Below are 70,069 nucleotides of genomic sequence, written 5' to 3' on the forward strand. Positions count from 1 at the left end.
CCACCCCCCCCCCCCCCCACCCCCCCCCCCCCCCACCCCCCCCCCCCCCCACCCCCCCCCCCCCCCACCCCCCCCCCCCCCCACCCCCCCCCCCCCCCACCCCCCCCCCCCCCCACCCCCCCCCCCCCCCACCCCCCCCCCCCCCCACCCCCCCCCCCCCCCACCCCCCCCCCCCCCCACCCCCCCCCCCCCCCACCCCCCCCCCCCCCCACCCCCCCCCCCCCCCACCCCCCCCCCCCCCCACCCCCCCCCCCCCCCACCCCCCCCCCCCCCCACCCCCCCCCCCCCCCACCCCCCCCCCCCCCCACCCCCCCCCCCCCCCACCCCCCCCCCCCCCCACCCCCCCCCCCCCCCACCCCCCCCCCCCCCCACCCCCCCCCCCCCCCACCCCCCCCCCCCCCCACCCCCCCCCCCCCCCACCCCCCCCCCCCCCCACCCCCCCCCCCCCCCACCCCCCCCCCCCCCCACCCCCCCCCCCCCCCACCCCCCCCCCCCCCCACCCCCCCCCCCCCCCACCCCCCCCCCCCCCCACCCCCCCCCCCCCCCACCCCCCCCCCCCCCCACCCCCCCCCCCCCCCACCCCCCCCCCCCCCCACCCCCCCCCCCCCCCACCCCCCCCCCCCCCCACCCCCCCCCCCCCCCACCCCCCCCCCCCCCCACCCCCCCCCCCCCCCACCCCCCCCCCCCCCCACCCCCCCCCCCCCCCACCCCCCCCCCCCCCCACCCCCCCCCCCCCCCACCCCCCCCCCCCCCCACCCCCCCCCCCCCCCACCCCCCCCCCCCCCCACCCCCCCCCCCCCCCACCCCCCCCCCCCCCCACCCCCCCCCCCCCCCACCCCCCCCCCCCCCCACCCCCCCCCCCCCCCACCCCCCCCCCCCCCCACCCCCCCCCCCCCCCACCCCCCCCCCCCCCCACCCCCCCCCCCCCCCACCCCCCCCCCCCCCCACCCCCCCCCCCCCCCACCCCCCCCCCCCCCCACCCCCCCCCCCCCCCACCCCCCCCCCCCCCCACCCCCCCCCCCCCCCACCCCCCCCCCCCCCCACCCCCCCCCCCCCCCACCCCCCCCCCCCCCCACCCCCCCCCCCCCCCACCCCCCCCCCCCCCCACCCCCCCCCCCCCCCACCCCCCCCCCCCCCCACCCCCCCCCCCCCCCACCCCCCCCCCCCCCCACCCCCCCCCCCCCCCACCCCCCCCCCCCCCCACCCCCCCCCCCCCCCACCCCCCCCCCCCCCCACCCCCCCCCCCCCCCACCCCCCCCCCCCCCCACCCCCCCCCCCCCCCACCCCCCCCCCCCCCCACCCCCCCCCCCCCCCACCCCCCCCCCCCCCCACCCCCCCCCCCCCCCACCCCCCCCCCCCCCCACCCCCCCCCCCCCCCACCCCCCCCCCCCCCCACCCCCCCCCCCCCCCACCCCCCCCCCCCCCCACCCCCCCCCCCCCCCACCCCCCCCCCCCCCCACCCCCCCCCCCCCCCACCCCCCCCCCCCCCCACCCCCCCCCCCCCCCACCCCCCCCCCCCCCCACCCCCCCCCCCCCCCACCCCCCCCCCCCCCCACCCCCCCCCCCCCCCACCCCCCCCCCCCCCCACCCCCCCCCCCCCCCACCCCCCCCCCCCCCCACCCCCCCCCCCCCCCACCCCCCCCCCCCCCCACCCCCCCCCCCCCCCACCCCCCCCCCCCCCCACCCCCCCCCCCCCCCACCCCCCCCCCCCCCCACCCCCCCCCCCCCCCACCCCCCCCCCCCCCCACCCCCCCCCCCCCCCACCCCCCCCCCCCCCCACCCCCCCCCCCCCCCACCCCCCCCCCCCCCCACCCCCCCCCCCCCCCACCCCCCCCCCCCCCCACCCCCCCCCCCCCCCACCCCCCCCCCCCCCCACCCCCCCCCCCCCCCACCCCCCCCCCCCCCCACCCCCCCCCCCCCCCACCCCCCCCCCCCCCCACCCCCCCCCCCCCCCACCCCCCCCCCCCCCCACCCCCCCCCCCCCCCACCCCCCCCCCCCCCCACCCCCCCCCCCCCCCACCCCCCCCCCCCCCCACCCCCCCCCCCCCCCACCCCCCCCCCCCCCCACCCCCCCCCCCCCCCACCCCCCCCCCCCCCCACCCCCCCCCCCCCCCACCCCCCCCCCCCCCCACCCCCCCCCCCCCCCACCCCCCCCCCCCCCCACCCCCCCCCCCCCCCACCCCCCCCCCCCCCCACCCCCCCCCCCCCCCACCCCCCCCCCCCCCCACCCCCCCCCCCCCCCACCCCCCCCCCCCCCCACCCCCCCCCCCCCCCACCCCCCCCCCCCCCCACCCCCCCCCCCCCCCACCCCCCCCCCCCCCCACCCCCCCCCCCCCCCACCCCCCCCCCCCCCCACCCCCCCCCCCCCCCACCCCCCCCCCCCCCCACCCCCCCCCCCCCCCACCCCCCCCCCCCCCCACCCCCCCCCCCCCCCACCCCCCCCCCCCCCCACCCCCCCCCCCCCCCACCCCCCCCCCCCCCCACCCCCCCCCCCCCCCACCCCCCCCCCCCCCCACCCCCCCCCCCCCCCACCCCCCCCCCCCCCCACCCCCCCCCCCCCCCACCCCCCCCCCCCCCCACCCCCCCCCCCCCCCACCCCCCCCCCCCCCCACCCCCCCCCCCCCCCACCCCCCCCCCCCCCCACCCCCCCCCCCCCCCACCCCCCCCCCCCCCCACCCCCCCCCCCCCCCACCCCCCCCCCCCCCCACCCCCCCCCCCCCCCACCCCCCCCCCCCCCCACCCCCCCCCCCCCCCACCCCCCCCCCCCCCCACCCCCCCCCCCCCCCACCCCCCCCCCCCCCCACCCCCCCCCCCCCCCACCCCCCCCCCCCCCCACCCCCCCCCCCCCCCACCCCCCCCCCCCCCCACCCCCCCCCCCCCCCACCCCCCCCCCCCCCCACCCCCCCCCCCCCCCACCCCCCCCCCGCCCCAACCCTTCCCCCTCTCACCCCCCCCCCCCCCAAGCCCCCCCCCTTCCCCCCCCCACCCCCCCCCCTGCACCCCCCCCCCCCCCTCCCCCCCCCCCCCCCAGCTCCCCCCCACCCCCCCCCCCCCCCCCCCACACCCCACACCCCCCCCCCACCCCCCCCCCCCCCCCCCCCCCCCCCCCCCCCCCCCCACCCCCCCCACCACCCCCCCCCCCCACCCCCCAGGCCATCACCACCTCCTGTGGCAGCATATTCCAAACACCAATCACACGTTGTGTGAAGAAGTGTTTCCTTTTATTAATCCTAACTCTTCCCCCCAGCATTTTCAATGGATGCCCCCTGGTTCTAGTATTGTGAGAAAGAGAGAAAAATTTCTCTCTGTCAACATTTTCTACCCCATGCATAATTTTATAGACTTCAATCATATCCCCCCTCAGACGTCTCCTCTCTAAAGAGTCCCAAACGCTGCAGCCTCTCCTCATAAGAAATAAATCCTTGCTGGCTCATTTCTTTTGCCTCTTTCATGTTAATGCTCATTTCTTTTGCCTGTTTACCATCTCTATTCACAGACTTTGTAGGCCTTGGTATCGGGGCAAAGTGGAGAGCAAGGCGACTGCAAAGCTGCGGCTCACAGACGGCCCTCGTCTTGGCTGCCGGCCGAGCAAAATTGCTCTGGGTGGCTCGGGCCGGAGGGCAGATCAGAGCCACGTGTCACAAAAGCGCAAACCACAAAGGGGGTCGCGGGCTGCACGTCCGACAAATGCCTTTTCCACCAACTCACAGCGACCTGGGTGCCTTGCCAACAGTGCCTCCTTCGCGGGGGCACCGGCTCGTTTCTCCTCAGGCCAACGTGGCCACTCACCAACGGCTCCATGTCCGGCACACCCTCATGCAGACGCACAGCTCCCGATAGCTGAGGTATTGGAAGACGGCCAACCAAACGTCCCTCTGCATGATGTGGTCAGAGCCGCTGTCCAGGGGCAATGAGTCGGGTTCGGGGCTGTCGGGGGGAGGTCGGACCACGTGCCTCTCCAGCTGCAGCAGAGGTTTGGGAGGGGAGGGCACCAGGGGCCAGTTGAGGAATTGAGTCCGGTGAGCCACCACATCGCGGAGTCCCTGTCTGCCCGTTCAAGCGGAGCCGCTCCGACTTGCAGCCCACCCGCCTGCCTGCCTTGCCTCGCTTTCAGCTCCCCCACCTGCACTGGAGCCGGGCCCGGTGATTGTTCTCTTTCTCCTGAGAGTTCCCTCGAGCTTTCGGCTGCTTGCCATTGCGCGCCGTCTCCGAGCCGCCATTGCGCCTCCCGCCCTCCTCCTCCTCCTCCTCTTCCTCCTCCTCCTCCTCCTCTTCTTCCTCGCTGGCGCTGAAGCCCAAGGCGGCCAGGCGCTGGGAGCGGGTGGCCGGGGAGGCGGCGCGGCTCGAGACCCCTCCGCTGGAGCCGTCGGAGCCCCGAGAGTCCGTGTCGGAGTCAGAGTCCGAACTGGAGCTCGAGCTGCTGCTGTTCTTGACCCGCTCCAACATCTGGCACATCTGCTTGAAACGCTCCAGCTTCTCGCGCTGATGCGACTTGTCCGACTGAGCTGAGGGCTCCAAGGGGCCCGAAGGAACCTTCGGCTTCTGGTGGGGAAAGGACGGAAGCAGAGTTAAGACACGTCCATATCGCTGACCCTAAGTTGGGGCATGCAAAGTTCTACAAGAAAGAGTTCCTAACCCTCAGCAGGCGATTACCGTTTGCCTCAAAACTGACTGAAGTCGGGGTCTTTTGAGGAGATAGAAATATTGAGGAGATAGAAAAAGTGCAGAGAAGGGCAACAAGGATGATTGAGGGACTGGAGCACCTTCCCTGTGAGGAGAGGCTTCAGCGTTTGGGACTCTTTAGTTTGGAGAGGAGGCGGCTGAGGGGGGATATGATTGAAGTCTACAAAATTATGCATGGGGTAGAAAATGTTGACAGAGAGAAATTTTTCTCTCTTTCTCACAATACTAGAATCAGGGGGCATCCATTGAGAAAATACTGCCGGGAAGAATTAGGACTAATAAAAGGAAACACTTCTTCACACAACGGGTGATTGGTGTTTGGAATATGCTGCCACAGGAGGTGGTGATGGCCACTCACCTGGATAGCTTTAAAAGGGGCTTGGGCAGATTTATGGAGGAGAAGTCGATTTATGGCTACCAATCTTGATCCTCTTTGATCTGAGATTGCAAAGGCCTTAATAGTCCAGGTGCTCGGGAGCAACAGCCGCAGAAGGCCATTGCTTTCACCTCCTGCCTGTGAGCTCCCAAAGGCACCTGGTGGGCCACTGCGAGTAGCAGAGAGCTGGACTAGATGGACTCTGGTCTGATCCAGCAGGCTAGTTCTTATGTTCTTATGTCTGTTTCCCAGAAGCGACATGAGGCTTTGTAAAGATGGGTGGCCCGGGATAGAGTGAGGCCAAGAAGTGAAATAGGCAAGAGTTCCACAGGCTTAGATCTGACAGCGTGGTCTTTGAAATACCACTTGCATCACTGTATATGGGGAGGAATATTTTGCCGATTGCTCCTCCTCATGCAAACACCCACCTTTTTTCCTCCTGCAGTGACCATGAGGGTGCCCTGACCCCGGAAACAGAGTTTCAGCCATTCATTCCCGTGGGGGGGCAATGAAGCCCTGCTCCGTAAGCTCTCTGCAGGTACCCTATAGGACCGTGGTGGCGAACCTTTGGCACTCCAGATGTTATGGCCAATAGGCCATGCTGGCAGGGGCTGATGGGAATTGAAGTCCATAACATCTGGAGTGCCAAAGGTTCGCCACCACTTCTATAGGATCTAAGCCAGGGGTCTTCAAACTATGGCCCTCCAGATGTTCATAGACTACAATTCCCATGAGCCCTACCACTTGGCCATGCTGGCAGGGGCTGATGGGAATTGTAGTCCATGAACATCTGGAGGGCCATAGTTTGAAGACCCCTGATCTAAGCCAGCTTGTCCAGTGGGAGATGCTGAAACTTAAAAGTATCCCACAGCCACAGGATTTCTTGCAGTGAAACTTAAGCTTCCTCCGTGCTTGCCCCTATAGCACACCTTTGCATGCATACGTATAAAAATCATCCAAAAGGGTACCAAGGAACGGAGGAACGCGGGAGCCCTCACCGTGCCTTTCCTTGAAAAGTAGCCATTCCCGAAATATTCTTCATTTGACGTGGCTAGCCCCACCTGGTGGCTAAAGAGAGCCACGACAGACATGCATGAATCGCTTTGAAAGGCACTCCCACACAAGCAGAAACCAGCTGGAAACAGGTTTCCAGCAGCTTCTCACTGAGAATTTCAGGGAGGGCAGTTTTGTGACACGGCTGAGAAATTTTCAGGCAGGGACCCCCCCGTCCATCTTTTCAGAAAACGAGCGCCCATCTTCTGTTCCTCACTGGCTCAGATGCTGACCCCTCCCACTTCCCCACCAAGGGATGTCCTGATTGCTGACCCCTCTTTCGGCTGCCCGGAAAGGTGATGGAGCAAATGCCTGATTTGTCCCAAAGGCTTCCAACGGCTGACCTCTACCCCAAGAAGAGCCCTGCTGGATCAGACCGGGGGTCCATCCAGGCCAGGATCCTGTCTGAGACAGTGGCCAACAGTTGGCGTGACAAGAGGTGACATGATAGCCCTGTTTAGATATTTGAAAGGGTGTCATGTTGGTGAGGGAGCAAGCCTGTTTTCTGTGGCTCCAGAGACTAGGACCGTGGTGGCGAACCTTTGGCGCTCCAGATGTTATGGACTACAATTCCCATCAGCCCCTGCCAGCATGGCCAATTGGCAGGGGCTGATGGGAATTGTAGCCCATAACATTTGGAGTGCCAACGGTTTGCCACCACTGGACTAGAACCTGGAGTAACGGGTTCAAGGGGAAGGAAAAGAGAATCCACCTCAACATTAGGAAAAAATTCCTGTCCATAAGGGCTGTCCGACAGTGGAATGCACTACCTCGGAGTGTGGTGGAGTATCCTTCTTTGGAGGTTATTAAAGAGAGGCTGGATGGTTATCTGTCAGGAGTGCTTTGATTGTGTGTTCCTGCATGGCAGGGGGTCAGACTTGATGGCCCTTGGGGTCTCTTCCAACTCTATGATTCTATGATCTTTGGATGGGAGACTTCCAAGGAAGACCGAGCAGAGGAAGGCAATGGCAAATCACCTCTGCTTCTTGCCTTCGCTGGTCCTGAAGGACCACCAAACGTCCCTTATGAACCCATTCGACCACTGTGGGCAAGTATGGAGGCTGGATGGCCATTTGTCAGGCGTGCTTTGTGTGTTCCTGCATGGCAGGAGGATTGGACTTGATGGCCCTTGAGGTCTCTTCCAACTTTATGATTCTATGATGGCCAACAAGACATAGAAACTGAAGCCTTCCCTGAATACGGCCTCCTGGCACTGTCTGAAAGTGGAGATTCCCTTTAGTTGCCATTGCTGATAGCCCTTGATAGTCTTATCCTCCACGAATCTGCTTTAAATCATTTTAAAAACTGTCTGTGCCTGTGGCTATCACTATATCCTCTGGCACTATATCGTCCAATGTTTTAATCACTCATTGCATAAAGAAGTGTTTCATTTTGTCCAGTTTGAGTTTACTGACCATTAGCTTTATTGGATGCCCTTGAGCTCTACTATTTGGAGACAGGGATAAAAGTTCTCTGTCCGCTCTCTCTTTAATTGTTTTAATTGTTCATTGAATTGAATTTTTATATGCCACCTATTGTTGTCAGCTGCTCTGAGGCCTTGTGGAGGGGGTGGCGTGTAAATTGAATAAAAGAAATAAACAAACCCCAACCACGGCCTTTCCCCCTGACTCGTCCCATTTCTGAACTGAAAAGGCCTTCTCTTCCTCGCCCCTCACCTCCAAGTCGCTGGCCGTGATCTGGTTCAGGTGGATGGATGGGTGGGAGATGGTGCCCTTCACCTCGAAGTCCCCGCTGCCCGTGCGGCTCCAGGTCTGCATCGATTGCAACTTGTTCCCATCAGGGGGCTGATCGCTGGCCTGGAAGGAGAAACAAAACCTGATTGAGGCAACGGTGGAGAAATACAAGCCCATTTCCGATAGAAAAGGAGCTTAAAGAAAGAAAAGAAACATCCAGAGAGAAGCGTTTTATACCTGCAGGGTCCATCAAGGAACTGTATTAGTAAAGCAAATCCCAGAGATCAGTGGCATATCAGGGGGGCACAGAGGGGGTCGATGGCCCAGGCGCCACTTGCGAGTGTCATATGGGGGGGTGCATTTGGCTGCCCCTCCTCCCCATGAGAGCTGCTTTGCACTGGCTGCCGCCACCACCGCCTCCTTCTGCACTCCTGCCTACTAGCCACTTGCTCGCCCACCAGGTTGAAGACAACCTTTCCCTTCGCCCCTCCCCAGGTGGGTGGTGAGTGGCAGGTGAATGAGTGGCAGGTGAGGAAATAAGCGGCAGGCAGGCAAGTTGAGGGCACCATTTTATTCCATTTGTCCCCAGGGTGCAATTTGGGGGGGGGGGGGGGCAATTTCAGTGTTTGCCCTGGCTGCCAATTTTGGGCTCAGAGTGTGGTGGAGTCTCCTTCTTTGGAGGTTTTGAAAGAGAGGCTGGATGGCCATCTGTCAGGAGCGCTTTGATTGTGTGTTCCTCCATGGCAGGTGGATTGGACTTGATTGCCCTTGATGGGTCTCTTCCAACTCTGTGATTCTATGAGCCCTGTGTGTAGATCTGGACTCAAGAATCCAGGCTGCTTCGAAAGGTGGCAAATCTTGAGCAGAAAAGCCCCAGATTGTCTGCCACCTTCCTGCTTCTGTTTTCTATTTAAGGTTTTTAACAGGTTTTTAACAGTTTTAACAGTTTTAACAGTTATACTTCAGGTCCAGACATGTGCTGCCCTCTGGAGGAAAACAAATATATTAACTGAATTTGACAGTGGAATTCACTGCCTCGGAGAGTGGTGGAGTCTACTTCTTTGGAGGTTTTTCAACAGAGGTTGGATGAACATCTGTCAGGAGTGCTCTGATTGTGTGTTCCTGCATGGCAGGGGATTGGACTTGATGGCCCTGGTGGTCTCTTCCAACTCTATGATTCTATGAACATAGACAAGCAAGGGAAAGGCCGCTGCTCAAGCCCAAGGCTTCTGTGCCCAAGGGTCAATCCCTGGCAATGCTAGGGTGTTGGGAGATCAATTTCTTTGCCTGAGATCAAAGCAAGGCACTGCCTTTCTGAGCAGACTGCCATAGAGAGGGTGGACCAAAAGCCCCTTCATGAAACAGAGCATTGTGGCACAATAAAGCAACTTCGGCTGATCGCTCGACCTAATTTCTTCTACCTTGGAGGCCCCCTCTCCTCCAGTGGCCCCCCAAGACTGATCTTCCCAACTGCGGGTCACCCTCTTCCCACCACCACAAAAAAAACCCAGGCGGAAACAGCTAATGGGCTCACCTTTTTCAAATGCTTTTCCCGTGTGCCTTTTAACTGAAAGAGAGAAAACAAAAACACACACACACAAAAGTGGTGGAACCATTGAGCCAAAGCGTCTAAACAGAAGGATCCCAGGAGCTAAGGAGCACTAGATCTTTTCTCTAACCCAGTGTTTCCCAACCTTTCCGAGGTCAGGGTACCCTTGACCTCACTCTTCATATCTCACGGTACCCCTGTCGCCACCCTCCACCTTTCCCTCCCATTGCCCCTGCTTGCCACACCACCCACTTTCCCCTCCCAGGGTGAAGAGAAGCACTGGGGGTGGTAGTGGCTGCTGACCTTGTGGCAGGCCCTGCCCCATGGGCCAGCTCCATGTCCTTGCTGGGGCCGGTGGGAGACACCACAAAAATGAGGGGGGAGGGGCGGTAGTGTTGCCACGGTACCCCTGGGACATGCTCACGGCACCCCAGGGTACCATGGTACCCTGGTTGAGAATGGCTGCTCTAACCTGTCTGGGAGGGGCTCAGGGGCCCCCTCCTGAATGCTAGAAAGGAAGGAGGCAAGGAGAGCTACAAGTGGGAAATGCGGAAAGGACTTCTCCTTCGCAGGAGAGGCGGCAAGCAGTGGGCAAGCCATCAGCCTCTTCCGAATGACAATGAATGCAAAGAGAAGAAGAAGAGTTTGGATTTATACCCCCCCTTTCTCTCCTGCAGGAGACTCAAAGGGGCTGACAATCTCCTTGCCCTTCCCCCCTCACAACAAACACCCTGTGAGGTGGGTGGGGCTGAGAGAGCTCCAGGAAGCTGTGACTAGCCCAAGGTCACCCAGCTGGCATGTGTGGGAGTGTACAGGCTCATCTGAATTCCCCAGATAAGCCTCCACAGCTCAGGCGGCAGAGCGGGGAATCAAACCCGGTTCCTCCAGATTAGATACACGAGCTCTTAACCTCCTGCGCCACTGCTGCTCCTACACCACAATCTTGTGGCGGAGAGTGGACGTGGAATGAATTTAAATAAAAATGCACAGCGCTTTGAACATTCTGCACAGCCGACCGACTCTCCAATGGCCAGTTGGGAGTCTTGCCGGGCAAAAACGCCATTTGGCACCGCCTGCTTCCTACAAACTCTTGGAGGGCACTAGGAAAGGTGCCTGTGGGCCCCATGGCCTTATGTTGGAGACCCATGGCGTGTGAGTCAAGGGGCCAGGATTCCCGAGTCCCACTCTCAGTGACAAGTCGAGAAGGTAGAAGAACTAGGGACGGGTAGTCCGAGGTCCAACCAGGGTAAAAACTGGAAGGAAGTGAAAGTGGAATCTGGGACACCTGGGCTCCCTAGGGAAAAGGAGTGACACAAAGTAGACAGAAAGAAGAAGAGGAGTTTGGATTTATATCCCCCCCCCCCCTTTCTCTCCTGTAAGGAGACTCGAAGGGGCTCACAACCTCCTTTCCCTTCCTCCCTCACAACGAACACCCTGTGAGGCTGAGAGAGCTCCAAAGAACTGTGACCAACTCAAGGTCACCCAGCTGGCATGTGCTGGAGTGCACAAGCCAGTCTGGTTCACCAGATAGGCCTCCGCAGCTCAAGCGGCAGAGCGGGGAAATCAAACCCGGTTCTCCAGATTAGAGCGCACCTGCTCTTAACCACGACCCCATGCTGAAAGGAGGGATTTCTCCCCAGCTCAGTGAATGGCACGAAGCCCTTTCCCCGGCGAGCCGCCCACCTTTTTCTTGGGTCCCGTGTCCAGGGGCGGCAGCTCCTTCTCCTTCTTGCGCTTGTGGATTCCGGCTTGGACTTGGCTCTCCTCGGCGGACAGCTGGGGCAGGGGGGTGGGCGGGGCCAACTTCTTCTTGTTCTGAGCGGGCTCGTCCGTCAGCTTCCACCGGACCCCCTCCTCGCCGTTGTCCGACCGCCGCTTCCCCGTGCCATCGCCCGAGTCCTGAGAGCACAAGATGGCAGGCGGGGACCGGCGAGGTTTATTGATTTATTTATTACATTTTTAAACCCCCCTCCCCCGGAGGCTCAGGGCGGTATACAACATTTTCATATCAATCATGCAATAAAAACAATAAAAACAATGGATTAAAGTTCCCAGCTCAACAATTGTACACAAGTATGGCGACTTCATTCTCCCAACCCCACCCACGGGAGGCCTAGATCTGTGGTGGCGAACCTTTGGCACTCCAGATGTTACGGACTACAATTCCCATCAGCCCCTGCCAATTGGCCGTGTTCACCACCACTGGCCTAGATGACAAAGGCTCACCACCACTGGCCTAGATGATATGGGGGTCTGATGGTTATCCCGGCTGGCCAAAAGCCTGGCGGAACAGGTCCGTTTTGAAGGCCCGGCGGAAACTCTGTAGGTCCCACGGGGCCCTGGTCTCCTTAGGGAGCCTGTTTCACCAGGTAGGGGCCAGGGCTGTAAAGGCCCTGGCCCTTGTAGAGGCCAGCCGGATCTTTTTAGGGCCAGGTTGCTACATGCCCACCATCGCGGAGTTTGCAGGTGGGCTGAGCAGGCATGGTAGCCCTCGTCTAACCACATCCCCTACGGCTTCTTGAACGTGGAGTCCCATGACAGCAGAGGGGCCAAGCAGAGGAACTTAATAGGCAGGGTTTTTTTTGGGGGGGGGGGGGAACAGACATGAAACAAAGATGGTAACCCGAACAGAGCAAGAAGGAAGGCTGCCCTGGGCACGAGCCAACGCGATACCTGAATGACCACTCGAGATTGTGTAATACGTTCATTAAAATAATGTTTTCCTCTGAGTATGGAATAATTAAGCCGGGTTTGCAAGATGGTAGATGGCAAGCCAGATAACTGTAGCTTTTAGGGTGGAGCAACATGTTATAACAAACCTTCGGTTCTGCATAATGCTCCTGCGGGGACGGGTAACGCAACCCTTTCCCCGTCCGCCGGTTTGCCCCTGCAAATGCACTCCTCCCCAAAATTGCTTCCCTTTTGTTTTTCAACTGCACGAGGAAAGGGGCAGCTGTGGGAGGAGTTAGGCACCCCTCCCCATATTTGAGGAAACGTGCTTGCCAAGATAGCTTGTTACGCCACCATGACGACAGCTGTTCGAGCACGCAGCCGGCCGTTCGATTGCACGGTGCCTCGAGGCAGAAGCTGTCTACCTGGGAATTCGGGGCGTCAAAGACCCAAAGGGGTCTTTGGAAATCACACGCGCACTTTGGTGTGCTTGTGCTCACAGAAGAAGAGTAGTTTGGATTTATACCCCACCTTTCTCTTCTGAAAAGAGACTCAAAGTGGCTGACGAGCTCCTTTCCCTCCCTCCCCCCACAACAGACATCTTGTGAGGTAGGTGGGGCTGAGAGAGTCCTGAGAGAACTGTGACTGGCCCAAGGTTACCCAGCAGGGAGGACTGTGGAAACCCATCTGGTTCACCAGATAAGCCTCCGCCACTCAGGTGGAGGAGTGGGGAATCAAACCCGGTTCTCCTGGTCAGAATCCACCTGCTCTTAACCACTACACCACGCTGGCCCAAAAAGGCCCATCAGTACTCCAGCCTAATTTACTTCAGTACCCATATGGTTCACCAGATAAGCCTCCGTCACTCAGATGGAGGAATGGGGAATCAAACCCAGTTCTCCAGATTAGAATCCACCTGCTCTTAACCAATACACCAGGGGTAGGGAACCTGTGGCTCGAGAGCCGCATGCTGCTCTTCTGCCCTTGCACTGTGGCTCCACGAGCCGAGCCGTTGGCCCCAGGGCGGGCGCACCAACTGCCCACGGTTGGCTGGGCCGCGCCACGGGCTTCCCCTCTCGCCCGCCCCGTTGGAGAGGGGATAAGTTTTCAGCCGGCTGGCCAGCAAGGCTCAATGGCTGCCGAAGCTTCATCCCTTGCTCCGCCCACTGCAGGTAGCAGCGGTGCGCGCACCCATCGCAGCTTCCTCCAGAATGAGCGGAGTAAAAGGTTAAAAAAACCCCTATATGTATAGTGTTATCTTTATTTGAAATGTCAAAAATTATTTGCGGCTCCAAGTGTTGTCTTTTCCCGTGGAAAACGGGTCCAAATGGCTCTTTGAGTGTTAGGTTTCCTACCCCTGCAATACATCATGCAGGTTTCTGTGCAAGACTGCCCCCTGCTGAACAGCAAATGGCCGTCACCCCGTTTACTGTCAAGACCTCCCCGCCCGCCCGCCCCTCACAGCACTCCGAAACACGTACTTTCATCGATTTGCCTTCTCTCTTACACTTGGGACATTCCCAGCAGTTCGGGATTTCGTTGTTTATGACACCTTCGGCTCTTCCCATCTGCAAAGAGAAGGGCCGGGACAGATTACGTGTGTGTGTGTGGGGGGGGGGGGATTAGCTGGGTTGCCTCGCTCCCCTCCCTGCCCCGAATCCTGCCCCCCCCCATCCCCTCACCTTTAAGCAGCCTGGATGCACAATCTCGTTGCAGATGGTACATTCCATGAGTGACAGGTTGAACTTCTCCTCTTCGCCCTCCACTGTGTCTTCTTTCCCAGCCTCCCCACACACCAGGCACACAGCTGTGTGAGGTAGAACTGGCTGCAACGAGAGAGGGTCGGAGGTCAGCAGGGAGATCCCAGGGAGCTACTGGACGGAGACATTCCCCTGCGCAGAACTCACAGCCTAGGAGACGCCTCGAAAACAGATTCGTACAGGAAGTAACAATACTAAATCCTCACGATACTAGAACCAGGGGGCATCCATTGAAAATGCTGGGGGAAGAATTAGGACTAATAAAAGGAAACATTTCTTCACGCAGCGTGTGATCAGTGTTTGGAATATGCTGCCGCAGGAGGTGGTGATGGCCGCTAACCTGGAAAGCTTTAAAAGGGGCTTGGACAGATTTATGGAGAAGTCGATCTATGATGGTTACCAATCTTGATCCTCCCTGATCTGAGATGGCAAATGCCTGAGCAGACCAGGTGCTTGGGAGCGGGAGCAGCAGCAGCCCATTGCTTTCACATCCTGCAGGTGAGCTCCCAAAGGCACCTGGTGGGTCACTGCGAGTAGCAGAGTGCTGGACTAGATGGACTCTGGTCTAATCCAGCAGGCTCTTTCTTATGTTCTTATGTTCTTAACAAAAACCTCTGCTTCTGGTCAAAAGCCCAGGGCTCCTCAGGAAGGAGAGCTCGTGTTTATACCCTGCTTTTCACTATGATTAAGGAGTCTCAAAGCAGCCGACAATTGCCTTCGGCTCTCCTCTCCTCAACAGACACCTTGCGATATAGACAGGTTGAGGGAATCATAGAACCGTGGAGTTGGAAGAGACCCCAAGGGCCATCAAATCCGGTTCTCCAGAAGAAGAGTTGGGCTTAGAGACTCAAAGGGGCTTATAATCTCCTTTCCCTTCCCCCCGCCCCAACAACAAATACCCTGTGAGGTAGGTGGGGCTGAGAGAGCTCCAAAGAACTGTGACTAGCCCAAGGTCACCCAGCTGGCACATGTTGGAGTGCACAGGCTAATCTGGTTCACCAGATAAGCCTCCACAGCTCAAGTGGCAGAGTGGGGAATCAAACCCGGTTCCTTCGGATTACAGCGCACCTGCTCTTAACCACTACACCACTGCTGGATTCATATTCGATTAGGAAAAATGTGGCCAATCAGCGACTTTCCTGAACAGCAGCAACTCACCGGAGATCTTGAAGCAGGAATGTCTTTGCAACAATGAGGACTAGAAACTTTGAACCAAAATGACAAGCGTCCTACACCCACCCACCCCCCGTATCCACCAGCCCAGCCGGCCTTCTCCCTTACCGCCGTGCACTGCCTCTGGAGGCACGACTGCTTCATGCGCCCGGGCCCCCCGAATTTCTTCATGTCCTTGCAGAAGTGGCACTCCCCGCACTCCGATCGCAGGCAAGCTTTACACTTCCGGCACCGCGTCCGCCGCCGGCGAGCTCCAGCCCCCGCCCCTTTGCTGGACGACATTGGCTACGTCCCGCCTCAGCTACTAGCAGGGCTGCAGGGAGAGGAGGAGACAGAAGATAATAAACGAGTTGTTGAGGGCTGCGACGGCTGCAAAGGGGAACGCTGGCTGCCTGCAGAGGGTGAACTGAAAAGGAACAGACATGACAACCACCACTTCTGCAGGGGGAACGTTCCTGAGTGCACGACGCGCATCAAAAATATCACGAGAAAGCTGCGGAGGAAAACATGTTATCATAAAGAGAGGAGGAGGAGAAGAAGAAGAGGAGGAGGAGGAGTTTGGATTTATATCCCCCCTTTCTTTCCTATAGGAGACTCAAAGGGGCTTACAGTCTCCTTGCCCTTCCCCCCCTCACAGCAAACACCCTGTGAGGTAGGTGGGGCTGAGAGAGCTCCGGAAAGCTGTGACTAGCCTAAGGTCACCCAGCTGGCATGTGTGGGAGTGCACAGGCTAATCTGAATTCCCCAGATAAGCCTCCACAGCTCAGGCGGCAGAGCTGGGAATCAAACCCGGTTCTTCCAGATCAGAGTGCACCTGCTCTTAGCCGCTACGCCACTGCTGCTCCCTTTGCGAATCAAGAGCCAAAAGAATCAACCAATTTGGGGACCAGGAAAAAAAACAACCCTATAGATGGAATTGCTAAATTCAAAATGAGAAATGGCCAAGTGGGCTGTTTTTGTCCCTTTAAACGCCCGGCCTGTTCTTAGACAAAGATCGGAGAAATTAAATATACAGTACAAAAGCCGTGGAGACCAGCTCAGGGAAAAGCAGATCGGGTTTAAATGGAAGGAGAGATACACACCTGAGTCATCTCAAATGGGACTGTTTGCCAGGGTTCTGGAGTTCTGTTCCACCTCCAGCGCTGGCAGATGGCGACTCAGGTCACCCACCGGCATAAAACAACTAGAACAGTGATGGCGAATCTTTTTGAGACTGAGTGCCCAAATTGCAACCCAAAACCCATGTATTTATCGCAACACGGCAACATGGCAATTTAACCTGAATATTGAGGTTTTAGTTTTTAAAAAACCGGTTGGCTCGAATGGGTGAATCACGACCCTAGGAGGGTTTACTCAGAAGCAAGGCCAGCCTAGATATGTGTGTGTGTGTGCGATTTTCCGCACCCCCCACATGACGAACTCCGTGTGCGCGTGCCCACAGAGAGGGCTCTGAATGCCACCTCTGGCACGCGTGCCGTAGGTTCGCCACCACTGAACTAAAACATGCAGCAAACTGAGTAGACAGAGGACCCACACATCTAGACTGTGGGGCTGACATTCTGGTTGGGTACCCCAAAAGGGGTAACTGCAGGACTATATTCTAGGCCGCATGAAAAATCTCACCCACTTCAAGAACTTTCGGGTTGGTGCTGGGTTTTTGTTTCAGCAGTCACGGGAGTTAGAATCATAAAGTTGGAAGAGACCACAAGAGCCATCAAGTCCAATCCACCTGCCATGCAGAAACACACAATAAAACACTCCTTTCAGATGGCCATCCAGCCTTTCTTTAAAATTTCCAAAGAAGGAGACTCCACCACTCTCCGAGGTCGTGCATTCCACTGTCGAACAGCCCTGACTGTCAAGAAGTTTGTTTAGGTGGATTCTCTTTTCCTTGAACCCACGACTCCTGGTCCTAGTCTCTGGAGCCGCAGAAAACAAGCTTGCTCCCTCACCAACATGACATCCTTTCATCTGTCTACATGGCTATCATGTCACCTCTTAACCTTCTCTTTACCAAACTAAACATCCCTAAGTCTCTCCTCACGGGGCATGGATTCCAGACCTCTCACCATTTTGGTTGCCCTCCTCTGGACCCGTTCCAGCTTGTCAATATCCTTCTTGAACTGTAGTGCCCAGAACTGGGCACAGTATTCCAGGTGAGGTCTAATCAATGCAGAGTAGAGAGATACAATTACATCCCTCGATCTAGACACTATACTCCAATTGATACAGCCCAGAACCCTACCGATACAGCCCAATTCCACTCCTCACCTTTTTTCCACAGATGACTTTGTCTCGGATCACCTGGAATCCGTGCCTTCCTGCTCTTGCGGCAGGAACCTGGGCTGGGCTGAGGATTCCCATTTGTTCCATGAGCAGAGAATGCTCTGCCAAAAGACGGGGAGCTTGGGCAATGGATCCCCGGATCGAAAAGAACAGACAGCACTTTGGTGTGGTTGGCACTTTGCGTCTGCATTTATTTATTTTAGAAATACACCTGGCTGATCGAGATGGCTCGCCGGAACAAAACAGCGTGTTAAAACAATAAAAAACACTCTAACAACGGTCAGTCCTGAAGTGCCGTGAAACCCGTTATTTAATTAAAAAAAAACAAGCTACGAAAAGCCTTAGTTCTACAGAACGCCCCAGAGGGAGACCGTAACAACAGCCCCAAAAGGCGGAGACCCTTCATTAAAAGTCTGAGTAAGGAGACCCTAAAAGATAGCAAGATGGGCACCAGGAGACTGTAAAGGGGAAACGCGTTTCACTGGAGATGCCGCACCTCCAAAGGCCCAGAGAACGAGGCTTGCGAAAAGGGTCGGGATCCGCAGACTGGACAAGATGGGAGGATTGGGTGACAATCCACATCATTTCAGACCTTCCAAAGTAAGAACAAGTTCTTCCAAACAAGAACAAGCTTTAAAAGGGGCTTGGATTACCTTTAAAAGGGGCTTGGACAGATTTATGGAGGAGAAGTCGATCTATGGCTACCAATCTTGATCCTCCTTGATCTCAGATTGCAAATGCCTTAGCAGACCAGGTGCTCAGGAGCAGCAGCAGAAGGCCATTGCTTTCACATCCTGCACGTGAGCTCCCAAAGGCACCTGGTGGGCCACTGCGAGTAGCAGAGAGCTGGACTAGATGGACTCTGGTCTGATCCAGCTGGCTTGTTCTTATGTTCTTATGTTCTTAAGTGGTCTGAATTCTACCCAGAAGCAGACAGGTGCCCGCCGGCCATCTTTCAGCACAGGGGTGATGCGATCCCTCTATCCAGCCTGCGAGAGCCGCGTTGCTGCAACCTTTTGAGCTGGACGACATTTCCAGATAGGCAGCCTCATGCAAAGCGCATTATAGCAATCTAGCCTGGCTGCATCCACCGTGGCTGGATCACACTTCCCAAGGAACGTATCAGCCGAAGCTGATAAAAGGCACCAGGTGTCACGAAGGGGACCTGAGTGTCCGGTCGCAGGCCAAGATACAGCGGTGCTGTCAAGCGACAGAGATTCTCCTTTGGAGGAATGCCTCCCCAAAGACAGGCTGACTCTTTGGTCCTTGCTGCTGGACGGTCCTAGAGAAGGCAACAGGGTGGATGAAGGCCAGCAAAAACCAACAAGGCAGAAGTGCCACTGGTGAACCAGTAAGGATAAACACAGCTTTCGGCACAGGATTGGAACCTCCTTCCAAATCTCTGGAAATCACTCCCAGCGTTTCCCTGCAGATGTTGTTTGGAGGTTCTAGCAGGGGAGCGCAGCTATCGTATACCCTTGACTGAAGAACGGTACACTCCTATCTGGGATGGTCGTCCTCTTCCACCGAGCGCGCAGCTTCAGGAGGGACGCACATGGAGCGGTGAGGGAGGTAGGGGACACCCGCCTAGTCAGCCGAATCAACCCTGGCGATCAATGGAGTGACAGATGTCGCAGCCAGATCGCCCTCACATCCACCTGCAGATGTTAAACAGCACAGGGCATAAAGCTAAGCCCAATTGGCCCCTCAGCACAAGGGCTGTTTTTCTCCCCAAACCAGGCCTGGTTCCACATTAAAACAGGTCTAACTATCATCAGTCTCCTCCAAGACCACTTGAAGCCGAGTAGTCCTCAGCCACTCAAGAATGGCTTCCTGGCCACTGGATCATTCATTTAGACCAGTGGTGGCGAACCTATGGCACGCGTGCCAGAGGTGGCACTCAGAGCCCTTTTTGTGAGCACTCTGCAGTGGCGTAGCGCCAAGGGGACAAGGGGTGTGCAATGCACTGGGTGCACGCCCCTGCAAGGGCATGGCGAGGGCATTCCGGGGGTGTGGTGGGGGTGTTTTGGGGCGTTCCAGGACAGGGTGGGGGCAGACGGGGCGTGGCAAGGGCCCAGAGCGCACGCATGCCCCGGTCGCAGTTTCCCATTGCTCCACCCCCGGCACTCGGTCTCTAAAAGGTTCGCCATCACTGATTTAGACCATTTGAGTCTAGGGATGCCTTCTTCTTTGAGAGGGATCTCACGACCGCTGCTTTTTAAATGGCCGGAATTACGTCGTCCCGCAGAGAGGAATTCATTACCTGCTAGACACATTTTACCAACCCGACCAGACGGGATCGGCCGCAAAGGGCACGGAACTGGGCTGAGATGCCACGGGCCACAGGCTTCTAGGATGCTCGTCTGACTCATAAAACTCCGCCGACTGAAACTCCGCCGCACAACCAGGACGGGGCCATGCTCTAAGTGCTCAATGTACAAAATGCACAAGGAAGGACATGACGACTCTTCTCGCTCGCAGAAGGCTAACTTCAGATCCAACCTGCACTCCTGTAATGCTCCGCGTTCTAGCACACTTTTTTTCCCACATTATATTTTACGGCTCTCTCGGGAAACCCATTACACTACGGAGAAATGTTGCATAGCAATCAGGAATCCTTCTAACTTAGAACGTCGGTGTGCCGAGGACACAGCGAGAGAGTCTCTCCAGCGAACCACTGTGCAATGGAGTTAACCAAACACAACTCACAAAAGAAAATAAGCTCCTAATGAATAAATTAAAAACTCTGCTTCCTGGCATAGGGGGGCGGGAAGGTCGACTCCTCTCCTGTTGTTCCGACGGGGGTTAATGAAGTACAAGCAGGAGTTGCTTAAAATCATATTAATAAACAAAGATAGAACAGCAGCTCCGTTCATTTCCTCCCTGGGCCACTGGCAACGTTAACAGCCAAGCGGGGGACAACGCTGAGCGAAAATCCTCTGGTCCGCTCTGGCTCTTCATAACTAACTTTTGGAATTACAGCGGCTGATGTGCAGGGACTGGACTAAGAAGAAGAAGAGTTTGGATTTATACTCCACCTTTCTCTCCTGTAAGGAGACTAAAGGAGGCTTACAAGCTCCTTTCCTTTCCTCTCCCCACAACAGACACCTGCTGAGGTAGGTGGGGCTGAGAGAGGTCCGAAGAACTGTGACTAGCCTAAGGTCACCCAGCAAGAATGCGGGAGTGCGGAAACACATCTGGTTCACCAGATACGCCTCTGCCACTCCAGTGGAGGAGTGGGGAATCAAACCTGGTTCTCCAGATTAGAAGACACCTGCTCTTAACCACTACACCATGCCGAGAAAGGTGAAAGATGCTGCCGCGCGCCCCAGACACTCTGCTCAGGTTTGCCCCCAGCTTTGGGGACACCAGGTTCTGCACACATAACCAACCAACTTCTATACTTGCACAGGATCACAAGTCACTCTGGAAGAACTGATACAGCAGCAGCAAGAAACAGAATGCAGCTAAATCCCCTTTCCACGGCGCTCACGCCTGAGGAGAGAGAAAATTACAAGAACGCACTGCCTTTCCTTTTTTTCTCTCCTCAGTGCAACTTTTCTGAAACCAACAAAAATCTGCCAACTTAGCGGCCACAGTTTATTTCTTTTCAAAAATCCTTCCATCCCACCCTTCTGCTATAACACCCTTCAAGCCAGCTTATGTTTTAATTATAAACTGCAATCATCAATAGTAGACCATTAAAAACGAAGCATACATTAAAAGGCAGCTAAATAAGGACAGGACGCAGAAGCACGAACACCAATAATGGGCAGTTAGTAAAGCTGAGCAGGGTGGGAAGTATTTGGATAGGAGTCCCCCCCAAGGAAGTTCAGAGTCGCAACGTAGAGGCAGGCAATGGCAAACCACTTCTGACCACCTCTTGAAAACCCTGCGGCTTGAGGGCAAAAAACCAAAACATTAAATACTTTTTGAAAACGCTTAGCCTGGCTTCTGGTGCCAGGCGAATCTCATTGGGGAAGGAATTCCCCTGTTGGGGGCCAGCACCAAAAAGGCCCTTTTTAGGGGCCAGAGGTCACCCACTTAACTCTAAGGAGTTAAGGTCCGTCCAGAGAAGATCATAAGGGGGGGGAAGGCACATGGCTCTCATGTGGACGACCTGTTCACTTTGTTCAAACACAAAGCAGCGGGTCACGTACGACCTCTGGAACAAGGAGAGGAAAGTGATGTCCGAAGGAAATGACTTCCTGTCTTCTGACTGAGGGGCTGGAATGGCAAGAGAGGTGTGAGTTCAAGCCCCTTCCCCCTACCATGGGTGACCGGCTTTCACTCGGATTCAAGCGCTGATAGCTAAGAAATGAAAAACTGCCAATCTCTCTGGCAAGGCAGTTGCCAATCTACCTGGCCCCTGATAGCAACATACAAGAGAGAAAGAGAGGAGGAGGAGAAGAAGAAGAAGAAGAGTTTGGATTTATATCCCCCCTTTCTCTCCTGCAGGAGACTCAAAGGGGCTTACAATCTCCTTGCCTTTCCCCCCTCACAACAAATACCCTGTGAGGTAGGTGGGGCTGAGAGAGCTCTAAGAAGCTGTGACTAGCCCAAGGTCACCCAGCTGGCATGTGTGGGAGTGTACAGGCTAATCTGAATTCCCCAGATAAGCCTCCACAGCTCAGGCGGCAGAGCTGGGAATCAAACCCGGTTCCTCTAGATTAGATACACGAGCTCTTAACCTCCTACGCCACTGCTGCTCCTAGAAGAAGAAGAGTTGGATTTATTAGCACAAGCTAATCTAGTTCACCAGACGAGCCTCCACAGCTCAAGTGGCAGAGCGGGGAATCCAACCTGGTTCTCCAGATTAGAGTGCACCTGCTCTGAACCACTACATTGGATTGTAATGGGGTTCAATGGGGTCTGTTGGGTTAAAACCAAAGGACAGAACCTTGTTGCTCTGACTCTTCCGACTCCTCCTTGCATTGAAGTTACAAAAGACACCCCTATCTACGGCCATGTTAATTACCGGTGTCCCAAACTGACTAGGATGTGAGTTCCATAAGCCAGTGTAGGCAGGAAAAGAGACCACAAGAAGGCAGACCGCTTTCCCCGAACCAGATGCAGCAAGAGGGAAAAGCCAAGGGAGAGAGACAAACACGAGTCCTAGATGGAGGCAAAGTCTTTAAATAAAGAGAGTTCTGCTCCATGTCACTTTCTGATAACTATCGTCAAGAATCTGCTGCTTTAAAATGACAAGACGGGTACAGATTTCATGTGGAGAGTACTCCCTCCAAGCAACTAGGGCGTGGGGACAGGACATGAGGAAAACGTTTCATGCTTTTCGAGGCTATTATCAGGCCAAAAAAAAAAATGCAGTTCCACACACCACAGAGAAAGACAAGTCTGACTCCAATCACCATCGTGATTTAATAATAATTGTAAAGAAACTGAATTTTTCATTCTTATCAGGAATCATAGAATCTTAGAGTTGGAAGAGACCCCAAGGGCCATCAAGTCCAACCCCCTGCCATGCAGGAACACACGATCAAAGCACTCCTGACAGATGGCCATCCAGCCTCTGTTTAAAAGCCTCCAAAGAAGGAGACTCCACCACACTCCGAGGCCGTGCATTCCACTGTCGAACAGCCCTGACGGTCAGAAAATTCTTCCTGATGTTTAGGTGGAATCTCTTTTCCTTCCCCTTGAACCCATGACTCCTGGCCCTAGTCTCTGGAGCAGCAGAAAACAAGCTTGCTCCCTCACCAACGTGACATCCCTTCAAATATCTAAACATGGCTATCATGTCACCTCTTAACCCTCTCTTCATCAAACAAAACTTCCTCAGTTCCCTAAGCCTCTCCTCGTACGGCATGGATTCCAAGCCTTTTACCATTTTGGTTGCCCTCCTCTGGACCCCGTTCCAGCTTGTTCCAGCCCCTTTGCAACGCTGCTGCGTGAAGAATGAAATGGACGCAAAAATAAAATCAGCAACGCAAATTCAGACCTTGGGAACCAGGAGTTCCCTATTCTTAAAAAGCCAACCCACACATGCAAAGGAGCATCCTACAGAGACCAACAAAGCAAACAGTGCTGAGGTTTTTTTTTTGGGAGAAGTAGAACAGAGAACAATCCACAGCTACCAAAGAAAGGAGTAAAGGGAAGTCACTGACCAAGGGCGTTTTCCAGCATCCAAGGCTTGTATTTATTGTTCAAGCAAAGTAATAGCGAGAATTTTCATTGGAACAGTCTTCCAAAGTGCAAAGGAACGCTAAAAGAGAAAACAAAAGGATGAAGTTGTGGTCTGGGGCTCATAAGCATAAGCATTTATTGTCATTGTGCACGCACAACGAAAATTTACAGCAGCATTCCTCGATGCACACAATTCCAGACTCATGCCCCATCCTCACTTTCCCCTTCCTCCACCCATCCCTACACAGCCCCAAACACATCAACACGAAGCCCCGGAGTTCAGCATCGCCACAGCTCTAGAGTAGAAGCTGTCTCTAAGCCTCATGGAAGTGACCCCGCTCCCACGCCGTCCTTGTGGCTTCCACCAGGCCCAGCGGCCTCTCAGCTGAGTGGAGTGAAATTGCCACCAGGTCTGGCACGCACGAGCCCCCGCCTCCTCCCCACTCACCTGGTGAAGACCCCCGCCCGGAGGAAGATGGCTCGGAGCAGCAGGAGGAAGAGGAATCTTGGCAGAGCCCTTGGCTGTTAGGGACGCAGCCTCTGCTACCTCCAACAACTGCCCGGCAGAGACCGCCAAGGCCCGGGATCCCTGGCCAGTGGAGCACCAAGAAAAGCAATGGCCCGGCAGAAATACTACAGGTAGGAGGCCAGGAAGAGTGCTGGCCAGGTTGAAGAAGGCAAGTTATAGGGTAGTGATGGCGAACCTATGGCACAGGTGCCAGAGGTGGCACTCAGAGCCCTCTCTGCGGGCACGCACAAACAGAGTTCATCATGGGGGGAAAATCGCCCCCCGCCACACACACACACACACACATCTAGGCTGGCCTGGGCCACTGGGCTAGATTATTAGCATTAAACCTAAGACCTAGTTTTGCAGAAGCAGTATAGGTAACCCTGTTAAAAAGCGCTGTTAAACCCCACTGATTTTCAAGCAAAGGACTAAAGCGCGATCCTTTACCTGGGAGTAAGCTCGGTTGCTGGCAATGGGGCTTGCTTCTGAGTAAACTCTTCTAGGGTTGTGATTCACCCGTTGGAAGAGTTGCATGGTTGCTTCAAAGCAAAGCCAACAACTACCACCAAGCTTACTCCCGAGTAACGCACGCCTCAGAGCCAACCATTTTTTCTAAACTAAAACCTCAGTATTCAGGTTAAAGTGCCATGTTGGCACTTTGCAATAAATAAGTGGGTTTTGGGTTGCAGTTTGGGCACTCGGTCTCCAAAAGGTTCGCCATCACTGTTATAGGGGGTTATACTCCAACCTCTTGTCCAGGTGGTGAAGGCAAGGCTGGAGGGTGGGACTGGGGCTGATTAGGAGGATGCCTTTAGGGACGTTCCAGTACCCAGGCAGGAAGGAAAGAAGAGATGCCTTAGTTCAGGAAGCAACCCCTTAGGGAAGTAGAGGACTCATATCCTATCCTCTTTACCACAGTTCTGAGGATTGAAGAGCCCCATGAAGGTGGGATGGGACAGTGGAGGAAAAGAGGGCACCATGAGGGAGGGAGGACCCTGAGAGGGACAGGCGACAAACGGAAAGGCTCGCGCAGGAAAGGCTAAAAGGAAAGTCCAAAGAGAAAGTGCAACCCTTGTTTGACTAATGCGAAATTGTTCTGAACGTACCCATCGATCTATACAGGGTAGTTTACAGAGTAACACAAGGGAGAAGTGGGGTGGCGAAAGGCTCTGCCCCGAGGCACTTACAATCGAAGAGTCAATGTGGGTGCAACCAGGTGTCCTCCGCAACCAAAATCTACAACTGAACGAGACAGGACTTTGAACGTGCAGTATCAAATCAAGCCGTCCCCACAGGTTGTGTGGCAGAAAGTTCCTTGCCTCGTGGAATCACAACTTTCTGTCATCGACAGCCAGCTATAGAGTGCAGGGAAACGTGGGCCTTCCTGTCTTCGGACCACAGGTCAGTTCGACCAAAAACTCCAGCAGAAGGAAGGGAAGGAGAGGGAAAGGGCAGCTGCCAATCTCTGCAGCAGCCGTGTGTTTCAGGCATATTCTAGCGCAATCCTCACTTTCAACCAACGGTAGGAGAGGACCAGAGAAGTGTAATGGGAGAGGGGAGGCGGAAGGCAAGTAAAGGCAAAATCTCCTCCTCGGATGGGAAGCAAGACCTACAATGTAAGCCAAAGGGCTTCGTGAACACAGCAGGTCACGTTGAGAAAATTCAAGGAGGTGCTACTACGGCAGCCCTGGCCAAAGGGGGTGGATTCATTCCAACCGAAGTGAAGGGTCTGTTGGCTACAGAGAATATTTCCAATCCCCGACAACACCAAAAGCGTGCAGGCACCCAGAACATTTTGACATTCTCTGCCCCCCTCCCCCCAAAATATCCTTTATTTGCGAAATTTCCACATCATGGGTGACAGTTCTGGGGGGAAATCAGGCTGGGACAAAACAGAGAGAGGGTTAGAAGGGGTGGCCTCTACAGCTTCGTCTCTTTGCCCCCCTGCCATTAACATTTTGTCCACATAATGCATGCATGCACAAACCCACCCACCCCCATGGAAAATCCTGTTCTCCCACTTGGTATATCCTCTCCCAATCTTGCTCCCCTGCCTTCTCTGCCTCTCCGTCTTCTCTCTCCCAAGCATGCAGCCCCAAGGATCCTCCAAGCGAGAACTTGGCTCCGATACCTCATCGTGCCCCAGTCTGGCCTCGGAGCTGACAGGTCCCGTCCTGGCGAGGGATCCCACGTGCCTCAGCCTGGATCCGCGGATCCAGATCCCTCGGAATCCTCTCCGCCATCTGCAGTCTGTCTTGACACATCTCCTGCGCTCCCCCCACCACCACCACACTCCCTTTGAAAGCCTTTTAAACACGGGCAGCTCTCAGGGGCAAGACCTTCCAGCAGACCCCTTTGGGTCCTGCCGCTCTTGGAGGGGCAGAGCTGGAGCCGTCCTCGATCGGGCCCCCCCTTGAAATCGGCTGACACGGCCCATCCCCTCTCCCTCCCACCCCCGGGGTTAAAACATGAGAAACACACACAGAGGCAAGAGGCTTTTACGGCCAGTAATTCCTTCCCCGGGAAATCGGAGAGGAGAAACTTTGGTTCCACGCTTGTCCCCCCACACGTACATCCCACTCCAAGGCTCCCCTTTCCCCATCTCTCCGTTTCAGCTCACCCGGAGGTGACCTATCCTGTTCCAATCCACCTGGCCGAAAGGTGCATTTCGGAGCAGGGTTTTTTCCCCCCTTCCCTCTTTTTTTGGGGGGAAAAGGAAAACCCAAATCATCCAACCCAAGGTGACAAAACACAGGATGGGAAGGGAAGAATGTCCAAGAAAACAAAACAAAGGAGGCAGAGGAGAGGAATGGCAAAGCGAGGAGGGTGCACAATCGCATATCTTGCATTTTGAGCTGGGGGGGGGTAAGCACCGGTGCTCCACCCCCCCTCCCCAACAGACACATTCTTGCAATCTGCCTGAGCCCTCCCCCTTCCCTGCAACCGAGTTGTTGTGCTGCGTTCCCACACCGTATGCGTCCACACAATCTACCTTACACACACAGACACACGTTTGGGGGGGAAAGGGTCCTTTTTGTGCCAGTCCTCCCAAAGCATAATGTGGACTAGGGAGAGAACTGATTTCGGATTGGGAAATCTGGTGGGGGGGGGGAGAGGAGAAGAGCAAGAGTTTGATTCTGGGGGGAGAGGGGGGGGGAAGCGAGGATTTATCTCTCCACAACACTCTTTTGCCAAGCGAAGGAGAAGAGCCAAACTTACCTTCGGGAAGCGCATCCAACCACCGGAGAGTCTTCCTTACCCATCAGCAGTCTCGGGAAGAAAAAAAGATGCTAGCTGTCTTTTACAATCGCTACACACACAAAACACACACGCACACACACACACAAGCATCTACACACATCCCAGAGAAGAACCAGCCAAAGGTGCCTGAGATTGGGAGGAGATGGGAGGTGGTCGGGGAAACCCCCCCCTTTTAAAATCACGAAGGGTTTAGGGGAGAGATGGGGTACTCACCTGCTGTGTGGCCATGGGGTAGGTGGCGATTCTAGTGCTGGGTTTGTTGTCATGGTGGGGTGGGGGGGCAGAAGAGATCCAGCCAGTTGCTGAAGGATTCGTGCGTGCGTGTGTCTTCGTCGCCCCCCCACTGCCAATATGGGGGGCAGGACCAGAGGATGACGGGTGGGCCGATCTCCCCCAGAGAGGCTATTCCAGATCCATGGCAGCTGTGCCCCCCACACCCGCGCCCCCTTCTCCTGTTTTACCCTTCACTCTTTGCTTCCTTGCCCTTGGGAGAAAAGCAGGGGATGGCGGGTGGGAAGGCAGCCCTCTGGCCCAGATGGTTTCAGGAGGGGACGAAGAGACCCTGCCGCCCCGCACGCCTACTGGGGGATCGCCGGCACCCCTAGTTCTGGACGGAGCCCTGGCATTGCCTATGCGCGCTGCAACCTCTAGTCACCCCCCTTTCCCTCCTGACTCCTCCTCCTCTTCTGCCCACCACTGAGATTTTCCTCAATTGCCCGAGCACCCACCCTCCCCTTTTCAAATGTAGGCAGACCACTCCCCTCGCGAAGCCCACTCCCCACTCTTTGGGCTGGCTGGAGGAGGAGGAAGAAGAGGAGGGTGGGGGGGGGGGACTTCGCCCCTTCTTGGCTGGTTACTCTAATAACTCCATTCACTTGGGAGCAGAGGGGGGGGGGATCTAAAGGGCCGAGGAGGAGGCTGCCTTTCCTCTTCCCCCTCCCTCCCCAAATCCTGCTCAGACCTTCTTTTTAATGGAGGGGGGGCATCTCTCGCCTCCCTCCCCCGAAACCCAGCCCGCTCCTTAGCAACCTCCCCCCCCCCGCGCCAAAGAAGGAAAGGGGGAAGGTGTTAACCGTGCAAAATTCCCGTGCTTATGCAGTGGGGTGGGGCCCTCCAAGCTTCCCCTTGCCTCGGTGCAAAAAGGCAAGCCCCCCCCCCCACTTACAATTTAGAGGAGGGGGGTCTAGTGCCCCCCCCACACACCTTTCCTCAAGGGGGCTCTAAGCTGCCCAGCTGCCCCTCCCCCCACATAAGGGAGGGCTTTAAACCCACCCGCCCCCCTCCAAATCTGCCAATCTGGGAGCGGGGTTCGGGCCCCCCCACGGCCCCTCAGAGGGGAGAGAGCTGGGCCCCACGGTGCTGGCGGAGCCCCCTCGCCCTGCTTCTCTCATCCTCTCCTCTTCCTCCTTCCCTTTCACACTCACTCACAACATACTGATACACACACCACATTCACTCACACATACACACAAAAAAACCATCATGGCGGCCCCAGGAAGCCCAAAAGGGACCATTGCCGCGCAAGGGCCGATGGGAGCCGTAGTGTTTTCGACCTGGCCGGACACATCCGGCACTATAGGCACCAGGGAAAGGTTTGGACTACATGGAAAATGGCTTCCGAAACCGCCGCGCGGTGCAACGCGGGAGTTGTAGTTCGGCAGCCTCTCCACAACGCCTTGGGTTCGTTGGTCGCTAAGGCCTGAAGAGAGATGTTTGGACTACAGTGAAGATGGCAGCAGGAGGCTGCGGCCGCAAGGAAGCTTGGGAAGGGTAGTTTTGCCGCCCCGTCGACTCAGCGTGTTGTGCCCGGCTTACCCAGAGGGGCATGTTTAGACTCCATTTAAGACAGACGCTGAGGCGTGGTGCTTCATGGGAATTGTAGTTTTCTCAGGCTCTGTGACAGGATTTTTCTTCAATGTTTTGATGATTGGCCTCAAAGAGACCGCAGCTACTGTGGCTTGGGTGGCTGGGTGGGGGGCAGTCAAACTGCATTGTGGGAAATGAAATATTTTATTATCACCCCCTCCCAGCAAATGAGGCTAAATGAAGCAGAAACCCCCTTTCCTTAAAAAGCCTCCCGACAGAACTGCAAACAGACCCCTCCCCTGCCTAACTTGCTACTACTTAGACAGTATTTAAAACATCAGCTTTACACAAGATCAGCAGTTTTGGGTTTAAAAACAGATAGAAAACTGAGAAAACAGGAGTACATGACGAAAGGATACAAATCCCACACTACAGTGACACAGCAATAGATTCCGCATGTTTCCAATCTGGTTTTTGGTGATTTGGTTCAGTGTTGCCAATTGTTGGATATTTACTGCCAATGGGTGTTTGTCAATCTGGTTTCAGGTGCGGTTACGGCACGGAAATGGCGCCGATCGCCCTGGCAGACAACCTTTATTAGGACAGAGACAGGGGGAAGTACTACCCTATTGAGTCTCCTTTCTCTCAGCGCAGTGGTTCTCAACCTTCCTAATTCTTCGACCCTTTAATACAGTTCCTCGGGTTGGGGTGACCCCCAACCATAAAATTATTTCCGTTCCAACTTCATAACTGTAATTTTGCTACTGTTATGAACCGTAATGTAAATATCTGATATGCAGGATGTCTTTTCATTGTGACAAATGAACATGGATCCAAGATGGCGACACTGGGGAAAGACAAATGAACATTATTAAAGCATAGTGATTAATCACAAAAACAATTTGTAATTATATATTGCGAAATATTTATTTCGAATTACAAACAAATGAAATGTTGTCTTGAAGCATGGCGTATCATATGTGTTTTCTGATGGCCTTAGGCGACCCCTGTGAAAGGGTTGTTCGACCCCCAAAGGGGTTGCGACCCACAGGTTGAGAACCACTGTCTCAGCGGCTTTTGAAACCATAGACCACGATATTTTGCTGGACCAGCTCCAGGGAATGGGGTTGGGAGCACTCTGTTGCGGTGGTTCTCCTATCTCTGGGGTCAGTTCCAGAAGACAGTGTTGGGGGACTTGTGCTTGCAGTCCTGGGAGCTCCCCTGTGGGGGTTCCCCAGGGCTTGGTCCAGTCTCCTATGCTGTTCAGCATCTATGAAGCAACTGGGCAGTGGCGTATCTATGGGAGGAATGGGGGGTCATTTGATACCTGGGTCACGACAGGGCTGCAGGTGGACTCTATGGTTTTATACTCCATTGAAGTCCCTTCCCTCCCCAAATCCAGCACTCTTCACTCCACTGTCAGGAGTGCTTTGATTGTGTGTTCCTGCATTGCAGGGGGTTGGACTTGATGGCCCTTGGGGTATCTTCCAACTCTATGATTCTAAAATATCCACTTATTTCCCAACTTGGAGCAGGCAATGCTAGCGGGAATGTTAAAGCAGATATTGGATATGCACATCCCAAAAGGAAATGTATGCAAGGTATTTTTAACCTCCTAACAATGGTTATCTTGAGACAGGAAGTGTGAGTCTGATGGTGTTAGGCTCAAAGTAGGGTCCCCTCTTAACAACGCTGAACAGAGTTGTGTGGTCTCTATGGACAGAGAGTCCAATTGCAGGATAATGGTTCCCACTTAACGTTAGGAATCACCTGGGAATACTTGACTGTAATGCACCCTTCTATCATTAGCATCTGATACTTCAAAAACCACTTCAGAAATTCAATTGACAAATGACAAGACTCCACAAAATTAAGAGAAGGCACCTGCCTGATAACTGTGCGATGCGGAGAGTGGAAACAGCTACATTTAACGGAGCTAAAAATCCACACAATTAATAAGTTCAGGGAATGCAGGGAAAACGGGATACTTTCAGACTCGTGACACAGCGCTCTCCTGTTAGTGGTGAAGGTCTGAAGTGGAATGGCCGTGAATATTTGTGAATATTCTAAGTTCTCAGGGAATGAAGTCCTCAGAATGTTTATTGTCTAGCTTTTAAGAGGGAAAGGGAGGTTGTCAGTTTCATGAAGCCCTAGCCCTGAGACAAGTGGCCGTAGATTTGTGGGACAGGCTAAAAACTGGAATGGAGACCTTGGATCTAGGGAGGTTAGTAAACTGGAGAATATACAGAAATGGGAGAAAGGATATAAAGAAATGGGTGGAAACCAAGAATCCAAGGAAACGATACCAAATTCCCTGTTGCGCATAGGATGTAGTCAGTGGTGGGATCCAAAAATTTTAGCAACAGGTTCCCATGGTGATGGGATTCAAACTGTGGCGTAGCGCCAATGGGGCTGGGCGGGGCATGACGGGGGCATGGCCGGGCATTCCTGGGCGGAGCTGTGGCAAGGACGCTTGGCAACCCTTCTCGCACATGTACCGTCCCTTGGTGAGCTGGAAGCTGAATCGCACGCGCAGAGAGGCGCAGGCTGCCACGCACAACGGTGCACCTCCTGCTAGACTGCTTCAAGTTCTGCGCGCTACTGCTGAGAGGAGGGGCGTAACTAAGGCAAAAATCATGTGGCAAAATCACCAATTAGTAACCCCCTCTCGGCACACGCAAATAATTAGTAACCTACTCTCGGGAACCTGTGAGAACCTGCTGGATCCCATCTCTGGATGTAGTGTGTTAAGGTGGGCACACATAATGTTCATGTGTACATTCATGTAAAAAAATTAGAGTGTGTGCAACATTTCCACATTGTGTTCACCATAGCTTCTGAAGGCCCTTGTTCATTTCGGCTCAGACACAAATGCTTTTTTCAATGTAGTCAGTTCACATATTCAAGGGCTGGATTCCAAGTCCCTGGACAACTGCAAGAAGGGGATCGTGAATGGCGCACCGCAGATCTCACCTCACGGACGGAAGCTCGCCTGGCCTCCGATCGACCCATTCCGCACAACCAAAATGGAACATTTTGAGGCAGGAAATAAAACGCTTTCTCATCCTCTCCAAGGTCGTGCGTTTTTGGCGAGCCAGGTCCCACATTCCAACATGCAAGTCTGATAACCTTGCAGATTTGACCTAAAAACGACTGAATGTTAGAAAAGTTCCAATTAAATAAGTGCACTATGTAGCAGAAACCTTGATGCAGAAGCTGGTGTGTGTGTGTGTGTGTGTGTGTGTGTGTGTGTGTGTGTGTGTGTGTGTGTGTGTGTGTGTGTAAAACACTTTTTTGGTTTCTTAGCAATGCAGGCACCCTTGAACAACGTGCAGATTGTGATGATCAGTATGACTACAAGTCTTTCAAACATGCACGACCACTCCGCCCGGCCAGGTGTTAAAGTCATAGAGCCCCGCTTCCCTTTGACGCCTAGAGAGACTGCATCCCCCTGCAGCAAGGGGGATCTGAATTGTGCGGGGAACTTCCGGTTGGCGCACAAGGCACGGGGATATGCATGCCTGTGTGTATTTCTTGCTGCCACCAGCTGGGGGTGGAGAAAGGGGCCGGGCCCCGGAGATCACGTCCCCCCCTGCCCCCTCCTCCAAGAAGAAGGGGGCAGGTGCCTAAGAGGAGTTGCATTTTCCACCAAGCCCAAGGAGGGCATTGGGTGAGTGCATGCAAAAAAGCAATCTCCAGGCAACATGGAATAAGGCTCTGGTTTTGGATTGGGGGAATGGCGGGGCGGGGAGCCCGGTGGGGTAAAGGTGGGTCCGTTGCAGCCTTGTAGGAGTCTGAGACTTAGTGCCCCCCTGCTAACACAACCAGCTTTGTGCTATCAATGAGAAAATCAGCCCCTCAGATCTGGTGCCACTTTGGAAGGGGGAAATACGTGTTCCCTTCCCACCCTCCAAAATCTCCCTTCAATAGGATGCTGGACCCACCCACCCCACTCCCCGCCCACGTCTGTGCCAGTTATTCAGGACTAAAATTTCCCAAGGTTGGCATCGTAGGGCACAGCAGTACCCCTCTCTCTGCTCCTCCTGCAGTCGCCTGGCCAAGCCCGTGTTCAGTCTTCCCCCCCCCCCCCCCGGACTTAGTGCCCCGCACCTAACTGGCACAACCAGCTATCAATGAGAAAATCAGCCCCTCAGATCTGGTGCCACTTTGGAAGGGGGAAATACGTGTTCCCTTCCCACCCTCCAAAATCTCCCTTCAATAGGATGCTGGACCCACCCACCCCACTCCCCGCCCACGTCTGTGCCAGTTATTCAGGACTAAAATTTCCCAAGGTTGGCATCGTAGGGCACAGCAGTACCCCTCTCTCTGCTCCTCCTGCAGTCGCCTGGCCAAGCCCGTGTTCAGTCTTCTTCCTATCCCCCCCCCCCCCCCCCTAGTTTCTGCCCTCTGCTTTCTTCTCTGCCTGAAGATTTCTCAGGGCTGGTGCAGATTAAGTCCCCCCCCCCCCCCACTGGGATGCAGGGACCCGTTCTAACATTTGAAAGACAGATGGAGTCAAAGTCAGATCTTTCCTTTCGTTGGGAGACAAGAAAACTGGAGTATCCAGAACTGGAGCTCCTTTGAGCCTGAAACTAATGGCCCAACTCACCTGCCCCACGTGTCTTATTCGGAGGCATGCTGCCTGTGACCGCGGAGGTGCTGTTTTAGCCAGAGGTGCCAAGGATGGAACTCAGGGACTTCTGAGCTCTTCCACTGAGCCACGCCGCTTCCCCATCATTGATGCATCCACTCGAATCGATTGTACAGTGTTATGGAACCTGCTCCCCACCCCTGTTACAAGCTTCCAAGTGGTGTAGTGGTTAAGATTGCAGGTGCACTCTAATCTGGATTTGATTCCCCGCTCTGCCACTTGAGCTGTGGAGGCTTATCTGGTGAACCAGATTGGCTTGTGGGCTTGTGCGCTCCAACACATGCCAGCTGGGTGACCTTGGGCGAGTCACAGTTCTTGGGAGCTCTCTCAGCCCCACCCACCTCACAGGGTGTTTGTTGTGGGGCGGGGGGAGGGAAAGGAGATTGTAAGCCCCTTTGAGTCTCCTTACAGGAGAGAAAGGGGGAGGGTATAAATCGAAACTCCTCCTCCTCCTCCTCCTCCTCCTCCTCTTCTTCTTCTTCTTCTTCTTCTTATTATTATTATTATTATTATTATTATTATTTGGGTTGCATGTGTGCAATTTAGTTTGTGTTGAGAATCAGTGAAGCATTAAGTGGCGTTGAACTGGAGTGAGCAGTGACAGTCTTGTGTTGTTTAAATCCCATCCCATTACAGGGCTGTGATGGAGGAATGGGGTGTCCTGCAGGAACGGCGGAAAGAGCTCTACAGGGACATAATGCAGGAGAATTATGGAGACGTCCTGTCATTGGGTAAGGTTTCAAAGCGCCTTCGGACACTCGACGTTCTGCGCTGGCCTTTCCAGTCAAGCCGGTGCCCCGTCTTGGTTTAAATTAACATTGCTTGTTTTATTTATTTCATTTATTTAAAACTTTTATTAGCCACCATTCTTCCAGATGGAGGCGAAGCCGGCTTATGTTATAGAAACCATAAAATGCATAAAAAGCCATCATTTAGAACTGCTAGTAAATTAATCTACAGGTGGTCTTAAATAAAACCACCTTCAACTGCTTCTAGCACAGTGATTAGGGAGCTTTTCAGTAATAATTTCTTTTTATATTTTGCCTGATGATCATCGTATCTAACAGTGAAATGATCAGCTCTGTGTTGCTTATCGAAGCAGCAAAACCAGGTCACAGGTTTTACAGTGGCTGATATATTTCAGTATTCATTCATTCATTCATTCATTCATTCATTCATTCATTCATTCATTCATTAGGTTTATATACCGCCCTCCCCCGGAGGGCTCAGGGCGGTTCACAACAGAAATATAAACATTAAACCATAATAATTCTGTACCTATGGTACTGGTCCTTAATTTAAAAGCAGCGCTCAAATTATAACCTTTCCATTATAAATACAATAAAATACAGATAAAAATACAGATGGCGTCCCGTAATTTAAAATTCCCCTAAAGGAGGGACAGCAGGGGTCTCGATGTTTAAAGGGGTGCACACATCAGCACCTGGCTTCCCCAAAAGCCCGGCGGAACAGCTCAGTCTTGCAGGCCCTGCGGAACTCCTTAAGGTCCCGCAGGGCCCGGACAGCTGGAGGAAGAGCGTTGCACCAGGCTGGAGCCAGGGCTGTAAAAGCCCTGGCCCGGGTGGAAGCCAGCCGCATCATGGAGGGGCCAGGGACCTCCAGCAAATTGGCCTCTGCTGAGCGCAGGGGCCGAGTTGGCACATATGGGGCCACACGGTCCCGTTAGCAAAAGTATCAAGCTTAATGTCAGTATTCTACTGTGGTGGTGATGGTGGTGGTTCCAAATCCAGTTAATGCAGTGAAAGATTTGGGTGTTATTTCACAGGTCTCTTGAGTGTATTGATGGCCTATGTACCATCTGTTTATTTTTGAAAATCTGCCGGTCCCCTTCCGGGGCTAGGACCGGACACCATCCACCAAATTACGGGTGGGTCGTATTGTTGCTACCGATTTTATTGCCTTTTATCGATTTTATTGGGGTTATTCGATTTGTTCTTTCCTTGTATTTGTAACTCCTTGTTTTTGTCTGGCTTGTACACCTCTCTGAGCCCTTCAGGGGTAGAGCGGTCTATCAAATAAATAAATAAGCGGTCTATCAAATAAATGATTGACTGATTGATTGATTGATTGAATGGCCAATTCTTTAAAAGAAATCTGTTTCCCCCGCCCCCTGAAAATGGTACTATAAAAAGTGGAAAGTAGAAAACAAGTCTTTGAAAACAAACTTAAGGTTCTATTTATTTTTATTTCTTTATTTATTGGATTTACAAGCCGCCTCACCCCCGAAGGGCTCGAGGCGGCTCACAATATGGCTGTTCTCTAAGACAGCAAATCAATCCAAAAATATAACTTAAAACCCATTAAAAACTTAAGCAGCAGTTATGAGAATAACTACAGATTGAAACAACAAAAGTTGCTAAAAACAGGCGCCCGATCTAAAGGCCAATAGAGGGAGGGGGTAGGTAGGACCCAAGATGGAATCAGGGCCCAACCAAGATGGAAAGCAGGCAGCCTCAGTCTCAGTGGAGGGCGGTAAAACCGCGGTTAGCCCCCCCAAAGGCCCGGTGGAATAGCTCTAGAACGGGACAGTGGTCCATCCATTCCTGTATCCCATCTGGGACACATCAGATGCTAAGAGATGTTTTTAGAGCACAGGATGGGATTTCAGCGTCAGAAATTTGTTTTGCGCTTACAAGCAGGGTTCCCCATCGTTAAGCCCAACATGATCTCCTGGATGGAGCAGAGGGAAGAACCACTAGACCCGAACCAGGACCTGGACCCAGGCTCGGAAGAAAGAACGAGCACCAGAGATGCCCATACAGGTGAGTGAACAGTCAAATAATCTCACAGAAGGAGGCGGCCGGCTGATCCCAAAACTGTGCTGCGAGCATCCTCCGTTCTGTTTTGTATCTGACACTGTCGACAGGATTTCTGCAGCCCTTGTGACATACCCTCTGCCCACAAGTACCCTGAGGGCGGTTCGACCGTGGAATTCACTGCCTCGGAGAGGGTTGGAGAGGGAGCAGCAGTGGCATAGGAGGTTAAGAGCTCATGTATCTAATCTGGAGGAACCGGGTTTGATTCCCAGCTCTGCCGCCTGAGCTGTGGAGGCTTATCTGGGGAATTCAGATTAGCCTGGGCACTCCCACACACGCCAGCTGGGAGACCTTGAACCTTGGGCTTGACCTTCTTCTTCTTCCTCTTCTTCCTCTTCTTCTTCTTCTTCCTCCTCCTCTTCCTCCTCTTCCTCTTTCTCCTCCTCTTCCTCCTCCTCCTCCTCCTCCTCCTCCTTCTTCTTCTTCTTCTTGTTTGGAGGTTTTTAATTAGAGGCTGGATGAACATATGTTGGGAGTGCTGTGATTGTGTGTCCCTGCATTGCAGGGGGTTGGACTGGATGGCCCTAATGGTCTCTTCCAACTCTATGATTCTAATCATTGAATTTTAATTTCTGTATTTCTTCCCCTTCTAGCAGATGAGGCAACCTCCAGTGAGAATGAAGAATGGGAAGAGGAAGAAGAGGAGGAGGAGGAAGTCCACAGTGCACCCGAAGGACCTGATGCAGAGGATACCTCAGTGGTTGCCCCTCCTGTCCTAGACTGGGAAGAGGCCTGTAAGGTCCTGCACGGGAGTGGGGGCTCTGTCGGTGGTGGTATCCCCAGCGCCAAAGCACGAGGGGAAAAACCTTCCCGAGGGAGGCATCCCAGGGGCCGTCACCTGGGCTACTGCCGAATGGGAGCCAGTCCCCCCAGATTCTTTGACTGTCCGGACTGCGGGAAGCGGTTCACGTTGAGCTCGCACCTCATACGGCACCAGCGGGTCCACACGGGGGAGAGACCGTTCGGGTGCCAGTCATGCACCAAGAGCTTCTCCCAGCGGTCGGACCTGGTGCGTCACGAGCGCACGCACACGGGGGTCAAGCTTTACCGCTGCACCGAATGCGAGAAGTCCTTCTCGGAGAGCTCCCACCTCATCCGCCACCAGATCATCCACTCGGGCGAGAAGCCCTTCAAGTGCAACGTGTGCGGCAAGCGGTATGGAGACAGTTCTTACCTGACCGTGCACCAGCGGGCCCACACGGGGGCCCGCCCATACCACTGCGCTCGCTGCGGCAAGAGTTTTGGCCGGTCCTCCACTCTCATTCGCCACCAGCGTGTCCACGGCGACCCCGCCCCCGCCCCGGGAGATAAGCCACGCCCACGGGGCATCTGGACAGCATTTGCCCGCCTACCGAGTGACAAAGATGGGGTCTCGGAACAAATTCTGTCCCCTCAGAGACCGCCAATGCCCCCTAGCCCATCCCTTACGTCCTCCATACTGCCGCTGCCACCAACATCTCACATTGACCCACGTTCCATGAGGATTATGGGGTGGCAGTGGGGGATGCAATAAAAGGCGGTTGGGGGAAGAAGCAATATTGTTTATGGTAACCGCTTGCCGGGAAGGGATTGGCCGGTCCATGGGATTTGGTTGCCAAGGAAGCAACTGGTTCTTAAGAAGAAGAACTAGTGATGAGTGATCGGTTACTAGGTAGGGGAGTGGTTACCAAGGCGATCAAAGAACTCATGTTTTTATAATTTAGAGTTTTATCGATCGCCAGACGGAATGGGCAGGAGCCTTTGATGCTTACAGGATGAGCTGTGCGGTTAAGCTAACCTTATCTATCCGTAATAACATCAGCAAGAAGCCGATGGGCTTTTTCTAGGGCTCGCTTCGATGCCTTCCCATCAGCTAATCTGATGGGACGATTCCAAAACATTCCAAGGCACAGGAGAACCTGTGTGTGCGGCTCAGGGGAAGTAGACTCAATGTCACATATCTTACTGCATTGCAAGTTACATGAAGGTGAAAGGAAGCTGTTGATCCAACCATTGTTAACTCGTCATGTATATCCATTCATAGATAACTTCCGGATCACAATTCTGTAAAGGAATATTATTAGAAGATCGTGTTTCACACGCCATCTCACAGAGAGGAGCAGCTAAATTTTTCACATACTAATGGTACACAACAATACATTAGTTCCTTATTAAAACAAAGAGCCGCACTGTGTGAGGAGGACTGTAATAATGCCTGAAGCTAATGTTATTTATTAATAGATTTTATAATGGATTTTAATTTATATTATATTTTTGTATAAGTGGAGTGCTATGTATTCACATGTACTCTGATTTTAAACTATTGGCTGGCCAAAAGGCCGTAATAATAAATATCTATCTATCTAGCTAACCCTTTTGGCTCGCGGTGCTAATTCCGTTTTAGGGCTGGAAAGATACCGGAGACTGAGGCGGCTAGGGCATGCGCCGGTAACCATGGCAACAGAGCAGGGTTGTTGGGCTACCGTGGGAACTTAGTTGCCAAGGAGAGCGGTGTATTGGTTACCTAGGTGATTTGCGGAATAATCATTTGGTTTCTCAGGCTGCAAAAGAGAGGAAACCGATGTTTGGTAGAGGAGCCGCTGATGAGCTGGGTTAGCGTGGTCATCCGTTCTTTTAAAAAACAGGCAGAGATTACTGAACTATTTGTTTAAGACTACTTGTTGTTACGGGAGGGAACATGAACTTGGCATCTAGGTGGCAGCGAAGGCTTCGCGCGCCCTCCAGATGTTATGGACTACAGTTCCCATCATCCCCTGTAGTCCATAACATCTGGAGGGACGCGAGTTTGACACCTATGCTTTAAATCAAACTATGGCCCTCCAGATGTTCATGGACTACAATTCCCATCAACCCCTGCCAGCATGGCCAAGTGGTAGGGCTCATGGGAATTGTAGTCTATGAACATCTGGAGGGCCATCGTTTGAAGACTCCTGCTTTAAATAATTAGATTGTCAGATGAGGATGATAAAAATGGGTGTTGTGACCGGTGTCCCTCGGGACTGAAGAACAGGTGGTTGGATTAATGTCTATTAGAGAGAGGTGTTAAGAGACTGACAAAATCTTTTTCCTCAAGGAACACAAAATACAAGCCTAGGTGATGAACGGGGGAGAGGGCACTGGATCTGCCCTTTGGCTTTTGCACTGGGAGTGAGAGGAACAGCAGAAGATATTCCCTCAGGGGAATATCTTCTCAAGGGAGTGGTTGTTTGAGGCTCAGCTAGATGAGACACTTCCGCCATTTTAGCGACGAAGTTCCCTCTGTTTGCACATGCCACGGGGCCCCAATCCTGAGGGCACGAGGGGAAGGCAAGCGAACCATCTTCACAGACATGTCCCTGTGCTGGATTGGGTTCTTACTTTTGGAAAATGTGGACATTTGGGTGGCAAAAGGACACCTCCCCTATGGAAAGCCGCCATCTTGTGGAAGGGGCACACGTCATTCATTGGGGCTGGATCCCCAAATGGCAACTCGGTAACCATTTTTTCATTGACTTGCTTCATGTCTGTTTCCTGAGGTTTGGAGATGACCTGCCATTTTACAAGATGATGACAAATGTATTTATTGATTCTTCTGGCCTTTCTCGTTCCTGGATTTGTCTCTTACTGAATTTGGAATCCAAATCCGTTACAGGCAGGGTCCTTTTATTAAACAGAGGATTACGATATGAAGAGGGTATCTGCAAAATTAAAAAAAAAAAGACCCTGAGGTACCACGGAAGTATCTATTATTAAAAATAATAAACGATATATTTTTACACAAATGCCACTGAAGACCCTTCATCAAACAATCTTCATTTCTGAGTTTTCATGTCAGCCTCAACAGTAATTTTACTATCTCTGGCCTATAGTAGACAGTAATTTTACTATCTCTGGCCTATAGTAGACAGTAATTTTACTATCTCTGGTCTATAGTAGACGGGAAGTTGAAATTCAGTGGGGAGGTGCCATGTAAGACACCCCTGGTTTTAGAAATTCATGACAATGCGGCTGTTTATGGGCAAAGGTTGAAATTCTGACCTCAAATTGGGTTGGATTCGGCCAGCTCTTTTTCCTCAATCTCGGCCAGTTCTCACTATAGCTTGTGGTTTCCAACTTCCAGATGGTGGAGGGAGATATCCCAGAATCACAAGTGATCTTCAAGCAACACAGATTAGTCCGCTGGAGAAAATGGCAGCTGGGGGGGGGGAGGGGGTAGACTGTATGGAATCATATCCTCCCTGTATGGAATCATCCCCCCCCCCCCCCCCGCCCTTCGCGAAATTCTGATTTCTCTAGCCCCGTGGTGGCGAACCTTCGGCACGCCAGATGTTATTTATTTTTATTTATTTATTAATTAGATTTTTATACCGCCCTATCCCTGAGGGGCTCCGGGCGGTGTACAACGATAAACATAATATCACATAAAATGGCTAAATCTTTAAAAGCAGCGATCAAACAGTAAAAGCTAAATCTCATAAATAAAATACAAAAATACTAGCACAAATATAAATGGCGTCCAGCAGCTCCATGTTCAAAATCCTCTGCCAATTGGCCATGCTGGCAGGGGCTGATGGGAATTGTAGTCCATAACATCTGGAGTGCCAAAGGTTCGCCACCACTGCTCTAGCCTCTACCCCCAAATGCCCGGAATTTCCCAATCCAGAGCTGGCAATCCTATTATAGCTCCCTTCCTACATAGCATCTATCCACAGGGTCCCACGATCCATTCTTTCTCTGGTGGAAATGCTGGTTGGAAGCAACCCCTTATACTCTGTAATAACAGGTAGTGCTCCAGTAGAAGAGAAAACATATAAAACTCAAAATGGATCGCTTTGGAAGGGGCGCCATGTTGTATTTTTCCCAGGCAAGCCAGGTGGGAATTTATTTAATGCAATGTCCGTGGAAGAAAACCCACAATCTGATTGTCTGTAGGAGGAATACTTTGGAAGAGTCCCCGGTTTACAGGCACTCAGGTTGATTCATAGCTGGAAGGCACTGAGAGCCTTAAGTGGTGGGGGAGCCATAAGTGGTTGGGGCCACCAGGGGGCAGCACTGAGCCGCAAAAAGGAAAAGGAACTCAAATCAAAAAACAAATCTCTTCCCTGGAAAGCCAAAGGAATCCTCCCTGCTCTGCTTCAAATGGCTACACTATATGCACAAGGCAGCTGGGCTCTCTGAGAACACAAACAACCAGACATCGCCGGTTCAAATCTCATTTCAGCCCCAAACCCCCAAGGAGGCCCGTGAGAAGATAATTTTGGCCGACCTCGCAGGGCTGTTGTAAAAGCAAGCTGATGCAACTTTTGAATAATCTAAAAGGGCTGTGTATAAACGTGGAGCTGGATTATCTTTCCCGTCTGACTCCCACCCGCAACTGTTGGTCGCCGCCGTTGTCATGAATACTTCAAGCTAGCCCTTTGCCTTATCAATCACAGCCATCCCGTGCCTCAGTACAACAACCCTGCAAGGTGGGCCAGTGTTATGACTCCCCAGTACAGCAGTTTGAGTCCCTGCTCAGGTTCAATCCTTAGAGCTTCAGGAATTTGCCAACCCAGAATTGGCAACAGTCCTGCACATTTATCTATTTACTTATTTAATTCGATTTGTGCGCTGCCTTCCCCACACGGGCTCAGAGCGGCTCACAGGAATGAATAACGAATACATTTGATTAAAACACTCAAAAACAGTTTAAAACAGTTATAATAGTTAAATCCAATCTAGTTAAAACAATTTAAAACAGTTGTAGTAGTTAAAATCTGATCTAATCCAGTTTAAATCAGAGGTGGGATCCAGCAGGTTCTCACAGGTTCCCGAGAGTAGGTTATTAATTATTTGCGTGTGCCGAGAGGGGGTGACTAATGGGTGATTTTGCCACGTGATTTTTGCCTTAGTTACGCCCCTCCTCTCAGCAGTAGCGCGCATAACTTGAAGCAGTCTAGCAGGAGGTGCACCGTGCGTGGCAGCCTGCACCTGCGTGCATTCGTTTCCCGCCCAAGAACCGGCGCAGCGGTTGCGTCCTTGCCACAGCCCCGCCCAGGAATGCCCCGCCCCCGGAATGCCCGGCCACGCCCCCATCGTGCCCCACCCAGCCCCGTTGGCGCTACGCCACAGTTTGAATCCCACCACCATGGGAACCTGTTACTAAAAGTTTTGGATCCCACCACTGTTAAATACATTTGAATTAAAATCAACAAAAAGCTTACATTTCAAATGGGAGTTAAAATAAGGCTGTCATTGAAAGCAATAGGGATTTAAGGTTTTGGGCCGGCAACAAATTCCGTAAAGTTTTCGGGCCTCAACCAAAAGCATTGTTGTGGTTAGCTTTAACTTCATGGTCGAATGCCCCAGCTTCCGGGCACTGTGAGCTTTAACAAGCCAAGGCTGGTCTAGACACAGAGCTGGTATTAACGGTTGCACAGAAGGGGGAAAAAATGTCGTGTCGCACTGAGACTTAATTGGATATTATTGAGCAGGTAATATTCTTAACCTCCATGTCATGAAAAGGTTCAACAGCCATTTCCCACACATTAAAAAGGTAAAAGTAAAGTCCCCTGTTCATTACTGGCCCCATGGGGTGATGTCATAACACAATGTTTACGGGGTGGTTTGCTATGGTCTTCCCTAGTCATCTACACTTTACCCCCAGCAAAGGGTACTCATTTTACCAACTTCGGAAGGATGATGATGAAGAAGAAGAGTTTGGATTTATGCCCCACCTTTCTCTCCTGTAGGGAGACTCAAGGCGGCTTACAAGCTCCTTTCCCTTCCTCTCCCCACAACAGACACCTTGCGAGGTAGGTGGGGCGGAGAGAGTCACCCAGCAGGAATGTAAGAGTGCGGAAACACGTCTGGTTCACCAGATAAGCCTCCGCCACTCAGGTGGAGGAGTGGGGAATCAAGAGCCCAGTTCTCCAGAGCATAATCCACCTGCTCTTTACACGACAGCCGTGTAAAGGAGCAGTCGTGTAAAGGAGCAGCAGTGAAGCGTAGGGGAGGGTTGGGGCGAAGAGCTAGAGTGCTTATCTAATCTCTGGAGGAACCGGGTTTGATTCCCAGCTCTGCCGCCTGAGCTGTGGAGGCTTATCTGGGGAATTCAGATTAGCCTGTGCACTCCCAACACACACCAGCTGGGTGACCTTGGGCTAGTCACAGCTTCTCAGAGCTCTCTCAGCCCCACCTACCCCACAGGGTGTTTGTTGTGAGGGGGGAAGGGCAAGGAGATTGTAAGCCCCTTTGAGTCTCCTTACAGGAGAGAAAGGGGGGATATAAATCCAAACTCTTCTTCTTCTTCTTCTACACTTTGCTGGAGAGAAGGCTGAGCCAACTTTGAGCCTGCGACCTGAAACCAGGCCTCACCTGCAGTTTGGCAACCTTAAGGCAGTGCTGGTGAAAAGTTAGAAATGTCTTGCAGGTTTCAATTTTGAGCCTCAGGAATATCCCCCTCAATGCAACCTGCCTTTCTGGCAAGCTTATGTTTCCTTGAACAGGGATAATTTTTTAAAAAGATGAAATCATTCGTTCCGGTAGAAGGGGGGGGGGGATCTATTTTTAGCCGACACGGAGTTCTGTTGAAGGGCTGAGGACGCTTGAGTGGTTTGTTTACCACCAAACCATTACATATTATTTCCTGCTTTAACACAATACCGATTTGTTTGGGGAACGGGGCCATTTCCTGGGAGAGATACGTGTTGCGGTTCAAGCACCGGCCCTGGATGAGAAACCCCACTTTGGACAGGAAAGTTAATTTACCTCGCCCTTCGGCATAATCTGCCTCGCAGGGCTGGTGTTGTGACGACCAAATGGGAGAACCCTGTCTGTGTAGTTCTCCCTGAGTTCGGCAGAGGAACAGTGGGATGAAATTGGGAGGAAGGAAAAGGCTGGAATTGATATAGGACAGTGATGGCGAACCTTTTCGAGACCGAGTGCCCAAATTGCAACCCAAAACCTATTTATTGCGAAGTGCCAACACGGCAATTTAACCTGAATGCTGAGGTTTTAGTTTAGAAAAAGTGGTTGGCTCCGAGGCGTGCGTTACTTGGCAGTAAGTTTGGTGGTAGTCGGTGGCTTTGCTTTGAAGCAACCGTGCAACTCTTCCAACGGGTGAATCACGACCCTAGGAGGGTTTACTCAGAAGCAAGCCCCATTGCCAGCAACCAAGCTTACTCCCAGGTAAAGGATCACGCTTTAGTTCTTTGCCTGAAAATCAGTGGGGTTTAACAGCACTTAACAGGGTTACCTACACTGCTTCCCCAAAACTAGGTCTTAGGTTTAATGCTAATAATCGAGCCCAGCGGCCCAGGCCAGCCTAGATGTGTGTGTGTGGGGGGGTGCTATTTTCCCCCCCACATGAACTCTGTTTGTGCGTGCCCACAGAGAGGGCTCTGAGTGCCACCTCTGGCACCCGTGCCATAGGTTCGCCACCACTGATATAGGATGTGCTGATTCACAACAGAACATGATCTCCGCTTTCGACTGCCAGCACGGAGTGCCGCAAACCACCCTGACCGACTATGCCAGCCCTGACCCTGTCTTGAACTCCATCACTGTTGGGTACACAGATACTGTCAAACTGTCCTCTCGGTCTTCCTCATCATAGAGAGAAAAAAACAACCCGAAACTGACTCTGGAATGGAAAAAACCATTCCAGGGAAACCAGAAAAGCAGAGGTTTATTGATTTATTTACCTTTTCTTTTGGCAGGTCCTTCTTTCCTCCTCAACTTGGTCACCGTTGCTTGGGGGACATCTGTCAACAACGTTTTGATTGTGCCACAGTCTGACGTAAAAAAACCTGGGGATTTTTTGCAAAAAAGTTTTCTGGCTGCCCCAGTGAAATGCTTGTCTGAGCAGGTGCAACCCTCTGGCCCTCTGTCTCTAGGGCTACCTGGTCCCCCCTGGGACAGGTTGCCAGATCCAGGTTGCCAGATCCAGGTTAGGGACCTCCTGGGAATTTGAGGATGGAGACTAGGAACCTCAGTGGGGCACACCCTCCAAAGTAACCATGTTTCAGCAGAAGAATTTGGATTTATATTCCACCTTTCTGGTTCACCAGATAAGCCTCAGCCACTCAGGTGGAGGAGTGGGGAATCAAACCCGGTTCTCCAGATTAAGAACATAAGCACAAGCCAGCTGGATCAGACCAGAGTCCATCTAGTCCAGCTCTCTGCTGCTCGCAGTGGCCCACCAGGTGCCTTTGGGAGCTCACATGCAGGAGGTGAAAGCAATGGCCTTCTGCGGCTGCTGCTCCCGAGCACCTGGTCTGTTAAGGCATTTGCAATCTCAGATCAAAGAGGATCAAGATTGGAATCCACCTGCTCTTAACCACTACGCCACGCTGGCTACGTCACTTTGCTATTATATCCCTGGTTTGAGTAAAGCTGACATGACACTTTGCACACATTCAGACTTCAGCAAACTCTCTGAATTTGAACTCGATTTCTCCCTTCTCCCAGGTTTTAAACGTTTTTACATTTGACTATGAAAGTTCAGGTTCTTTTTCAACGGATGATTGAACAGCAGCAACTATGTTGAATCTCAATTTCCTGTTCTCCTAAATCTGGCAGTATCAACAACCCTGAAAGAGAAGATAGTTTCGGGGAGTAGTCGTGTTGGTCTTCAGCTCGATTAGACTCTGGTAGCTCCTTTGAAACCGTCAGGGGCGTACCGCTCAGGGGGACACACGGGATCAAATGTCCCCAGGCTGCAGCCATTTAGTCACACACAGGGGGCGGAAAATCACCCCCACACCCCTCCTCCTTCCCCTTGGGTCCCCCCAACTTTGAGATGATCTGGTGCATGATTTTGCACCAGGCTACATTTTCCCTAGATACGCCCCTGGAAACCAGCCACGAGCTTTTGAGAGTCAAATGTATCCGACGAAGGTAAGAACATAAGAACATAAGAACTAGCCAGCTGGATCAGACCAGAGTCCATCTAGTCCAGCTCTCTGCTACTCGCAGTGGCCCACCAGGTGCCTTTGGGAGCTCACGTGCAGGAGGTGAAAGCAACGGCCTTCTGCTGCTGCTGCTCCTGACCACCTGGTCTGCTAAGGCATTTGCAATCTGAGATCAAGGAGGATCAAGATTGGTAGCCATAGGTAGCCTCGAGTCAAAAGCTTATATCCTAAAAATCTTGTGATCTCATGCTGTTGGGCCCAAATTGAGCTGCCCCTAAAGGAGGAGGAGGAGGAGGAGGAGGAAGAGGAGGAAGAGGAAGAAGAAGAAGAAGAAGAGGAGGAGGAGGAGGAGGAGGAGGAGGAGTTTGGATTTATATCCCCCCTTTCTCTCCTGCAGGAGACTCAAAGGGGCTGACAATCTCCTTGCCCTTCCCCCCTCACAACAAACACCCTGTGAGGTAGGTGGGGCTGAGAGCTCCGAGAAGCTGTGACTAGCCCAAGGTCACCCAGCTGGCGTGTGTGGGAGTGTACAGGAGAAGAATATCAACCATCCTTTCTCCCCAAGCGGAGCTGAACGGTGTGATTATATGGGGGGGTTTCAATCCTGCACAGCTGTCTCCGCGGTCGTGTGTTTGCTTCCCGAGGAGTTTGTGGGACCCTGGAATAACAACCCGACCGTAGATTTCAGTGGAGATGAGCCCACGGATTATCTCCCACGAATTATCTCTTCCTCTCCCTCAGAGCATTAATAATTACCTGCCCCGGGCATAACATGTTTTTTTTTCCTTTTGGTGACTAACTTCTCTTTCAGTTTGGTCATCACAGAAACGAAACCGAGTGCCAAGTGATGTCAGGTCTTGGATCGCGTCCTGCGAAAGTGCTGCTGTATTTGCATGTCTGGGCGCCCTCCCTGGGAGCACAGAGAATCTCATTCCGGAATCTGGTTGCCACCTCTGGGTTGGGCAATTCCTGGAGTATTTGAGAATGGAGTTAGAGGAAGGTGCAGTTTGAGGAGGGGAGGGGCTTCGGTGGAAAATAATGCCTTCGAGGCAGCGTGGCGTAGTGGTTAAGAGCAGGTGGATTCTCAACTGGGGAACCGGGTTTGATTCCCTACTCCTCCACCTGAGTGGCAGAGGCTTTGAGTATTTGAGAATGGAGTCAGAGGAAGGTGCAGTTTGGGGAGGGGAGGGGCTTCGGTGGAAAATAATGCCTTTGAGGCAGCGTGGTGTAGTGGTTAAGAGCAGGTGGATTCTCAACTGGGGAACCGGGTTTGATTCCCCACTCCTCCACCCGAGTGGCAGAGGCTTTGAGTATATGAGAATGGAGTCAGAGGAAGGTGCAGTTTGGGGAGGGGAGGGGCTTCGGTGGAAAATAATGCCTTCGAGGCAGCGTGGTGTAGTGGTTAACAGCAGGTGGATTCTCAACTCGGGAACCGGGTTTGATTCCCCACTCCTCCACCTGAGTGGCGGAGGCTTATCTGGTGAACCGGATGTGTTTCCACCCCCTGACATTCCTGCTGGGTGACCTTGGGCTAGTCACAGTTCTCTCAGGACTCTCTCAGCCCCACCTACCTCACAAGGTGTCTGTTGTGGGCAGAGGAAAGGAAAGGAGCTTGTAAGCCACTTTGAGTCACCTTATTGGAGAAAAAGATGGGATATAAATCCAAACTCTTCTTCTTCTCTTCTTCACCCACTTTTGCTCTCACAACGTCCCTGTGAGGTACCTTAACACAGGAGACAGAAAATGGAGCACTGACACTCAGCAAGGCAGAATCTGAACCCAGGTCTCCCTGCTCCAACTTTCCACCCCACTAACTCCCACCAGGTATATATATTTGGAACCAGATGCGGAATGAGGGGAAGTTGGTGGTTCTGACAGCAGGAGGGCTGGGAAGATGGCCACCGAGCAGTGGCGTAGGAGGTTAAGAGCTCGTGTATCTAATCTGGAGGAACCGGGTTTGATTCCCCGCTCTGCCGCCTGAGCTGTGGAGGCTTATCTGGGGAATTCAGATTAGCCTGTGCACTCCCACACACGCCAGCTGGGTGACCTTGGGCTAGTCACAGCTTCTCGGAGCTCTCTCAGCCCCACCCACCTCACAGGGTGTTTGTTGTGAGGGGGGAAGGGCAAGGAGATGGTAAGCCCCTTTGAGTCTCCTGCAGGAGAGAAAGAGGGGATATAAATCCAAACTCCTCCTCCTCCTCCTCCTCTTCTTCTTCTTCTTCTTCTTCTTCTTCTTCTTCTTCTTCTTCTTCTTCTTCTTCTTCCTCTTCCTCTTCCTCTTCCTCTTCCTCTTCTTCTTCTTCTTCTTCTTCTATAACGGAGCTCTCATACCGTTAGCAGAAGAGGGAATTGTTGTCGAGGCAGCTTTGCTCCCCTCTAAAGCCCCGTGGCACGAAAAGTGACGGCGGCTACGACCCTTTCTTCCACACGCCCGTTAAATTCTCTGGAATTCTCTCCTCTTGGGTGTTCTTCTCAGGAACAGGCCTGGAATGGGACCAAGGAGTCCTGGCGCCCTACCCAGTTCCTCACCCTCCCCTCTCTCGTCTTCCTCTTCCATTTCTTTGCAAGAAGTAACCCGACGCGAGGACGTGCAGAGAGGCCTGTAACAGGCAGGTGGCATGACCTGGGGGGTTAATTGTATTTGCCTGCGCCCATGACGGTTCCTGCTCCCTATCAGCCTGCAGATTCTTTCAACGGTTATTCATAACAGTCAACCCTTAAGACTGCCTTCCCTTGCAGACGCATATAGTACCCAGCCCTTCCTGCTGTCGTGGGGAGGGGAGCGTCTTCGGGTTGGCACCCCCTATCCAGAGGTGGGATCCAGCAGGTTCTCACAGGTTCCCGAGAGTAGGTTGCTAATTATTTGTGTGTGCCAAGAGGGGGTTACTAATGGGTGATTTTGCCACGTGGTTTTTGCCTTAGTTACGCCCCTCCTCTCAGCAGTAGCGCGCAGAACTTGAAGCAGTCTAGCAGGAGGTGCACCGGCGTGCGTGGCCGCCTGCGCCTGCGTGCATTCGTTTCCCGCCCAAGGACCGGCGCAGCGGCTGCATCCTTGCCACAGCCCCGCCCCCGGAATGCCCGGCCACGCCCCCATCGTGCCCCGCCCATCCCCATGGGCGCTACGCCACAGTTTGAATCCCACCACCATGGGAACCTGTTACTAAAATTTTTGGATCCCACCACTGCTCCTGTCCCAATAAGTTTCCATGTCAGAATCCGGATAACACGGATGCACGGTAGGAGGACGGGATTTGGAGCGGCACAGATCAGGAAGGAAAGGCTAGGTCACCATGCTTAGATCTTTTTTTCCCCTTCTTCTCGGCAGGTCAGCTGTACCTGTGCGTGCCAGGCGGAAATTATGCAATTTCTCCTGGCTTTCAGGCTATTTTTAATTGTTTGTTTACTTTTTAAATTGACACCTTGCTGTTTTCCCCGGCGGGGGGGGGGGGGGGACAGGTCGGTCAATTCCAGGGTTGGAAATTCCTGGAGCTTTGGGGGTGGAGTTTGGGGTGGGCGTGGTTTGGGGGAGAGCAGGGACCTCGGGCGTAAAAGGCCGCCCTAAAGCAGTTGTTTCCTCCAGAGATCTGGCTCTGGGCCCCTCCTAGTGACTAATCCCCAATTTTGGGTCTATCATCCCTGCCTCTGGGAGGCTCTGTAATCCTCTGTTCTTCTACTGTCCAGTCCAGTCCAGAACCTTTATTAGGCATATAATCAAGAAAATACCAAACATTTCCAGATACATTAAAAAAATCACTCATTGTTACATTGTAAAACACCAAGTAACACAAGCGAGTTCACACCCTAAGAAACTGAATGGTGCTATGTGTTTTGAAGCATCTAATATTTTTCAAAGTTTGAACAGGACCCACAGGATAATAGTATAACATAAAAACATGTACTTGACTTGGAGATTATTTTCATATATATGTATTTTTTCCTATTGCTTCGTAGGAATAACAACATAAACAAAAATTTCTTTGTACCAAAGTTATACAAACCTATTGCTTCATAGAAGAATTATATACAGAAAAATCATGTCATAATGAACAACAAATGTTAGGTAACAAACAATATTTCAGTCACAATGTAACATAGCAATGTTGAAAAATATTAGATACTTCAAAACACATAGCACCATTCCGTTTCTTAGGGTGTGAACTCGCTTGGGTTACTTGGGTTTCCTTCACACTCTGAGTTTGTTTACATTGTAAAATATGCCTTTAAAATATGGCAACTGCTTAAACATTTTTCTTTTATCGGAGAACAGCGCGAATCCTGTTGGTAACAGTGCCCACAAGTCAATTCTAAAGTTGTTATACTTTGAATAATACAGCAAAATATGGGAGATTGAGTCTGATGTATAGGGACAGTACCGGCAGCGACGTTCGCTGTGTGGAATATTGAGAAAGCGCCCTTGGAGGTAGACTGAGGGAAAGGAGTTGTTCTTCCACGGTCTTTTGGGTTGGGGGCCGGTGCGAAATTTGTGGGTGTCTAGCAAGCTTTTCGCGTGCTTATTATTCCCTATCCAAGCTGCCCCCAAACAATTCAGTGGGCCTGACGGGATCAAGGTGAGCCGGGACACAGATGCCCCCAGAGTGGTCTGTGCCGTTACGGACCCCATTCCAGAAACTTTGCCCTCAGTTGTGGGGTAGACAAAAGGACAGTTGAAGGACGAAGCTATTGGGGGGTGGGGGGAAGTTCACCTGTTTCAGCCCCCTGGTAAGCAAGTGAGCAAGAAACAAAGAAAGAACACCCATTTTTGGAAGGGAGGCCATTTTTTAAAATTCAAAAGTTGCTGGATTCCCCCATGCCAGCCCAACGAGCGGACCCAAAAGGTACATCCAGGAGCGGAAGCAGCAAGCAGAGTAAGGTTGCCAAATCCAGCTGGGAAATTTCTGGAGATTTGGGGATGCAGCCTTGGGAGGGCGGGGTTTGGAGAGGGAAGGGTATCATGCCGCGGAGTCCACATTCCAGCGTGGTGTAGTGGTTTAGAGCAGGTGGATTCTAATCTGGAGAACCGGGTTTGATTCCCCACTCCTCCACCGGAGTAGCAGAGGCTTATCTGGTGAACCAGATGTGTTCCCACACTCCTGCATTCCTGCTGGGTGACCTTGGGCTAGTCACAGTTCTCTCAGGACTCTCTCAGCCCCACCTGCCTCACAAGGTGTCTGTTGTGGGGAGAGGAAGGGAAAGGAGCTTGTAAGCCACCTTGAGTCTCCTTACAGGAGAGAAAGGTGGGGTATAAATCCAGACTCCTCCTTTTCTTCAGAGCAGTCGCTTTCTCCAGGAAAGCAGGAGATTGATTGAAATTTCAGGAGTTCTCCAGGCCCCACCTGGAGGTTGGCAGAGCTAAGAGAGAAGCCCCAGGTGAGAGCCAAGGGGCGGAGCCAGGACAAACTGATGGGTTTTGAGCACTGTCTGTTAGACTCCAATAGACTGGCTTTTTGGCCTTCCATGAGGTTACCTGGTTTTGCAGGACGAACACCTGAAATCCTGTGTCGCCAGCCAGGAATGCCTTAGAAACGAAATACTTCGCAACCGTCCTCCTGGGCCCTCTTTTCTATTCCTTTCTTTTCTTTTCTCCTCGTGCAGGAAATAGAAGTGATTTCACAATCGGCCCCACCTCTTTTCGCCCTCCCTCACATCCTTACTCCCCCCCCACACACACACACACTGCCACCCCCAGCCGATGTCTTCTTAAGAACAGACTCCAGGAAATGCTTTATTTCCCCCTTTCTGGAGGAGGTGTTTGCCTCCAAGGGGAGGGGAGGAGAGCTGGGGAATTACAGAAGATGGGGAGAGCACCTTGTCTGGCTATAAAGAAGCCTCTCGCTGGGGCTCAAGTACCAGCCAGAGCTTCAGCCCAAAAGGAGGAGTCAGGCAGAGGTGTTAGGAAGAGAGCATCCTTGTAGAAGGAATTCAGTACAGCAGAGAGATGCCCTCATCTTCCACTTGGGGGCAGCAGTAGAAACTTTCTGGGATACCTTCATCGGCCATTTGGGGGCGACAACGAGAAACCAGCCTCCCAAGCAAGATTGAACGGTTCCATCAAATCGAAGTAGCCATGACTTTCCCCTTGGGTAAGTACAGTTCTTTGGCCAAGACCCCAAGAATGAAGCATAGGGGTCAAACTCGCAGCCCTCCAGATGTTATGGACTACAGTTCCCATCATCCCCTGCCAGCTGGCAGGGGATGATGGGAACTGTAGTCCATAACATCTGGAGGGGCGCGAGTTTGACACCTGGGGATCTTCTACGGGTGGAAGACTTTCAGAAGGCGTATGACTCATCCGAATGTCTGTGACAATGTTGACAAGTCCATGTGGTTTTTTAAAAAAACTTTTGCATGTTGTGTTTTTAATGGATGTGTTTATGTGAGGAGATGTTTTAATGCTGTAGCTACCTAGAGATCCTGTATATGTTAAAAAATAGAGAAAATCGATCAATCGGTACTAGCCCAGGCTAGCTCCAAATTTGTTAGAGCTTGGCTGCTAAGCAGGGTTGGTCCTGGTTAGTATTTGGATGGGCGGCCCACTCAGAAAGATCTGGGTTACTATGTAGAGGAAAGCTGACCTCTTGCCTTGTGTGTCCCTGCATGGCAGGGGGTTGGACTTGATGGCCCTTGGGGTCTCTTTCAGTTCTATGATTCTATGAACGCTGGGAATGGCTGCCACAAATTGGTGGCCTCTTGGTGGCACATTATTATTATTGTTGATGCTGCTGCTGCTGCTCCTATTACTATAGGAGCAGCAGTGGTGTAGGAGGTTAAGAGCTCGTGTTTCTAATCTGGAGGAACCGGGTTTGATTCCCAGCTCTGCCGCCTGAGCTGTGGAGGCTTATCTGGGGAATTCAGATTAGCCTGTACACTCCCACACACGCCAGCTGGGTGACCTTGGGCTAGTCACAGCTATTCGGAGCTCTCTCAGTCCCACCCACCTCACAGGGTGCTTGTTGTGGGGGGAAGGGGAGGGAAAGGAGATTGTAAGCCCCTTTGAGTCTCCTTGCAGGAGAGAAAGGGGGGATATAAATCCGCTCTTCCTCCTCCTCCTCCTCTTCTTCTTCTTCTTCTTCTTCTTCTTCTTCTTCTTCTTCTTTTTCTTCTTTTTCTTCTTTTTCTTCTTCTTCTTCTTCTTCTTCTTCTTCTTCTTCTTCTTCTTCTTCTTCTTCTATATAAATAAGCTGAAGATCGGAAGGCACACGAAGGGTGCTTTTCCCTAGAATCCGGGTTTGTGAGTCTCCCCACTCTTCAAACCAGTCCAAGTCCCCGTTTTTGCGGTTCAGAAGATCACAAACAAGGAAGACTTGTGGCCAAAGTCTTTGCAGCACACCCGGCAGCAAAATGTGGGGATCTCTATCTGTAGCAACCTGCTTGTACCTTCTTAGCTAGAAGCCTCCTGGTGGTTTGCGCTGTCTTCCTGCACGTGGTCTCCCCGCGGCCTGATCTTCCTGCCGCCGCCGTTTCCATCAACCAAACCTTCAACCTGGCCCGCCACATGCAACTCAACAGCACTGTCCTTGTGCACACCTATGTAAGTACCAGAGGGGAACAGTGAGGCAATCACTGGAAATGACGGCTAGGGTTCGCTGGTTTAGCTGTAGATTTTTGGGTGAATCTGAGGGCATCGTCATGATGTCATTTCCGGCTTTCAAGCCGCTCCTTCCTCTTGGGGGACTGGTGTCTGCAGCGTGGCGGTGTGTTCTAATTCTGGGAGAACCCCAGATTTCAGCTCAAAGTTGATAGACCTACAACCAAGCCACGTTGCAAGGTTCAGGAGGAACGGAAGTGCTTCAAGATGAGTAGCGTTGCTGACTCCATCACCTTACAACCTCCAGGTGGTGGCTGGATATCTCCTGCGATTGCAACTGGTCTCCAGGAAGGGTTGTCAATTCCAGGTGGTACCTGAAGATCTCCTGCTATTACGACTGATTTCCAGGAGACAGAGATCAGTTCACCTAAAACAGGGGTCTGCAACCTGCGGCTCTGGAGCCACATGCGGCTCTTTCAGCCTTATACTGCGGCTCCGCGTGGCCTGGCGGTCGGAGGGTAGCGTGGGTGTGTCCCTCCAGCCCTCCAGAGCAGCGCTGGAAGGAGAGGTGAGTGGAGGGGCCGAACTGAAGGCGCCTCTCCATGCGGAGCCGCCTCTCCGGCTCAGTAGATCTTCAGGGCCATGGAAAACAGGTCCAAATGGCTCTTTGGGTGGTAAAGGTTGCAGATCCCTGACCTAAAGAATATGGTCACTTTGGAAGGTGGACCAGAGGCGTAGCTGGGCCAAACTGCGCCCGGTGAGCAGTCTATATTTTCCACCCGCCCCCCATGGCCCTGATGGGAACTACACTTCCCAGGAGACCTTGTGAGCCCCAAGGTTTCCTGGGAACTGTAGTTCCTCAGGCCGTTTTTAACCTGTACTGTGAACAGGCCTTTTTTTCCAGCCTGAAAAAGTTATAGGAAAAGGAAAGGAACTAAAGTAAGTGTAGGAAGTGGGGTGGGGGGCGCCGTGGGGGGAAGGGGGAGGGGCCTGGGGAAGGGGGAGGGGTCAGGGGAATTTTGCGCCCCCCACATCACCCAAAACCCGGTTCGTGGTGCACCACCCCCGCCCCCTGGTAGCCCCGCCTCTGAGGTGGACTCTATGGTATTCTACCCCATTGAAGTCCCGCCCTCCCCAAACCCCGCCCCCCTCAGGCTCCACCCCTCAAATCTCCAGGTGTTCCCCAACCCAGAGCTGGCAACCCTATCCTAACCTTCATTCTCTTCCTGAACCAGAGCAGACCTGTACTGACGACAGGAAACACAACACTAAGTCTGCCCCTGGCTCCTTTGTTCCACAACTATAATGACCCTGCAACATGATCCAGGGTGTGGAGGTCCGTCCCTCACCCTCTCCGAATTTGGGATCAGCAGAAGAGGCCACAATGGCTCCCAGGCCTAATATCCTTGCTCTGCAGGGTGGCTGCGTGCCCAAATATTTGTAGGCTCCACTTCCCCCAACCTGCCCGGGTGTAAGATGCCAGATGTAAATGAGGTCATCCCTGCCCATACCTGGGCAGGCGGGCGGGCTGCCAGCATCCACCGAAACGAGAAACTAACTTAGGTGGAATTATGGTTCATTAGTCTGGGAAACGAGAGGCCTGTTTCTCTGCCCACGAATTCCAAATGGGTGAAGGGCCGGCGGGTGCCGCCCCCGGAATTACTCAGAGGTGACAGCAGAAGCGTATATTTCCTAGTGGCCTCCCCCAAGTCCAAATACCGATCCATTTCTGTGGGTGGCTGACCCTAATAGTTTTACCTCACACTTGCAGAATATATTTACTACCTTTGTTTTCCTGGTAAGACACCTATGCAGTAATTCAACCGTTACAGCCTTTCCCAGCGTGCAGCTAGTTGCAGGGGCGTACTACCCAGGGGAAATATGCAGTGGTGGGATCCAAAAATTTTAGTAACAGGTTTCCATGGTGGTGGGATTCAAACTGTGGCGTAGCGCCAATGGGGCTGGGCGGGGCATGACAGGGGTGTGGCCGGGCATTCCTGGGCAGGGCTGTGGCAAGGACGCAGCCGCTGCGCCGGTCCTTGGGCGGGAAACGAATGCACGCAGGCGCAGGCTGCCACGCACGCCGGTGCACCTCCTGCTAGACTGCTTCAAGTTCTGCGCGCTACTGCTGAGGAGGAGGAGGGGCGTAACTAAGGCAAAAATCACGGGGCAAAACCACCAATTAGTAACCCCCTCTCGGCACACACAAATAATTAGTAACCTACTCTCGGGAACCTGTGAGAACCTGCTGGATCCCACCTCTGGAAATATGGTGTCAAATGTCCCCTGGCTGCGGCCATTTAGTCACGTGGGGGGCAGAAAATCACCCTCACACCCCTCCTTCTCCCCCCCCCCCCATGTCCATACACTGACCTTAAGACCTGGTGCAAAAAAAAAGTTGTTTGGTTGTGGTGTGGGAGGGCAGCTGCCCATGGCAGGGAAGGCAGAAAACTCAGATTTTGCACCAGGCTACATTTTCCCTAGATACGCCTCTGACTAGGAGGTGGATGGGAGAACTGAGCGAACGAAGTACGTGGAGAGACCGTGTATCTTCTCTCTTTCTCTAACCCAGCCATTCTCAACCGGGGTTCCGTGGTACCCTGGGGTGCCGTGAGCATGTCCCAGGGGTACCGCGGCAACACTACCGCCCCCCTCCCTCATTTTTGTGGTGACTCCCACCAGCGCCAGCAAGGACATGGAGCTGGCCCATGGGGCAGGGCCTGCCACAAGGTCAGCAGCCGCCGCCACCCCCAGTGCTTCCCTTCACCCTGGGAGGGGAAGGTGGGGGGTGTGGCAAGCAGGGGCAATGGGAGGGAAAGGTGGAGGGTGGCGGCAGGGGTACTGTGAGATATGAGGAGTGAGGTCAAGGGTACCCTGACCTCGAAAAGGTTGGGAAACACTGCTCTAACCTCTGAAGCAGGAGGCCCTAAGCCTTTCTGAGCTGGTGGGTGCCTTTGGAATACTAATGCTGAGTGATAGGCGCAACCACAAAATGGCCGCCAAAACAGAAGCTAGCCACAAAATACCAGGGGGTGTGGTTACGCCGGACTTTAATAGCAACTCTTCAGCTTTTCAGGCTTAAGACAATGTCTTTTGTGAAACCTCCCTCAGAGTGCCCCCAGTGAGCTTGTCAGCTGAGTAGAGATTTGGACTCAGGTCTTCTTAGCCACAAGGCCACACTGGCTGTCTCCACCATGGCTGGCCGCTGCTAGAGAGGCAGAGGCTTAATTTGGAACACGAGAAGAGCCCTGCTGGATTAGACCAGTGGCCCATCTAGTCCAGCATCCTGTCTTACACGATGGCCAACCAGTTTCTTCTGGAGGGCATAAAGGTTGAGGTCTTCCCCTGAGCAGCAGTGGCGTAGGAGGTGAAGAGTTCGTGTATCTAATCTGGAGGTACCGGGTTTGATTCCCAGCTCTGCCGCTTGAGCTGTGGAGGCTTATCTGGGGAATTCAGATTAGCCTGGGCACTCCCACCCACGCCAGCTGGGTGACCTTGGGCTAGTCACAGCTTCTCGGAGCTCTCTCAGCCCCACCTACCTCGCAGGGTGTTTGTTGTGAGGGGGGAAGGGCAAGGAGATTGTCAGCCCCTTTGAGTCTCCTGCAGGAGAGAAAGGGGGGATATAAATCCAAATTATTCTTCTTCCTCTTCTTCTGATGTTGCCTCCTGGCGCTGGAATTCAGATGACTGCCTATCAACGGAAACGATTCCTTCAGTCATCATAGCTAGCAGCCACTGATAGATCCCTCCGCTACGAATTTGTCTAATTCCCTTTTTAAAGCTGTCTATGCCCGGGGCTATCACTACATCCTCGGGCAGCAAATTCCACAATTTAATCACTCACTGTGTAAATAACTATTTCCTTTGTCTGTACTGAATCTACCGCCCATCAGCTTCACCGGATGCCTTCAAGTTCTAATATTTTGGGAGAGGGAGAAAAACAATGTGCTCTGTTTTGATCTCACAAAAGCGTGGAAGTTGAGACACTGAGAGGCTAGACTCAGTGGTGGGATCCAAAAATGTTAGTAACAGGTTCCCATGGTGGTGGGATTCAAACTGTGGCGTAGCGCCAATGGGGTTGGGCGGGGCATGATGGGGGCGTGGCCGGGCATTCGAGGCGGGGCTGTGGCAAGGACGCAGCCGCTGCGGCGGTCCTTGGGCGGGAAACGAATGCACGCAGGCGCAGGCTGCCACGCACGCCGGTGCACCTCCTGCTAGACTGCTTCAAGTTCTGCGCGCTGCTGCTGAGAGGAGGGGCGTAACTAAGGCAAAAATCACGTGGCAAAATCACCAATTAGTCACCCCCTCTCGGCACACACAAATATTTAGTAACCTACTCTCGGGAACCTGCGAGAACCTGCTGGATCCCACCTCTGGCTAGACTGGATTGGGTCAGATAGTTGGGTTTCTGGCTGCTTTCCTTCCTCATGTTCACTCCTGTATGTGTGTTTTTTCAGCTGATCCACCAAGGCAGTCCGTTTAGCGACCCTGACTTTGGTGCCCAAAGGATCGGTTATGAGGGGGTACCGTCGGCCGACATGCCTTTCCTCACCTGGTGTAACCTCAGTGACTATGACCGCCTCAGTCAGAACTACAAGGCCTACAAGAAGTTCTTCGAGTTCCTGGTGCTGGTCCGGAATGACCAGATGGAGCTAAACTCCGACAAAGAGGACCTGGTGGAGATGCTGAAAACCACCCAGCTTCATATCCGAGGCCTAATCAACAACTTGACTTCCATCATGGAGGCCTTAGAGTTCCCAGTCGCCAGGACCGAGGACACGCTCACGTTGCAGGCTACTGGAACCAACAACTTTGAGAAAAAGGTTCGGGGGTACGTAGTGTGCCTCAAGTACAAAGAGTGGATTGACCGGACCGTGAAAGACTTTGCTCGCCTCGCAAAGAAATTCCCTCTACCCAGCTTCTCACCCTAAGTTGTGCTGAGGAACCCACTTGTGTTGAAGGTAGTGGATATCATAGGGCAGTGATGGCGAACCTATGGCACGGGTGCCAGAGGTGGCACTCAGAGCCCTCTCTGTGGGCACGCACAGAGTTCATCATGGAGGGGAGGGGGAAATCGCCCCCCACACACACACACATCTAGGCTGGCCTGGGCCGCTGGGCTTGATTATTAGCATTAAACCTAAGACCTAGTTTTGGGGAAGCAGTGTAGGCAACCCTGTTAAGCGCTGTTAAACCCCACTGATTTTCATGCAAAGAACTAAAACGCGATCCTTTACCTGGGAGTAAGCTTGGTTGCTGGCAATGTGGCTTGCTTCTGAGTAAACCCTCCTAGGGTTGTGATTCACCCGTTGGAAGAGTTGCACGGTTGCTTCAAAGCAAAGCCAACAACTACCACCAAGCTTACTCCCGAGTAACGCACGCCTCAGAGCCAACCATTTTTTCTAAACTAAAACCTCAGTTTTTAAATTGCCGTGTTGGCACTTTGCGATAAATATGTGGGTTTTGGGTTGCAGTTTGGGCACTCGGTCATCACTGTCATAGGGTACTTCCAACCGAGCAACTCCTGTGATGGAACGGCATATCCATAGGCACACTTTGGGGGGCAATTTCTGCCAAAGCCCCACCCCGTTGCAAACTCAGACTCCCCCACCCATGCTGTTCTTAAGGATCCACTGACCTTCTGTTGCCAAATGTCAGAAGAAAATGCCCTGCCCCTTTAAAGGGATGTTTACAGTGGTGGGATTCAGCCGGTTCACACCACTTGTTAAAATAGTGCTTGTAAACAAACAGTAGTTAAATTATTTAAATCCCGCCACCGGAACCGGTTACTAAATTATTTGAATCCCACCACTGGATGTTTACCAGATGATGGTTGTTTTCTGCACAAACACTTTGAAACGTTTTGAGGCAGGGAACAAAATAATAATATACAGGTGAATGTACGAATGTTAATGTAATAATAATAATTGTTAAACTTGCCTGCAGGGGCAAGGAGATGGAGCAGGGGGCAAGACAGACAGCTCAGCCAGTATCGGATTGGCCAGAATGCATGTCTGTCAGTTCAATTGCAAGTCCACATAGCAGCTGTTTATAATGTCTGTCTTCACTTTGTGAGGTCTGTTTATCCAGCAAGGCCTCTCGGGCCCCTGGCTTTCCTCTTGATGTTCTCTTCTGCCCAGTGTACATAATTGATTTCAGAATATTTGGAGGAAACAGTAAGGGTGGAATCTGAAACCTGTGTGGAAGCCAAAGCACTTTAACTTTGGCCGCGTAACTATGGTTGTGTGTATGAAATATTTGTATATTGAGCTGTTATTTATACCATGCAGGGAAGTTTACATAGTTTATTTATGGCCTATTTAATGAAGAACCTCCAGATGTAACTTATCATATTTCTGAGGTTTCACAAAGCTCCGGAAATATGCTGAGAATGTGTAAGAATATTCCCAAGGGATGAGTCATTTACGAATGGATGAACTCTGTAAAGTGCTATGCACGTCGATGGTTGATTAATGATTAACCTAATAGTCCACTGAGAATCAAAATCTCCTCACCTGTTAAGAATAAGTGTTGATCATCTGATGACCGGAGGTGTCTCATCACAGATACAGGTTTCATGTCACTTCACAATCCAGTGGCCACTATTTACGTGGCCAATACCACGTGCTGCACGGCCTGCTTGCAAGCTCTCGAGTCTAGCACATAACAGGCAATGCTTTCTTTTTCTTTTTCATGCATTCAGGGGGCCATCACAGGTCAGGCTCTGCAGGTGTGCTCCACAGATCTTACGACAGTCAGAAATTTCGTATCTCCTCCTATTGCCTCTGGCCCAACGTTTCTCAACATCAAGGGGCTGGTACTCACATGTACGCTGCGGCTTTCTCAGCCCTTCATTGCTGCACGCTCAGAGCCTGGCACCTCAAGGCGGGCAAGATTTCACATGGAGTGTTGGGTCTCTTTCCCCCATTTTTTTTAAAAAAACCTAAAAATTGCCTCAGCAGGCTTCCAGTCAGAGCAGAACATGAACGAGTTTTTCAGCTCAGAATTTCCCTTCTCAAGTGGTTTGGATCCCTGCAAACAGACAGGCCCTGATATCTTTTTCCTCGTGGGCGGGAGAGGAGATTGGAATGGGGAGGTTTGCCATTTTTTGTCGACAAAAGAAAAGAAGCTAAGGTGCAGTTTCCGCCTTACTTCTGCTCTTGATGGAGCTCCCGAGAATGATTTTCAATAAAAAAACAAACAAACTCTGTCCCATGTCTGATTTCTCCCTGAATGTGTGAACTGGCTCACATGTTGAATTTCGAATGACGAGGAGATACAAACATTCAGTCTGTAGAGTTCTGCCTGCGAGTGAGCTAAAGACAGCTACCCTGTTTCCCCGAAAATAAGACAGTCTAGCCCTTTCCGCACACGCAAAATAATGTGTTTTCAAACCATTATCGCAACTGTTTGCAAGTGGATTTTGCTATTCCGCACAGCTTCAAAGAGCACTGAAAGCAGTTTGAAAGTGCATTATTCTGCATGTGAGGAATGAGCCCAAATTAATTTTTGCTCCCCAAGATGCGCTATGTCTTATTTTCAGGGGATGTCTTATTTTTCCGCTCCACAGCTGCATGCTCTGGTGTTCTGTTTGACGGGCATGCGTCCAAACAAAAACTTTGCTACGTCTTACTTTCGGGGGATGCTTTATATTTAGCACTTAAGCAAAACCTCTACTACGCCTTATTTTCAGGGGATGTCTTATTTTCGGGAAAACAGGGCATTATCAATGCTGTGACTTATGAGTAGGAAAAGGTGTAAATCTCATCTCCAAAATGTGGTGCCATCTGGTGACATTGGTAACCATCCTATATATGGATTCAAATTATGAGAAAGGTATACAGCTTTCTTGGATAGAACAAAACAACTCTTAACAATCTCCTTCATGCTTTTCCCCCTTTACTTGTATTAAATGTGCTTTTTTTTAAAGGATTTTATTTTTTTGAATACTTTTTTGGTGTTGAACGTTGCGTATTTTTGATAAGCCGTTGTTTTAGCTGTATTGATTTGTTAATTATGTAGGATTTTATTTTGTATAATAAAAGTCACATCGCTGGATGAAACATTTAATCTACGGGCTTTTGTGTAGCGGTTATCGATCTCAGCAGAAGCAGAATTACACTTCCAAACACCTGGAGTGTTCCCCCTGAAAATGTAAAAAAAAAAATCAGTTTAGTCAAGGATCTAAAGGCAATCTGACATAAGTGACTGCTGAATACAAGTAAATCGGGCTTGAGTCTCTTAAATAGGGTGTTTGGGAGACTATCTATGGACCAAAGGTTAGATTTGACCAATGTATCTGCTGGTGAAAAGGAACTGAGGGGTTCCCTTTCACCATGAAAAGGTCTGTGCAGTGGTGGGATCCAAAATTTTTAGTAACAGGTTCCCATGGTGGTGGGATTCAAACAGTGGCGTAGCGCCAATGGGGCTGGGCGGGGCACGACGGGGGCGTGGCCGGGCATTCTGGGGCGGGGCATTAATCATTTCTCTGTTACTGTAAAAAACTCTTACTGTAAAAAAAAAGTTCCTAATTTCCAGCTGGTATCTTTCTGTCCATAATTTAAACTCATTATAGCAAGTCCTATCGTCTACTGCCAACAGAAACAACTAACTTCTCCTCTAATTGACTGCCTGTCAAATACTTAATACTTTCAAATACTTAATTTTGTTTCTAGAAATCAAGAGAAGGATACTTTCCCTAAACAAGGAACTTTACCATATTTCTAAAACATGTTTTTAAAACAGCCCCACAGGGAGAACTATCTCCCGTTTTCTACCTTTGCTAACCAGCCACATAGGAAACAGCAGGACTTTATGATTTTTGGACCTAATGGAATTTCTAACGGAAAAGCAGACCCAATTAGTAACCCCCTCTCGGCACACACAAATAATTAGTAACCCACTCTCGGGAACTGGTGAGAACCTGCTGGATCCCACCTCTGGGTCTATGTTGGAGCTTATGGAAACTTTGCAGAAAAAAAAACCCATTCAAAAATAACAGACTTGTAGATTCTCTTCCATCTCCTATTTGCAAGCCTCGCATGGCCCCAGCACACACAAAGTATGCGTTTGTCCGAAACGGCCGTAATGTTTTGTTAGCAAAGGCATCTCAGGAGCAAGAGATAGGCCCCTTCTGCACAGGAAGAATAATGCACTTTCAATCCACTTTTCACAATTGCTTAAAAGTGGATTTTGCTATTCCACACAACTACAAAGTGCACTGAAAGTAGATGGAAAGTGCATTATTTTGCATGTGTGGATGGGGCTATACCCAGAGGTGGGATCCAGCAGGTTCTCACAGGTTCCCGAGAGTAGGTTACTAATTATTTGTGTGTGCCGAGAGGGGGTTACTAATTGGTGATTTTGCCACGTGATTTTTGCCTTAGTGACGCCCCTCCTCTCAGCAGTAGCGCGCAGAACTTGAAGCAGTCTAGCAGGAGGTGCACCGGCGTGTGTGGCAGCCTGCGCCCGTGTGCATTCGTTTCTCGCCCAAGGACCGGCGCAGCGGCTGCGTCCTTGCCACAGCCCCGCCCAGGAATGCCCCGCCCCCGGAATGCCTGGCCACTCCCCCGTCATGCCACGCCCATCCCCACTGGCGCTACGCCACAGTTTGAATCCCACCCCCATGGGAACCTGTTACTAAAATTTTTGGAACCCACCACTGGCCATACCTGTGGACTGTTGCCTCATTTTTGTAACTCCTCTGAACCTTCCTGCCTTCTCTCCCATTTCTCAGCTCATATCTCCCAGGGCCAAGTGCAAACGGGCAAAGAGCGAGCCCATGAGGCCTAACTCATCGCAACTGGGAACACAAGCCTAGATATGCTTGAAGCCAGTTCTGAGGAAAGCAAAAGTGATGGCAAAGTGTTTCCTGCTTTTCTAGAAGCTCCAGGGCACAAAGAAAACGTGCCCTTTGTTTCCCGAGGGTGTGTCGGGCAACGTGCCAAGCTAACCTTTAAGTTGAAGGACACCTACAGATAATCGACTCTTGACTCTCACTTTCTCTTCCTCAACAGTGACTCACATCCCTTTGCGGTGAATACACTGAAGATGTCTCACTGGGTTACAGCAAGGGAAGAAAACGGGCATTTGGGATGTCCCCAGCTCTAGGAAGGTGTAGTTGCCAACTCCAGGTTGGGAAATTCCTGGAGGTGTGGGTAGGGTGACCTTGTGGAGGGGAAGAACTTCGGATGTACTACAGTGGTGGGATCCAAAAATTTTAGTAACAGGTTCCCATGGTGGTGGGATTCAAACTGTGGTTTAGCACCAATGGGGCTGGGCGGGGCATTCCAAGGGCGTGGCCGGGCATTCCGAGGGCGAGGCATTCCTGGGCGGGGCTGTGGCAAGGACGCAGCCACTGCGCCGGTCCTTGGGCGGGAAACGAATGCACGCAGGCGCAGGCTGCCACGCACGCCGGTGCACCTCCTGCTAGACTGCTTCAAGTTCTGCGCGCTGCTGCTGAGAGGAGGGGCGTCACTAAGGCAAAAATCACGTGGCAAAATCACCCATTAGTAACCCCCTCTTGGCACACACAAATATTTAGTAACCTACTCTCGGGAACCTGTGAGAACCTCCTGGATCCCACCTCTGGAGGTACAGCCCGGAAAACCCACCACAACTCAGCTGTACAGTCCATCTTCTAAACCCGCCTTATCTCCAGGGGGGACTGATTTCTTTCTTCCGGAGATCAGTTTTATTTCTGGGAGATCCCTAGGTCCACAGCAAAGTCTGACCGGGTTAGCTAGAAATTGGCCTTCCTGTAGACTCTCGAAGCACACAGGTGGTGTTCAGTTTCCTTCTTTGTCTTCAGGTTTTGATTTTGTTTTTCTTTACATTCCAATCTTTCCCCCTGTCTCTGTACTTGCCTGCTGCTGCCCTCTGTCGCGTGGATGTTGGCATGCCAACTCTCAAACATTTCAACTTTCCCAATCTCGAAGGGCTAGCTATCAGACTGGTATTTCTTGGCAACACCCCTGCTGTTCCTTTGGCAGATATAGGAACGGCAGAAATCCAACCGGTGCAGATTTCCCCATTACTACCTGATCTGTGTTGTCTGGAGATCAGTTGGAATCCCAGGAGATCTGCAGCTGTAACCTCAGCTTGTGGGTTCTGTGGGGCAGTACTTGGAAGGAGTTGCAAAGAACCAAATTTAAACAAAACAGTTTACTTCTCTTTACAAATAACATTAAACATCAACATTTAACATTACAATTCAAGGTCCTGTTCAGGTTGCATTTCAAGTCCTTCTAGTTACAGTCTACTGATACTGCCAAGTCCAATTCTTCTTTGCAAGGGGGTTGGCTCCTGAAGACTCCAAGGGCTTGATGAACAGGATGCAACATGATGAAGGTTTCCAGGAGAACTCTCACCCATTACAACCACAAAAAGAAACCCTGAAACAATAAACTCCAATTTTACAACATAGCAAAAACAAACAACTACCTTCCCAGTAGTTCCCAATAATATTGCAGTTTACCTTAACAAGGTGTTAAGGGCTTATAGAAACTGCTGTCCGAGTGCCCGGTAGCCTTGTCTCCTCCAAAGAGCTCTGCAGCCTTTCTGCTGCTCTGAGTCTCCACCCCCTTACTGGTTCAACCCATTCTGGGCATGGGGGTTACACAGCCACCAGGTATAGGTGTAACTAGCAGCCCTCCAGATGTTATGGACTACAGTTCCCATCATCCCCTGCCAGCATCATGCTGGCAGGGGATGATGGGAACTGTAGTCCATAACATCTGGAGGGCCACGAGTTTGACACCTAAGAACCTAGGCCCAAACTTTACACGGTCTTTTCCCGTCCTTTTCCTCTCCATTTTTCTTCCAAGTAGAAAATCCGGTTGCCAGAACCTCATAAAATAAGACAAATGAGCTGATCAGAGAGGCGCAAACAGTTCCCCACCATCAGGGAGGTTTTTCTGGCAGCCACCTCCCCTATAATTATGAGAATTTCCTTTTGGTAGATTTATCATGAGACCAAGACATTCTTTCAACAACTGAACTAATGCTGGGAGGAGTAATTTTATCTCAGCATAGCGAACTCGGCGTAGCCGGGTGGTTTTGTTTTGTTTTTTAAGTTTGAGGCCTAGTTTATTCCCTGGACTGAATCCAAAGTTCTGGAATGACACAGAACTAATATATTAAACAAAATGAACACATTGCACACATCTTGCTTTAGCAAGTGTCTTTCAAAGCCAAAAGAGGAAGAATAATTTTGCACATGTTCTTCAATGATTATTGGGGGAACGTCTCTATCTTGTTTCATCTTTGTTGTTGTTGTGAATACAATGAATTGTGCTTGGATACCCAAAATGTGTATGGCCCCTTCCGCACATGCAAATTAATGTGTTTTCAAACCACTTTCACAACTGTTTGCCAGTGGATTTTGCCATTCCGCACAGCTTCAAAGAGCACTGAAAGCAGTTTGAAAGTGCATTATTCTGCATGTGCGGAATGAGCCTATGACTCGGATTTAGTGACACATAAACAATGCTTTAAAATATTTACGTTTCACGGGGAAAGTTTGGTGTGAGGAAACGACGCGAAAACAATCGGGAGTTCAGTCATGCACACGAAAAGGGGAATCGAAACGGCACAAAGAACGGGGGGTGGAAAATTCAAAATAATCCGGGGTGGGTTGTGATGGACAATTCACAGCTCCTCCCTTGTCTGCCAACTACCAATCCCATTTTAAATCCTGGTTGGAATGTTCAAGAAACAGCCAATCAGGGTTATTGGAACGGGAATAAAAAGCCGTTTTCCTAAGGAATGGGTTTATTTCATTTTCATTTTTATTAAATTTATAGACCGCCCTTCCCGGAAGGGCTCAGGGCAGTGAACAACCACAGTAAACAGGAGCAAGGGTGCATGAGGAGGTTAAGAGCCCCGCAGACTAATCTGGAGAAACCGGGTCGCCCCTTCTGAGCTGTGGAGGCAGGCTTATCCTGGTTCAGATTAGCCTGTGCACTCCTGGGCCACTTGGGGCTGTGATCTTGGGGCCAAGTCACAGCTTCGTTTCTCTCAGCCCCACCGAACTCACAGGGTGTTTGTCGTGAGGGGGGAAGGGCAAGGAGATTGTCAGCCCCTGTGAGTCTCCTGCAGGAGAGAAAGGGGGGATATAAATCCAAACTCTTCTTCTTCTTCTCTTCTAAACAAAGCATTAAAACACAATAAAACCAGCACAGTACCCCAATAATTAAAACAGGAACCATATAAATATTAATATCTGATGGCGTCGGACTCCCCTTCCCTCCCCCTCCCTCCTGCCCATGCGTTTAGCTGGCAGTGAAGCAAGTTAGGGTCTTTATGGTCTCAGGGGACAACGTTTAACTTGGATCCTCATTGCACAAGACATGAGGCAGACTGGGAGCCCCCCCAACCCGATTTTCCGTCACATTTATGACAAAGGACTCCCCTTAAAAAGCCAAATCCTGCTCTGTCCCTCTCTCACCATATTTATGGACAAAAACAGTGGCAGCGCGGGCCTGTTCATCTCTCTGCTGGGGGCCCACACATTGACCCCGGCAGCGTTCAAGATCATATTCAAAGTGTTGGTGCTAACCTTTAAGGCTGTGAGCTGTCTCGGACCTCCACGCCTAAGGGACCGCTGCTCCCCGTATTGCCCCACTAGATCCCTCCGCTTATCAGAGGTCCCTTCCGCACACGCAAAATAATGCGTTTTCAAACCACTTTCACAACTGTTTGCAAGTGGATTTTGCTATTCCGCACAGCTTCAAAGAGCACCGAAAGCAGTTTGAAAGTGCATCATTCTGCATGTGCGGAAGAAGCCAGAGGGAAATTTACTGGAGATCCCTGGCCCGAAGGAGGGATTTTCACCATCCGTGGTGGTTTTTAACTGTCTTTCACCATTATTTTACTGGCTGTTTTATCTGTGTTAAATTTACTGTTGTGCCACCCTGAGCCCTATTTCGGAAGGGGCAGGATACAACTAAAAATACAAACAAATAAATAAAAGCGCCTACCCCGCAGACATTTTTTGCTTGTGAAAATCTGTGCTGATTGGCAGAGCAGAATTGGGCTCCACAGCATTTTAAAAAGATGCCCCCCCCCCCCCCGCGCGATTGCAAGCCAGGTCAGGGGTCCCTGACTCACGTCACAACCCTTGTGTCATTGAGGGCTTTGGAGTCTGCCCTGGGGGACCGTGTAGTTTCTTGATTAATAGCCGAAACAGGAGAAAGGAATAAGGCCTATTACACCCACACACCTCAAGTAGGAGGGACAAACACACAAATTGCCTCATGAATGATAGCTTAACTACTGCGAGGGCTTGCATGCTTCGACCAAAAAGAGCGTCATAGAAACCCCTCGGCTGTGGTAAAAATCGGCAGAGAAGGGCTCAGGGTGGTGACTATGAACAAAAGCACATAGTGCGCTGCCTGAGATTTTGTTTGTTTTTAGATAGATCCCAACCGGGTCTGTCCAGGCGGAAAGAAAGAAGAATGTGTAGCTCTGAAATTCTGCCCAGTCACAGACCTTATCTTTCGCACATGAATTTCACCAGACATCATGCCCCTCTTCAGGTCTCATTGGCAATTATTAACGCTAATAGGATCTGAAGGTTTCTTGCCTGGAAAACCCTACAGCGTCGCCAGAAGTCAGCGGTGACTTGACAGCTCTGTACAAGCAACTGGATTTTATAATCTGTCCGCCGCTCCTTGGTATGAATTGTACACAGTTCGTATGCAGAACTTGCAGCTCTTATGTACATCATCTTGTGTCTTAAGAACGTGTCGTTACAAGATTCAATCACAGCTTTTCTCCCTAGTTTTGACAGTCTAAAAAACAACCAGAGCATTCCGAGGCGTTTCTAGAGAAAGCAGTTTTTCTGCCTTCCCTTTTCCCCAGCAAAAGAATTGCTACTTGCGAGTCTTTTCCTAGAATCCATTCTTCCGTTCCTTCCCCTCTACCCTGAATTTCTCACTCAGAAGACATCAATAGCACTTTGCTAGATCAGCTTGTTGTCAGGGTGTGTGTGTGTGTATTGGGAGCAGCAGTGGCGTAGGAGGTTAAGAGCTCATGTATCTAATCTGGAGGAACCGGGTTTGATTCCCAGCTCTGCCGCCTGAGCTGTGGAGGCTTATCTGGGGAATTCAGGTTAGCCTGTGCACTCCCACACACGCCAGCTGGGTGACCTTGGGCTAGTCACAGCTTCTCGGAGCTCTCTCAGCCCCACCTACCTCACAGGGTGTTTGTTGTGAGGGGGGAAGGGCAAGGAGATTGTAAGCCCCTTTGAGTCTCCTGCAGGAGAGAAAGGGGGGATATAAATCCAAACTCTTCTTCTTCTTCTTCTTCTTCTATGTGTGTGTGTGTGTGTGTGTGTATGTTGGAAAGCTTTACAGCCCTGGCCCCTGCCTGGTGGAACACTCTTCCTCCAGCTGTCTTGGGGATTTCCGCAGGGCCTGTAAGACGGAGTAGTTCCGCCGGGCTTTTGGAGTGCCCAGCCGCTGAAAGTGCCCCCCCCTCCCTCCCATCCCCATGGAAATTTGGGTCCATTATCATCTACAGAACCAACCCTTTCTTCTCTCCTCTCGGGAGGGTTTGAGAAGGATTTCAACGGGCATTGTTATATATTAATTGATGCATTTTAATGTATATTATTGAGAGATTATTGTATTTGAATTTTATGTTTATTTGTATTTGAATGTTATGTTGTTCACCGCCCAGAGCCCTTCGGGGGATTGGGCTGTATATAAGTTTAAAAAATAAATAAAATAAATAAATAAAGCAATTTGCACTGTTCGGGAAATGTACACGGTGACAGAAAAATTCGCAGCACTCACACATACTACTAAACGTTTTTTTATTATTCTCGTTAAAGTTAGCATCAATAATATTTATAAAACTATTCTGCAGTTATGTGAAAAAAAATAAGCTTACAGTAGAAACTACACTTTGAAGAGTGGGAAACGTGTGTCGTGATCCAGCCAAGCAGCACCCACGAGGGTCAGAAAAGTAGAGCCCAGGACGACGGAAAGAGTCCTTCGCCCGGTTTTGAGAACGTGCAGGCACCGTGCAGGGGTTTCTGCCGGGTGGAAAGGCTAATGGGAGTTGAACGACAGACTAAAGAGTAGGCAAAGATCTCCAAAACCTCCTCCAACATCAGACTTTTCTGAGACAAACAGCTCAGTGTCCTGCGTGGCAGATTTTATGGGCGGAGAGGCTGGAGAAGGACCAAAAGGGAAAACCTTCACACCAATACGGGCT

The 70,069-nt window shown here is 52.3% G+C and overlaps 4 protein-coding genes across 4 annotated transcripts in view; 2 read left to right on the forward strand and 2 right to left on the reverse strand.

The window, feature by feature from the left end:
• Window positions 1-3,769: 3,769 nt before the first annotated feature.
• Window positions 3,770-28,642, reverse strand: FBXL19 (F-box and leucine rich repeat protein 19). Its single transcript, XM_048517023.1, is given in 9 exon segments — window positions 3,770-4,139; window positions 4,141-4,542; window positions 7,789-7,929; window positions 9,341-9,373; window positions 11,039-11,254; window positions 13,507-13,593; window positions 13,708-13,851; window positions 15,067-15,271; window positions 27,116-28,642. Coding segments are annotated over 8 exon segments (1,551 nt in total). The 5' UTR covers window positions 15,241-15,271; window positions 27,116-28,642; the 3' UTR covers window positions 3,770-3,785.
• Window positions 28,643-32,462: 3,820 nt separating this feature from the next.
• LOC125444550 (zinc finger protein 436-like) lies at window positions 32,463-38,363 on the forward strand. The gene is made up of 4 exons (XM_048517031.1): window positions 32,463-32,633; window positions 34,251-34,345; window positions 36,275-36,397; window positions 37,045-38,363. The coding sequence occupies exons 2-4, from the start codon at window positions 34,258-34,260 to the stop codon at window positions 37,962-37,964; spliced, it is 1,131 nt and encodes a 376-aa protein (XP_048372988.1). The 5' UTR covers window positions 32,463-32,633; window positions 34,251-34,257; the 3' UTR covers window positions 37,965-38,363.
• A 14,024-nt stretch (window positions 38,364-52,387) lies between these two features.
• On the forward strand, window positions 52,388-58,821 carry LOC125444323 (cardiotrophin-2-like). The gene is made up of 3 exons (XM_048516751.1): window positions 52,388-52,403; window positions 53,706-53,851; window positions 58,306-58,821. The coding sequence occupies exons 1-3, from the start codon at window positions 52,388-52,390 to the stop codon at window positions 58,777-58,779; spliced, it is 636 nt and encodes a 211-aa protein (XP_048372708.1). The 3' UTR covers window positions 58,780-58,821.
• Window positions 58,822-69,648: 10,827 nt separating this feature from the next.
• The window catches only part of CTF1 (cardiotrophin 1), an 18,625-nt gene continuing 18,204 nt past the window's right edge, over window positions 69,649-70,069 (reverse strand). The window contains exon 3 of the mRNA XM_048517039.1: window positions 69,649-70,069. This exon is cut by the window's right edge and continues 1,158 nt beyond it. The gene's annotated coding sequence lies outside the window, so the exon portion shown is untranslated.

The sequence above is a fragment of the Sphaerodactylus townsendi genome, linkage group LG15, assembly GCF_021028975.2.
Source record: "Sphaerodactylus townsendi isolate TG3544 linkage group LG15, MPM_Stown_v2.3, whole genome shotgun sequence".
NCBI lineage: Eukaryota > Metazoa > Chordata > Lepidosauria > Squamata > Sphaerodactylidae > Sphaerodactylus > Sphaerodactylus townsendi.

Coding starts and splice junctions, on each gene's coding strand:
- LOC125444550 (XM_048517031.1), top strand. CDS start 34,258: ATGGAGGAATGGGGTGTCCTGCAGGAACGGCGGAAAGAGCTCTACAGG. Junction 34,346..36,274: donor TGGAGACGTCCTGTCATTGG/GTAAGGTTTCAA, acceptor GCTTACAAGCAG/GGTTCCCCATCGTTAAGCCC. Junction 36,398..37,044: donor CACCAGAGATGCCCATACAG/GTGAGTGAACAG, acceptor TTCCCCTTCTAG/CAGATGAGGCAACCTCCAGT.
- LOC125444323 (XM_048516751.1), top strand. Junction 53,852..58,305: donor CTGTCCTTGTGCACACCTAT/GTAAGTACCAGA, acceptor GTGTTTTTTCAG/CTGATCCACCAAGGCAGTCC.